At 48.6% G+C, this 59,996-nt stretch overlaps 1 protein-coding gene across 1 annotated transcript; it reads left to right on the top strand.

Moving 5' to 3' along the window:
- The first annotated feature begins 6,547 nt into the window (after positions 1 to 6,547).
- LOC112924900 (myosin-3) lies at positions 6,548 to 30,052 on the top strand. The gene is made up of 41 exons (XM_026005517.2): positions 6,548 to 6,635; positions 7,326 to 7,382; positions 8,244 to 8,454; positions 9,493 to 9,636; positions 9,970 to 10,126; positions 10,939 to 10,966; positions 11,751 to 11,859; positions 12,592 to 12,684; positions 13,604 to 13,667; positions 13,747 to 13,845; positions 14,622 to 14,725; positions 14,812 to 14,950; positions 15,623 to 15,741; positions 15,824 to 15,973; positions 16,699 to 16,869; positions 16,968 to 17,274; positions 17,391 to 17,461; positions 18,041 to 18,128; positions 18,213 to 18,330; positions 18,714 to 18,837; positions 18,928 to 19,064; positions 19,148 to 19,403; positions 19,593 to 19,835; positions 19,924 to 20,100; positions 20,212 to 20,357; positions 20,438 to 20,528; positions 20,936 to 21,325; positions 21,436 to 21,562; positions 23,060 to 23,178; positions 23,361 to 23,557; positions 23,943 to 24,126; positions 24,782 to 24,947; positions 25,233 to 25,357; positions 26,152 to 26,460; positions 26,594 to 26,797; positions 26,872 to 26,997; positions 28,288 to 28,458; positions 28,549 to 28,653; positions 29,013 to 29,108; positions 29,218 to 29,355; positions 29,905 to 30,052. Exons 3-41 carry the CDS (start codon positions 8,251 to 8,253, stop codon positions 29,929 to 29,931), a joined length of 5,823 nt encoding a protein of 1,940 aa, XP_025861302.2. The 5' UTR covers positions 6,548 to 6,635; positions 7,326 to 7,382; positions 8,244 to 8,250; the 3' UTR covers positions 29,932 to 30,052.
- Positions 30,053 to 59,996: the final 29,944 nt, after the last annotated feature.

The following is a 59,996-nucleotide window of genomic DNA, read 5'->3' as shown; positions in this document are numbered from 1 at the left end:
ATTTGTCGTTTCTAACGGTTGAGGAATATTCCATTGTATACATAAACCACATCTTCTTTATCCATTCATCTTTCGATGGACACCGAGGCTCCTTCCACAGTTTGGCTATTGTGGCCATTGCTGCTAGAAACATTGGGGTGCAAGTGTCCCAGCGTTTCACTGCATCTGTATCTTTGGGGTAAATCCCCAGTAGTGCAATTGCTGGGTCGTAGGGCAGGTCCATTTTTAACTCTTTGAGGAACCTCCACACAGTTTTCCAGAGTGGCTGCACCAGTTCACATTCCCACCAACAGTGTAAGAGGGTTCCCCTTTCTCCACATCCTCTCCAACATTTGTGGTTTCCTGCCTTGTTAATTTTCCCCATTCTCACTGGTGTGAGGTGGTATCTCATTGTGGTTTTGATTTGTATTTCCCTGATGGCAAGTGATGCAGAGCATTTTCTCATGTGCTTGTTGGCCATGTCCATGTCTTCCTCTGTGAGATTTCTCTTCATGTCTTTTGCCCATTTCATGATTGGATTGTTTGTTTCTTTGCTGTTGAGTTTAATAAGTTCTTTAAGGATCTTGGATACTAGCCCTTTATCTGATATGTCATTTGCAAATATCTTCCCCCATTCTGTAGGTTGTTTTTCAGTTTTGTTGACTGTTTCTTTTGCTGTGCAGAAGCTTCTTATCTTGATGAAGTCCCAATAGTTCATTTTTGCTTTTGTTTCTCTTGCCTTCATGGATGTATCTTGCAAGAAGTTGCTGTGGCCAAGTTCAAAAAGGGTGTTGACTGTGTTCTCCTCTAGGATTCTGATGGATTCTTGTCTCACATTTAGATCTTTCATCCATCTTATCTTTGTGTATGGTGTAAGAGGATGGTCTAGTTTCATTCTTCTGCATGTGGCTGTCCAATTTTCCCAGCACCATTTATTGAAGAGGCTGTCCTTTTTCCAGGGTCCCTTTCCAGTCTTTCCTGCTTTGTCGAATATTAGTTGACCATGGAGTTGAGGGTCCACGTCTGGATTCTCTATTCTGTTCCATTGATCTATGTGTCGGTTTTTGTGCCAGTACCACACTGTCTTGATGACCACAGCTTTGTAGTACAACCTGAAATCTGGCATTGTGATGCCCCCAGCTCCGGTTTTCTTTTTTAAATATTCTCCTCGCTATTCAGGGTCTTTTCTGATTCCACACAAATCTTAAGATGATTTGTTCCAACTCTCTGAAGAAAGTCTATAGTGTTTTGATAGGGATTAAAAGAAAGTGCAATTTTAATACAAAGATAGACGTTTTTTCCTATCTTTAAAAACATCACCTGCATATCTTTTTCTGTGAGTTGTCTGTTTGTCATTTGTTTCTGAGGGTTTTTTATTTCTTTTCTTCTCAACTTTTAAGAATTTATATATTAAGAAGATTGGCCCTTTGCGATTTAAATTGCAAATATTTTCTCCCAGTTTGTCATTTGTCTTTTTTTTTTTTAATTCGTCATTTGTCTTTTGGCTCTGCTAGCTTTTTGTCTTTTGACTCACAAAATTTTAACTGTTATGATGCTGAATCTCCGATTTTTTTACTTTACTGCTCTGAACCTTGAGGCATGGTATGCCCTTCTCATTCCTGGACTCTAAAGGATTTTGCCCATGTTTTCTTAATGTTTGTTTCGTTCTTTACATTTGAACCTCACACATTTGTTCCTTCATCTGGTATGTGCCGTGACGTATGGATCTAAATTTATCTTTTTCCAATTCTTATTAGAGACTCCATCTTTGCTCCACGGACTTGAGATGCCGCCTTCATCCTAAATCACATTTTCATATATATTTGGGCCTTTCTCTGACCTTTCTACTATGTTCCTATGATAGATCTGCATCTTCAGGTACCAGGATGATGTTCTTCAATATGTAGACTTTACAGGGTCTGTTTTAGTATCAGGTAGAGTGTCCTGCTTATGACATCTTTTCTCAAGGTTGTGCTTACATGAAATGAAGAATTAACTATCTAGCTCCAGAAAAAAAAAAATTATTAGTGTTTTTATTGGGATTGCACTGAATTTATATATAAATCTGGGCATAATCGGTCTCTTTGTGATATTGATTAATCCTACCCAGTAGCAAAGAAAATCCACTTTTGTGTGTTTCAGTATTACCAAAAGGTTTTGGCACATATCTTGTTAAGTTTATGCTTCAGCATTTTGTTGTTTGTTGCCGTGGACTCTTCTGCAATATGAGGTCATGTCTTCCAATTGGTTATGCAGAATTTTGTTGTTTTTTTGTTTTTTAATACCAGTTCCTCAGGTGACTCTAAGGTATAGCTAAATTTGAAAACCACAATTTAAAATTAAAATACAGTGTTATTTTTAGATTTAAAGGTTATGCCTTAGGAGCACCTTGTTGGCTCAGTTGGCTGAGCATCTGACTCTTGGTTTCAGCTCAGGTCATGATCTCAGGGTTGTGGGATCGAGCCCCTCAGCACAGAGTCTGCTTGAGATTTTCTCTGCCCCTCCTCCCGGCTCACACTCCAAATAAATAAATAAATAAATAAATAAATAAATAAATAAAATCTTTAAAAAAAGTTTTTGCTTATAAATCTTAACCAACTGCAACCACCAAACTGGCCACCTTTCTTCCAGATTCTCTAGATTCTCTGTTCTGTACCACTTGTCCTCCTTGTCCTCCTACCCCTAAGCTCCTGGTGGTCTCTGACCTTTGCCTTCTATGCCCCGCATGCATATGCCCTTTTACCTGCTTCCTTCTCTGTGGCATTGTTCTGACCCCTGCTTTACTGTTCATTCCTGTCCCCAAATCCCCTGGCAAGGCCCCGGGCCATGCCTGTGCCTTCCCTTGGAATGCCCATCTTCTCCCAATCAGCTCAAGACATTCCTTCCCACTTCAGTCATGCCCCATGCTCCCAACCACAAGGGCCCATCAATCACCTAAATCTATAGCAGCACAGCGGCCCCACTTCAGATACGGGACTCACCCTGTCTTTGCCCATCCTGCCCTCTCCTTATGCTTTCAGGATGGGGGTTGGCCCCTCACCTGCTCACCTTTTAGCACTACTCCTGCTTTCCCTATCAGATTAAGATCTGACATTTGTAAGCAGTTTGCTCTGGTTGACTTTCTGAAGTTCTAGCTCACATCCTAACTCCTGAGCCGTCCATCCCCCTGAACTCTTCCCACATGCACAGTGAGGTGGTTCCTACATAGCTCGGCGTTGCCATCAAACCCAGCAGCATTAGAGTCCTGGGTGTTCCTTTACTAGGCTCCAAATTTAGCTGTACATTTGCAGGTTTTCGTAACAGAAAGTTGGGAAATATGGGTGTTTGTTGAATTATATTCAAGAATAGCTAGGGTCCCTCTCTGCTTGAATTTCTGACCAGGGCTCCGGGCATCGGTACAGGACTCCCACCCTTCACCCCGGTCCCAGGAGCAGTCTTGGCCCAGCATGACCAAGTGCCTTGCTTCCAGTGACACCTAATCCCCCTCGCCGCAGGATATGGAGAAGGTCCTTGATCTAGGAGGCATCTACTCTCAATGCTGACTTCATGCCCTGGCAGAGAGTGGCCCTGCCAGGCCCCCTGTAAAGCTGGAGCCCCACATACCCTCACCAGGGGACATCACACAGCACCAGAGGGAAGCGGCTGGAGAAGAACAGCCAGGTTCTGGGAAGGGGGGTCCAGCGGCTCTCCCTTACTGCCTTCCAAGCCAGCGAGCATTCTTGAGACATGATACAGTTTTTTGTTTCCAACTCATCCACGAATAAAGGCAGCTCTCTGCCCTGGCTGTGGGGATTAACTCTAGCCGGGCGAGGGCTGAAGGAACAAGGGATCCTCCTGTTCCCGAAAAGCCGCCTAATAATACACTGATAAGTCATCTGTTCCCTGGATTGGAGGACAGATGTCACACCAGCAGAGCGTTAGCTTCGCCCCAGACTTTGTCTGAGATTTCTCTTTGGACATCTTACAGTATTCATATTATATATGTCCTTTCCCCCACTCTTCATATCAGTAAATAGATATTCAGTACAATCTACTCAGGATCATCAACAAAACCGGTTGTGCTGCCCCAAAACACATGGAAGCCTTCAGATCCAGGAGAAGATTGAAACGTCTATGCTGTGTCCAACACAGCGCCTGCCATGGTATGTCTGATGGTTTCACAGCCTGCTGAATGCACATCCGTAGCCTGTGAGGCAGCTCCCGCGTCCCCATTTTACAGGTGTGATCACGGAGGCTCCAAGAAGTAAGGCCCAAGCCCCCCCACCCCAGCAGTTGACAAGGAGTAAGCCGCTGGGCTCAGACGCCGGCCCCTCCGACTCCAGAGCTCTGCACTCCCGTGGCCATGGTCACACCTGCACAGGGTTTTTCCCTCCCCTAGAGACATTTTTCCAGAGGACCAGGTCTTTTGATTCCTAATGTCTAGTTTTGAAGCTGTTTCCTGTGCTGGAGGTTGTCTTTTGTCACTTCTTCTGTCCTCCCAGGGGGTTTCTTCTGGAGAGCAGAGTCCATCCCCTCCTTCCATGACCTCACATGCAGACAGAGATTGGTTAGCAGCCACTCAGGTGACACGTCAGATCCTATGACCACAAATGTGATGGAGAGAAGGGAGAAAGGCTGATGATTCTGGAAAAGCTGGGGATGGAAGCCGTCTACATGTCAGAACTGGTGCTGAGCATGGCCATGTGATGGGTGCTCTTTTACAAGGCACTCAAAGGAATCCTGTATAGAATATGTTCCCTCTGCTTCCCAGAGGGCTGTATGGACATGGTTGGACAGAGGGATGGGTAAAGGGGTGACTGCAAAAAGGAAAACCCAAAGTCCCACAAGGTCCCTAGCAGCCACTCTCAGAGTGTGAGAAGGAACAGCAAGCACCAAGCCCAGCACAGCCCACCCTGCTACCCATGACCCTGGAGCAGTCAGGGCCGCTCTCACTGGTGCTTGACCCCTTGGGATTGCTAACACCCCCGCTCCCAGGGGAGACAGTGCTAACCAGGCCTCCCAACGACATGGCGGACTGACATGTCACCAAGCAGGCAGGATAGGCTCCAAGGTGACCACTGTATCTGGGGCTCCGGCAGAGACCAGGAGCACCAGTGCTTTCTCCCTGTCTGAGGTGAGGCTCCAGAGACGGGCATCCTAGTCCAAAATGGAAGAGAAGGGGCAGGGAAAGGGACACTTGGGGGGCTCAGTCGGTGAAGTGTCTGGTTTTGGCTCAGCTCATGATCTCAGGGTCCTGGGATTGAGTTCCGCATGGGTTCAGGGGTCCCTGCTCAGCAGGGGAGCCTGCTTCTCCATCTGCTTCTGCCCCTCCCTGCTCATGCTCTGTCTCAAATAAATAAACAAAATCCGAAGAAGGAGGAGGAGGAGGAGGAGGAGGAGGAGGAGGAGGAGGAGGAGGAGGAGGAAAACACAGCCATCCCAGCAGGCTGGAGGAGCAGGCAGGCGGGGTAGCGACTTTCTGCCCTGGTGGCCGCTCACAAGTGTGTTATGACAATCTGAATTTGCCTAAATCTTGAAAACAACTGACGCATCATTTAGAGTGTAAACTGTTCAGAGTAAGGCTGCATTTCCCGTTTCCTTTGTACCTTCCTGAAGTGCCGGGCACAGGGACCAGCACACAGTGGCTGTGTCATTAGCCGCTAATGTCCCTTCCTCCTGAGGACTGCGGCCCTGTGCCCCCAGCCCGCACCCTGCATAGCCCCCATGTCTGGGCTCGAGTGCGACAGGACGGGAGGGTTGCCAGGGGACAGCTCCCGTTCTCAAGTGGGAACACTGACCCGCAGGTCTAGCTACAGGATGCCCACCCGGCCACCCTCCCAAGGGTTTGGCCAGAGAAAAGAAGGGAGGGGGGGTGGACAAGAGACAAAAAAAACTGAAAGAGATTAGGCGAAAGCTTCAAATCCCACCTTACTCTCATCTTGAGGTTTTATTTTTCCGATCTCGATTTGGAAACAAGCACATGTGTTGGAAGGCCCCCCGGCCGACCCCTCCCTCTGCAGGCCCCATGGCTCCCCCTCACCCCCCAGCCAGGCCAGCAGCTGGTGCTCCCCGATGGATAATATATCTTAATAACTACAGGCCCTGCAGCAGCTGTTGCTGAGAATACTGGCTGCCGGTAAAGCTCCCTGGCATGTGTGTCCCTGTTGGTCCTACTGGGCTTCGAAAAGGATTAAGTTAATAATGATACTAATAGGGCAGAAAGTTACACAGTGAAAGGGGAGGGAGGAGGAGGAGGAGGAGGAATTATAATTATTAATGGTCTTGTCATTGTTATTGTTCCTGGCCCGAGTTTTACAGTCACACAGCCCTGTCGTGTCCCTGCGTTGGGACAACAGCCTTGCTCACAATTCCCAGAAGATTTAAACTTTTCCATCCATCAGGGTGAGTGAGCGAGGTGGTGCAGGCCCCAAGCCCAGGGAAAGGCATCTCAAACTTCCCACTTCTACAGCTGGAAGATGGTTAGGGATCCTGCTCATTTCTATATATACCTTTCCCTTGGCAACGACCAAAAACGTGAGGAAGGAGCTGGTTCTCAGCGTGTGGTGTCGGTCACTCTCTTTCCAAATATAGAGAAGGAATGAGCCAGGGGGTTGGCGGGGGGCCTATAAAAGCCCTGCGCAGCAGCCCCTCTCTAGCTCCCTCTCTCCTGGGCGGAGGTAAGTCACAGCGTCTCCTGGGCCCCATCCCCGCCCCTGGGCCTCAGAAGACACTCAGTGTGGCCGGGCGTGCGTGGCCCTGCCTGGCTTTGGGAAGAATGGCTAGATGGGGAGCTGGATGTCTCAGGCCCAAACGGCCATCCCCCTCTGCCTCCGGCACCCACCGAAGCGGGGTCCTTCAGGCCCTCCTGCCGCCTCCCCACGGCCTTGTCCTACCCTCTTGGGCAGGATCCGTCTGCACACACGGCCTGTCTACACGGCCTGCTGTCCCCTCTCGGCCGCTCTGATCCATGTGGAGGGCCAAGGGGATGCAGTGCCTTCCCCTAACCCTCTCCTCACCCACCGGGGGCTGGGTGCCTGTCCGGGGCCCGGTCCCCGTGAGGCCACGCTGCTGTGTGGTGAGGAGCCACGGTCAGAGATTTCTCTCTGTTCCCTGAAGACGGGGACACCTGACCCTGGCTGGAACCACGAGCTCCTCTTAGGGCCCCGGCCCTCCTGCCAGCCCCTCACAGGAGCCCGACATGGGACCTTGGGGGATTCGCGGCCTTGATGGCTTCCCTGTGTGTCGCGACCCACCTGCTCCTGCAGTTTGCCCCTATCCTTCTGGAGCCATCCCAGCAAGAGCGGGTTCAGAGCTGCACCGGATGCTGCCCGTGTGTCCTGACTTTTCCTTTTGCATATTTGTTGCAGGTCTGATTTTCCGGGGCTGCTGTTCTGCGCTGCCTGCCTGTGGGTGTGACTCATCAGGTAAGGAAGCAGATGGGGACCCCGGGCTGTTGGAAGCCTCCGGGTAACCTCCCAGTGCCCTTGAAGGCACGGAGTCTCCGAGAGCTCAGACAGCACAACCTAGGCCGGAGAGGAACCTTCCGGCTGCTGGCATCTGAGGGCGCTTCTAGTCTGAGCAACTCAAGGGAGCAAGAGCTGGTTTTCCCATGTGAGGAGGCGGCCCCCTGGACTCAGAAGGGTCCAAATATTTCTTAGCTACTTGCCACTTAGCACACCCTCTTGGAAGAGTGGTGTTTTATTTTTTTTTTGCTATTTATTTGTAATGCTTCCCCCCAGCAACACCTGGGGGTTGCAGGTCAGGAAGGTGAGTTCTCTGGGGACCCTTCACCATCTGATCAGAAGGATCCGATCGAGGCCACAGCAAGCCCAAGAGCTTGGGTCACCTGTGCTCCATGCCGTAGCATGGAAAAGCATGGGGCTGGGCCCCTGGGGGGCTCAGTCGGTTGAGCACCTGCCTTCAGCTCAGGTCATGACCTCAAGGTTCTGGGATTGAGCCCTGCATTGGGCTCCCTGCTCAGCAGAGACTCTGCTTCTCCTTCTCCCTCTGCTCGTGCTCTCATTCTCTCTCTCTCTCTCTCTCTCTCTCTCACTCAAATAAATAAGATAAAATAAAATAAAATAAAATAAAATTAAATTAAATTAAATTAAAAAGCTATGGGGCAAATATGCACATGCAATTTTTGCACACTTGGGTGAAGCCCAGAGGATGGAGGGTGCCGGGCTCGGGGCCTCCGCTCACCAGGCAGCCACTGGCAGGCAGAGCCGAGGGGACACAGCCCCCAGCGGGGTGGCGGCAGGGTCACATGCCCATCTGCCTTCCAGCGGCACCATGAGTAGCGACACGGAAATGGAAGTGTTCGGCATCGCCGCTCCTTTCCTCCGGAAGTCGGAAAAGGAGAGGATCGAGGCTCAGAACCAGCCCTTTGACGCCAAGACCTACTGCTTTGTGGTCGACTCAAAGGAGGAGTACGCCAAGGGGAGAATTAAGAGCTCCCAGGACGGGAAGGTCACGGTGGAAACGGAAGACAACCGAGTAAGCCTCACACTTGCCCTCCGCGGGCCGCGCAGGGTCCCCCGAGGTGGCTCTGGCACCTGGTTGCCCCACGTGGCTTCCCTGCCTCGGCTTCCCAGCTGTCCTTGGGCTGCAGGGTAGGAGGAGAACCCGGATGTGGCCGCTCAGAGCAATTCGTGTTCAGGAGCCTTTGCCAACATTCACATCCCTCTAAGGGCATAGCGAGGGTGCAGGGCTGGGAACCCCTCCTGCAGTAAAACACTCTCCTTTGGTAGCCTGGGTTTCCCTACTTCTTCTAGCAGTTGCCATCTAGCGGGGGAAGGAAGGGAAAGTGGGGAAGGGGTCCTAGTGGACCCCAGGCTCCATGTGAAGTGGCAACCTCCCTATTTCAGGAAGGCCATGAGCAGTGAAGTGTACCCCCTTCTGGCCAGAACGTGGTGGGGCTGCTGGGAGAAATCCTGGACTTCACTGGTTTCTGGCATCGAGGCCAGAAGCATCTGGAAGTGTTTTGAGAAAAGTTTAAAAGAAAAACAATTCAGAGAAGAAAAAAGACAATCTGAAGAAGAGAGCATAGTGTCACTGGGTTGGGTGTGAAGGAAGCAGGCAGTAGGAATCACTCGTCCACGTAACCAGGCCCTGATGCTCCGGGGGCTGGCCCTCTGCACCTGTCAGGTGTCAGGGTCGAGGGTGGGTTTGCCAACCTGGAAGCCAGGCCCAACAAGTGAGAACCTAGGACGGTCTAGAGCCTTCTCAGGGAGGGCTGGCTGCATGGGCTAGTTTAAGTGAGTCCCTGCTTGAAGGAAAAGAAGGCAGGTCGCCCAGAGATGGGACCATTGCAGAGAGACAAAGGCAAAATCCCTGAGTGCAGACACATTCACAGGCCCTCAGAGCCACCGTGAGCTGCCTGGCGGCCCTGTCTTCTCCTGCTGTCGAGGGTACTTGTCCCCAGCGCCTGCCCCTTGGGACCCAGGCTCTTTGTGGGAGATGGACAAGAAAATTAAAACCAGGGGCAAGGCACACAGAGGACACTAGGTAGTCACCGAACCTCTTCCCACTCAGACCCTGGTGGTCAAACCAGAGGACGTATATGCGATGAACCCCCCGAAGTTCGACCGCATCGAGGACATGGCCATGCTGACGCACCTGAACGAGCCGGCCGTGCTGTACAACCTCAAGGACCGCTACACATCCTGGATGATCTATGTCAGTGCCCATGGTCCCTGGGGGTGGGGGTGCTGGTGTGGGTGACGAGGCCGTGGAACAAAAGAGGGGAAGGTGGAGGAAAGGAGAAGGAGAAAGGCAGCAGGTGGGAGAGGAAGTGGGCATCAGTAAGAAGAGAGGCCGCAAGAGGGGGAGTGGGGACGGGCCAGGAGAGCCAGGCTGAGGGCTGGGCCTGGGCAGCGTCACCTGCTGGTGGCAGGGTGGCCTCATCTATAGAGAGAAACCCATCCCTCCTTTACAAGGTTAGAATAAAGAGACAGAGTGACAAAGGCCAAGGGTTTTACATGCGCACATGCATCTTGTACGCTCCCGCAGACCTACTCGGGCCTCTTCTGCGTCACCGTCAACCCCTACAAGTGGCTGCCGGTGTACAACCCCGAGGTGGTGGAGGGCTACCGAGGCAAGAAGCGCCAGGAGGCTCCGCCCCACATCTTCTCCATCTCTGACAATGCCTATCAGTTCATGCTGACCGGTGAGTCTCTGTGGGGGCCGGCAGGGGGCTGCTGGCTGGCGCGTGTCCTCCAGCACAGGGGGCGGACGGTTGGGGTAAAGAGGCTGGAAGAGGCCAGACCTTTTCAGGCCCTACAAGCCCTGCTAGGAAGATTGGATTGAATGTAAGCATTGGTCAAACTACGAAACAAGGGCGCCTGGGGGGATTTGTGGGTGGAGCATCTGCCTTTGGCTCAGGCCATGATCCCGGGGATCTGGGATTGAGTCCCGCATCGGGCTCCCTGCTCTGCGGGGAGTCTCCTTCTGCCTCTCCCTCTGTCTGCAGCTCCCCCTGCTTGTGCTCTGTCTCTCAAATAAATAAATAAAATCTAAAAACAAAAACAAAAACATATGAAGGACTCCTGAGTGGCTCAGCAGTTGAGCATCTGCCTTCAGCCCAGGGCATGATCCTGGGGTCCTGGATCGAGTCCCACATCGGGCTCGGGGAGCCTGCTTCTCCCTCTGCCTGTGTCTCTGCCTCTCTCTCTGTGTCTCTCATGAATAAATAAATAAAATCTTTAAAATAAAAAAAAATGAGACCAACATTTTTGAGGGCTGAAGATGAAGCTCAATAGGCTAGTGGGATGAAAAGCCACTGGCTGGTCTGAAGCAAAGGCTTCTCCTCTGAGGGTCACTGTCAAGAAGAAGGCTCTCCTAGCCGCCCCTAGGACCACACAAAACACTATAGGGAAGAGGTCTGGTGTAGCGAACCGTGACCACTTGACAAGGGCTGTAGTGGAGCTAGGGAAGCTCCTTATATTGCTGTCAACTCTGTCTTGTTTTTTCCTTTGGCAGATCGTGAGAACCAGTCCATCCTGATCACGTAAGTACCTAAGGCACAGAGCAGTTTGGGAGCCGTGGCTCTTTGTCTCCAAAGTAGGAGGCAAAGGTACCATTTACTGGATTCTATTAATTAGAAAGGTCTTCGAGTAGGGGCACCTGGGTGGCTCAGTCAGGTTAAGTACCTGACTCTTGATTTCAGCTCAGGTCATGATCTCAGTCGGGCTCCGCACTCAATGGGGAGTCTGCTTGAGGTTCTCTCTCTCCCTCTGCCCCTCCTCCCCTTACTCTCTCTCTCTCTCTAAAAAACAAGAAGAGAGCACCTGGGTGGCTCAGTGATTGAACGTCTGCCTTCGGTTCAGGTTGTGAATATTGGGGTCCTGGGATCGAGTCCTGCATCGGGGTTCCTGCAGGGAGCCTGCTTCTCCTTCTGCCTGTGTCTCTGCCTCTCTCTGTGTGTTTCTGATGAATAAATAAATAAAATTTAAAAAGAAAAAAGAAAAACAGTAGAGTCTGTGATGAAAAGGCAGAGATGGAGATGCACACACAAGAGGGTATATGTAAGGTCTTGGAAAACTGGAATCACCCACTGCCCAGGCAGCTCAGCCACAATGAAGCTTCCCTTGGGCTTCTGCCTCTCCACGTACTTTCTCACATTTGTTTGGTAGGCGTGTGTGTCATGTGGCTCGGGGTATGTCCAGGCCTTTGTGTGACATCTTGGGGAGGCTGTTTATACCAACAGGACACATCTCTCTCTCTCTCTCTCTCTCTCTCTCTCTCTTTCTGTCTCTGTCTCTCTCTCTGTCTCTCCTGATCACTCCAAATAGCGGAGAATCCGGGGCAGGAAAGACTGTGAACACCAAAAGGGTCATCCAGTACTTTGCAACAATTGCAGCCACTGGAGACCTCGCCAAGAAGAAGGACTCCAAAATGAAGGTGGGGGCAGGGAAAGGCTTGCTGCCCTTCCACCTGTGACCTTTGCCTTAACTTCACAGCGGGAGGTGAGGGCAGGCCAGGATCTGAAGTTCTCAGACAGCCAGTTCCTGCAGACAACTCAGCGTGTGGGCAATCTTCCAGGCCTAGATCCTGAGATGTTCTAAAAAGCAAGGCTCTAGGGCCTTAACTAAGGAAGGTCATCTGGGGGAGCAGCTTGGGGAGCTTATTCTTTGAACCGACTTAAAGAAACCTGTACCGATACTCGCTTTTCAAAACAGATAGGTTACCACCGGTAATGAACTACTGAACTCACTGGAGGAAAGCAAGGAACTGAAGCATTAAGGGAGTTTTACATCAAGACAGACAAGGAGGGGCGCCTGGGGGGCTCAGCGGTTGAGACTTTGCCTTCGGCACAGGTCATGATCCCGGAGTCCTGGGATGGAGTCCCGCATGGGGCTCCCCACAGGGAGCCTGCTTCTCCCTCTGCCTGTGTCTCTGCCTCTCTCTGCGTGTCTGTCTCTAGAATAAATAAATATTTTGGAAATAGCAAAAGCGTTTCAGCTGAGCCAAGCTGAGGATTTGGTGGATCCTCCCACCGGAAGGCCAGGGACAGAGGGATGAGGGACAGGCTGTCATGATGTGACAGGCAGCAGGGGCACTCGGAGAAGCAGAGCCGGGGAACATTTCCCAGTGTCATCTGTGGCTTCTTCCTCCCCTGGTCCTTTGCATTAGGGAACCCTGGAAGACCAAATCATCAGCGCCAACCCGCTGCTGGAGGCCTTCGGGAACGCCAAGACCGTGAGGAATGACAACTCTTCCCGCTTTGTGAGTCTGAGTTTTCAGGTCAGCCAGGATTTCTCTGGGGCCTTCAGGGGAAGCAGGGTTCCGGTCCTCCCGGAGGCCACAGGCCAGCGGCAGAATGAAGCACAGCCACCGGACAATTTCAGATAATGATGCCTTCATGAGAAGCCCAGTAAGCAGGGCATGTGATGGAGTAACTGGGGGCAGCATCTCCCCAGGCATCTGGGGAGAGCAGGAGGCTGGCCTGTGAACCCCAAGATCTACAGGATGAGGAGGGACGTGGGGAAAAGCAAGCGCACACTCTCTGCGGTGGAGCAGGGCCTGGTGTAGTCAGGGGACCTGAGAGGGCTCGTGTGGCGGCTACAAAGGTGGGCAGGAAGCGTGTCCCGTGGCGTGGGAGAAGAGGTAGACAGATGTGGGTCATGCGCCAGCATGGAGGCCTTGGCGGGCCCGTGGGGTGGGGTGTGTGGATTGTATTCAGGAAGCTACTGAGGGATTCTGTGAGCTGAGAAGTGATGCAGTTTGATTTACATCTTGGAAAAAGTCATTCTGTCACCTTAGGACTGGATGGGGTGAGGGTGAGGGGGCAAGGTGTTTGGAGGAATTGGCAAATCAAACATGGTGAAGAAGAGAAGAGGAGGAGGAGGAGGACACGCTTAATTTTAAGTAAGGAAGGGGATCCCTGGTGGCTCAGCGGTTTAGCGCCACCTTCGGCGCAGGGCGTGACCCGGGGTCCCGGGATCGAGTCCCGCAGCAGGCTCCCTGCATGGAGCCTGCTTCTCCCTCTGCCTGTGCCTCTGGGTCTCTCATGAGTGAATAAATAAAATCTTTTTAAAAAATTTTTTTAAGTAAGGGAATAAAGCTCCTTTTCACCCAGTGGCCCAGGAGGCTAGCAGGAACTTCTGGAGACACTGGTCCCCCCCTTCCCACCCCTCCTTCACAGGGCAAGTTCATCCGAATCCACTTCGGAACCACTGGGAAACTGGCTTCTGCAGATATCGAAACCTGTAAGTGGATCGCAGGGCAGGTGGGGGCGTCGCGGGGCAGGTGGGGCGGTTGGGGAAACTGCCGTGTCTGTGCGTGTAGATCTGCTGGAGAAATCTAGGGTGACCTTCCAGCTGAAGGCGGAGAGAAGCTACCACATCTTCTACCAGATTCTTTCCAACAAGAAGCCTGAGCTCATAGGTGAGGCGTCCGGGCTCTGACATCGTGGGACCGGGAGGGCTGCCCCTGCCTCTCCGCGGAGACGCGGCAGCCAACAGGGGAAGCTTCTTTTAGAAGCGGGAGGGGGCTGCAGAAGGGGATGTGCCAGGTGAAGGACACGGAGATTAGGAAGATTAGCCCAGGACGGAGTCCAGCCCTGGCTCCTGCACGCCTGCTGAACAACTGTTTCATTGTCGTCCGGCGCCCCCTACTGACCTAGGAACCAGCCTCTGACCAGGCCGACAGCCTCACCAGGCCCCTTCCTACACCCAACACAGGCCTACAGGCACCTTCTTCTTTGCTCTCGGGCTGTGCGAGCTCCGCCTTCTGGCCCCAGGGCCTGGAAACAGGCTTCAGCCCTTCAAGGAGTTTGGAAAAGGCTATGATGATACCAAACCACCTGCATTTCCCCTCAGGGTGGGCTCCTCCCTGACCCAGCTTCCCTTATTTAATTTTCCCCAGCCTACACTAATAGGCGCCATCCACGCACAGAGCAAGGAAGCCTAAATTTGGGTCCTCTCTGGGGCTCTTGATCTACGCAGCCCGGCCAGGCTGCCTGGACTTCCCCCGACTGTCCGTTCCGCCGCAGCCTGGGGATTGTGAGGCTGCCTGGGAGGAGATTTCTCACTCTAAATTCAGTTTGGGCTCCGGCAGGGAAGGTCTCAGCCCAGAATCTAGGAGCTCAAGTCCCAGATGTTGATGGGTGGATGTTTCCTTTGCATCCGTGGGGCCTCTTTATTTGACATTTCTCGTTTCAGAGCTGCTGCTTATTACAACCAACCCTTACGACTACCCGTTCATCAGCCAGGGTGAAATCCTGGTGGCCAGCATTGACGATGCGGAGGAGCTGTTGGCTACGGATGTAAGTAGAAGGGAGAGGGCCGCTGCGACGTGCTCCTCCTACGTCACAAGGGTTGATTGACTAACATGCTGTTCTTTGAATGTCAGAGTGCCATTGACATCCTGGGCTTCACCCCAGAAGAGAAGTCTGGGCTCTACAAGCTCACGGGGGCCGTGATGCACTACGGGAACATGAAGTTCAAGCAGAAGCAGCGAGAGGAGCAGGCCGAGCCGGATGGCACCGAAGGTACAAAATAACCACAAGCCGTTCGCCAGAGCTGGGTGGGTGGGTTGTCAGTGGAGATCATTTGGTGCCTCTTTTGAAAGCAATGAGTCCTCCTTCCACCGGGAGGGGTGAACCCCTCTGGGGCTCCGAAGCACAGTATTACTGCCCCCCATTTGCTCAACTACCAGAATGGGCCTGTTTCAGAGGCAATGAGATATGACCAGGGCTTTCTGGAACCCAGTCCTGCTTTCCCATAAAACCTTTCACATTCTCATATGAATTTTCATATTCATTTCCCATAACCTTTCAAAGTGATGTAGCTTCCACTGGCCACACACAAGTAGTTTAATGATGAGGGGTATAAGGGGCAGCTCAGTGGCTCAGTCGGCTAAGCATCTGCCTTCAGCTTAGGTCACGATCCTGGGGTCCTGGGATTGAACCCCATATTGTGGGCTCTCTGCTCTGCAGAGGGTCTGCTTGTCCCTCTCCCTCTGTCCTTCCCACTGCTTGTGTGCACCTGCTCTCTCTCTCTAATAGATAAATAAAATCTTTTTTAAAAAACAAAAAGATTGTAAAACAACCGAGACAAGCTTCCCCAAGCTTTGAAACGCCTGCATGATGTTTCAAAGTGGTTCTCCTACTTTGCCAAGTATCAGGGGTGCCCTTTTGTGATCATCTTTCTTTCCCTGGCAGTGGCCGACAAAACAGCCTATCTCATGGGCCTGAACTCTTCCGACCTCCTGAAAGCCCTGTGCTTCCCCAGGGTGAAAGTCGGGAATGAGTATGTTACCAAAGGTCAAACAGTGGATCAGGTAAGCGGTTGCCTCAGGGCTGACAGGAACGCAGGCTCCCGGTGGCCGCTGCCCTCCGACACCAGTGCTCTTTCCCCGGCAGGTTCACCATGCTGTGAACGCCCTCTCCAAGTCAGTTTATGAAAAGCTGTTCTTGTGGATGGTCACTCGCATCAACCAGCAACTGGACACGAAGCTGCCAAGACAACACTTCATTGGTGTTTTGGACATCGCAGGCTTTGAGATCTTTGAGGTCTGGGTTCCCTACTTTCATGATGGCATGTGGCTTTGTGTGGAGGGATGGATGGGTCATCACGATCCTATAGGGAAGATGTCAAGGTGAGCGACGTGTCAGAGCATCGCATCTGGTAGGAAACTGTCGGGCGGATCAAGTAGAAGGGAAGCAGCTTTTGTGGGGAGGGCTGTATAATTCCAAGAGAGGAGAAGACGTGCAACAAGTGGAATTTTATAAAGGACATTAAATAAATAAAGAACTCAAATGCAATTATTGACCTAGGAAGAGCCAAGCATACAGAGAATCCGATAAGCCAATCGCACAAAATTTACATAAATATCCTGCTGGTTCTAGGTTAGAAGCATATAGCCATAAGAGCATATATTTGGTGTCTTCCAGACACAAGACATGCTGGCGAATGAAAGATAAGCTTGAGTTTATAGAGGAAAACAGAAGGTATATATGGTACACGGAAGAGTAACTACAGAATAAGCAGACAGTGGTCGGTGCACAGGAGAGACCCGACCGTGGGGACTCGGCAGACAGAGAAAACACCTTCGGGCTGGAAGCTCAGAGACGTCTCCAGGGAAGAGATGAGATCTGGGCTAGACATTGAAGAACATACCCGTAGCTGAGGGAATAAATGAGTTGACAGAGCCAGAGGCAAAGAGGAGGGAGGTTGACGGGTCTTTGATTTTGAAGGCAACCTAAATTTGCACGTGGACACTATATTTTGGTTTTAGTATAACAGCCTGGAGCAGCTGTGCATCAACTTCACCAATGAGAAGCTGCAACAGTTCTTCAACCACCACATGTTCGTGCTGGAGCAGGAGGAGTACAAGAAGGAGGGCATTGAGTGGACCTTCATCGACTTCGGGATGGACCTGGCTGCCTGTATCGAGCTCATTGAGAAGGTGGCCTGATCTGTCCAGCCAGTAACTTCTCTTAAATTCTGCGGCTCATCCTGCAGCTCATATTTACCCTATGTGCATTTTGCTTTGCTTTAATCCAGCCCATGGGCATCTTCTCCATCCTGGAAGAGGAGTGCATGTTCCCCAAGGCCACAGACACCTCCTTCAAGAACAAGCTCTATGACCAGCACTTGGGCAAGTCCAGCAATTTCCAGAAGCCCAAGGTGGTCAAGGGCAGGGCCGAAGCACACTTCTCACTGATCCACTACGCAGGCACCGTGGACTACAGTGTCTCGGGCTGGCTGGAGAAGAACAAGGACCCCCTGAACGAGACCGTGGTGGGGCTGTACCAGAAGTCCTCCAACAGGCTCCTGGCGCACCTCTACGCCACCTTTGCAACAGCAGACGGTAACAGACTCCACGGACTGCCTTATACTCATGCTTTCTCCTGCCACTCAGTTCTCAGGCCCGAAAGATCCCTAGAGATCTGATAACAGTGTTGTGCCATCTTTTATGTTTTTCAGCTGACAGCGGAAAGAAGAAAGTTGCCAAGAAGAAGGGTTCTTCTTTCCAAACTGTCTCTGCCCTTTTCAGGGTAAGAAAAACACAAGTTTATCTGCTTGTAATTGGTGTAAATGATCTTAAGATGAGTGATGTAGAGATCCTGACTGGTTTATTCAAGAATGGTAACATGGTCTTAATCTGCTGTTACTTGGTGAAGCTGAGTGGCAGTATGATAAAACATAAATACACAAATATATAATAATATATAAATATATATGCTATATAAACGAGGTTTAACAAACGTTGGTCTAGAATTCAATTATTTTGTTCTGCAGGTAGTTGGGTTGGCTGGCCTGGGGTGGGGGCAGGAAGCAATCCTCATCACAAACTTTCCTACTTGCCTGAGGGACACAGGCAACAGCATCTCAAGCTCCCAGTGGAGCCAGACACATTTCTGGAACTGGTTTCAGAGAGTATTCTGTATGTGGTTAGTTTCTGTTCACGATGTATCAGTTATGTGCCTGTATCTCTAGCCATGGGCTATTAAAGAGTCAAATAATTCCATTCTTTAGAATCCAAGATAAGTTGAAAATGCGTATCCTAGTCTTCATTACAGTATATCTCCATCTTTGTAAAAGCCTACAGTAGACTGTCAAATTTCATCTTTTAGGAAAACCTGAACAAGCTGATGTCAAATTTAAGAACGACTCATCCTCACTTCGTGCGCTGTATAATTCCCAATGAAACCAAAACCCCAGGTGAGACACCTGCTGCTGCTGTAGATAGTGCTCAATTTCTGAGAAATCCTGTGTGAGGCTGACATCTCTTGCTTCTTTTCTCAGGGGCTATGGAACATAGCCTCGTCCTGCACCAGCTGCGGTGTAACGGTGTTCTGGAAGGGATCCGCATCTGCAGGAAGGGGTTCCCAAACAGGATTCTCTATGGAGATTTTAAACAAAGGTGCATAATAAAAATGTTCTATATACTTCTTGATGAGGTGTGTAGATGCTTGAATTTGAGAGGGAGAAATACTGGTAATCCACTTCGACAGAGCAGTGTGGGCCTTCATGTCAAATGATTGCCCTACCTCCCAGCCAAGATATACATACTTCTTTCTTCCACATTTTCTCAGGAGCTTGTCTGATAAATGATATGGTAGGAAAAGACTTGCCCTAAGCTTCAGGAGGCTTAGATTCCAGGCCACCACATAGCAGTGTGACAATGGGCAAGTTTCTTTCCCTCTCTGGACCCTGGCCTGTTAGAAGACAAGCCTGAATGCATTGGTCTCCAAGGTTTATGACTCTGCTAATGGCCTGTGATTCTTTCTGTGTCTACAATGGCAGATACCGAGTGCTGAATGCCAGTGCCATCCCTGAGGGACAATTCATTGACAGCAAGAAAGCTTGTGAGAAGCTCTTGGCCTCCATCGACATTGACCACACTCAGTACAAATTTGGACATACCAAGGTAATGCCTCAGGTCTGCCAGTTGCTGGGCCACAGTCTCTTCTTGGAATTCTCCAGCACATAGACTCATATCATCCTTTTCCCCTGGAAGGTGTTCTTCAAGGCTGGCTTGCTGGGGACCCTGGAGGAAATGCGGGATGACCGCCTGGCCAAACTGATTACCCGGACACAAGCGGTGTGCAGAGGGTTCCTCATGCGTGTGGAATTCCAGAAGATGGTGCAGAGAAGGTGGAGCAGGGTCTCTGGTCAAACATGAGCTCTTTATGGGGAGTGGGGGCCTCTCCTGGAGATAACCCATATTGTGTTTTCAGGGAGTCCATCTTCTGCATCCAGTACAACATCCGTGCCTTCATGAATGTCAAGCACTGGCCCTGGATGAAGCTCTTCTTCAAGATCAAACCGCTCCTCAAGAGCGCAGAGACCGAGAAGGAGATGGCCACCATGAAGGAAGAGTTTCAGAAAACCAAAGACGAGCTTGCCAAGTCAGAGGCAAAAAGAAAGGAACTGGAGGAAAAACTGGTGACACTAGTACAAGAGAAGAATGACCTGCAGCTCCAAGTGCAAGCTGTATGTGTTGAGGATTTGTTACCTTTGCTTGTAGATTTGATTATTTAGAAAGACTGGATTTGGGATGGGATGTTTTGCTTTGCAGTTGGGATGCTTCCTAAAGGACTTTGTTTATAACAAGGCACTGGAATATCACAAGCCTTATCTCATTAAAGGAAACTGTTGTCCTTTTTTTTTTTTTTTTTAAAGGAAAGTGAAAACTTGTTGGATGCAGAGGAGAGGTGTGACCAGCTGATCAAAGCGAAATTCCAGCTGGAGGCCAAGATCAAGGAGGTGACTGAGAGAGCGGAGGATGAGGAAGAGATCAATGCTGAGCTGACGGCCAAGAAGAGAAAACTGGAGGACGAGTGTTCGGAGCTCAAGAAAGACATTGACGACCTTGAGCTGACCCTGGCCAAGGTCGAAAAGGAGAAGCATGCCACAGAGAACAAGGTACTCTCTCCGTGGCTCTTCCTGGCTTCGTGTGCTCATTGTGAATCAGACTATTTATTCTTATAATTTGCTTCTGGCCTCTTCTTAGGTTAAAAACCTTACTGAGGAACTCGCGGGGTTGGACGAAACCATTGCAAAGCTGACCAGGGAGAAGAAGGCCCTCCAAGAGGCCCACCAGCAGGCCCTGGATGACCTCCAAGCTGAAGAAGACAAAGTCAATTCTTTGACCAAAATCAAGAGCAAACTGGAACAGCAGGTCGATGATGTAAGTAAATGGTGCTAATTGGGCATCCTAGACCCTCGGAGTTGGAAGAGCCCCCCATGAACCCTCTGGTGCAAAGCATTTGTTCTCAAAAGGATATGGTGACCTTTGCAGCTGGAAAGCTCCCTCGAACAAGAAAAGAAGCTCCGTGTAGATCTGGAAAGGAACAAAAGGAAGCTTGAGGGAGACTTGAAGCTTGCCCAAGAGTCCATATTAGATCTGGAGAATGATAAACAGCAGCTGGATGAAAGGCTCAAGAAGTATGTCCTAAAACCACTGGTTTCAATCTTCCAAGTCTCTGGCTATTGTGTCTTCACACGTTCCACATTTCCCTTCCCAGGAAGGATTTTGAATACAGTCAGCTGCAAAGCAAAGTAGAAGACGAGCAGACTCTGGGCCTCCAGTTTCAGAAGAAGATCAAAGAGCTACAGGTAGGAGGCAGCCTGGACTTTTCTTTCCCGGGAAGGTCACTCACATGGGCTGGGTGCCATCTGCTGTAAGCCATTTCAAGCAAGTGGGCTGAACCACGGGTTTCCTTTCTGCTAGGATGACATAGCAGCAATGAGCAATCTTTCCATAATTTAAAATACATCATGAAGGTATTTGGGGTCAACATTTCAGCTGAACAGACAATATCCTGGGTTGGTCACTGCAGGGGTCATTACCATGTTGGGGCAGAAAAAATTCATAGCAAAGGAAATTAACAATAGTCCTATTCCTGGGGGAGAAGCCCAAACATTGGTTTGCCTAATGAGCATGGAAACAAGCCTGTACTTGATGTCCAGAGCGAGTCACCCTGGGGACCCACTGTCCATGAGTGAATGGTCACCTTCCCCAGGCTCGGATCGAGGAACTGGAAGAAGAGATTGAGGCGGAGCGGGCGACCCGTGCAAAGACAGAGAAACAGCGCAGCGACTATGCCCGGGAACTGGAGGAGCTGAGCGAGCGGCTGGAAGAGGCAGGAGGTGTCACCTCCACCCAGATCGAGCTGAACAAGAAGCGGGAGGCCGAGTTCCAGAAGATGCGCAGGGACCTGGAGGAGGCCACCCTGCAGCACGAAGCCATGCTGGCCACCCTGAGGAAGAAGCACGCGGACAGCGTGGCCGAGCTCGGGGAGCAGATAGACAACCTGCAGAGGGTCAAGCAGAAGCTGGAGAAGGAGAAGAGCGAGTTCAAGCTGGAGATCGACGATCTGTCCAGCAATGTGGAGAGCGTGTCAAAATCTAAGGTGCTCGGGCAGGGTGGGGCCCATGCTTTTGATGAGAGACATCTCTGGGTCTCTGGGGTCATTCTAGTCTAAATATGGACTCAATTTTCTCCCCCTTCTCAACACTTTAGGCCAATCTGGAGAAAATATGCCGAACTTTGGAGGATCAGCTAAGTGAGGCCAGGGGCAAGAATGAGGAAATTCAGAGGAGCATGAGCGAGCTGGCGACACAGAAGTCTCGTCTGCAGACAGAGGCTGGTGAGTGATGGGATGGGGGGGCCCACGCCTCCTGGTCGCCTGGGGAGTGAGGGCAACTGGCCAACACTAAAGGGCAGTGCTGTGTGGGAGAGAATCTCTAGGGAAGCATCTTTTCAGAGAGAAGCAATCAGAACAACCCTCAGAAAAGTCATTCAAAATATGAAGGAGGGAACATTGACAGTTTGGTAAAATAGGAGTAAGCAAAGCAGATTGGAATGAGAGGAGACTCAGAATATGGCCTGGTTCAAGCTCTTTCAACATTAATAATGCCTTGGTACAAAATTTTCTAAATGACAGAAATAGGAGTGGGGGTGCCTGGGTGGCTCAGTTGGTTAAGTGTCTGCCTTTGGCTCAGGTCATGCTCCTGGGGTTCTGGGATGGAGTGGGCTCCCTGCTCAGTAGGGAATCTGCTTCTCCCTCTTCCCCTGCCCCTCCCCTTGCTCCTTCTCTCTCTCACTCACTCTCTTTCTCTCAAATAAATAAATAAAATGGCATAAATGGGGCTAGAAACAAACTCCCAAGTCTTTTCTGTTTCTTGATGCACACAAATTCAGATCTGTGGTCTGCGAACAAGCATCTTAGATAATAAGTAAAGAAATAGCCAATTTGAATAGGCTCCGGGTAGTACAAATACGGGGGGACAACAGGGCACGTGGGTGGCTCAGTTGGTTGAGTATCCAACTCTTGATTTCAGCTCAGGTCATGATCTTGGGGTCCTAGGATTGAGCCCCACGTCAGGATCCACACTCAGTGGGGAGTCGGCCTCTTTCTCTCCCCCCCGCCACTCCCCCTGCTTGCACGTGTGCGCGTGCGCGCACACACACACACTCTCTTTCTCCAAAATATATAAACAAATATTTTAAAAATTAAGGAATTTAGGGGAACGTTATCTGGGGCTTTTACCTAGAAAACATGGCCCCACCCAGGCCTGGTTCTCCAGCCCATCATCCCAGTGAATCCATCAGTCCTTTGCTGGCAGCCACAGCCAAGGTTGTGGTTGAGGTTTAGTTTCCACTTCTGTAATCATCTGGGGAATTCACCTCTGGGGTCATAAGGCCTCTCCCCCCCACCTTTTCCTTCTTACTTCTGTATAAGCATATAAACCTGACCCCACCATATTTACCCAAGAGTCTAACTTCAAATTACGAGCTATAAAGTCCAAGGGAAGACACTAATATCTTAATGACAAATCAACAAGCAGCTGGAAACACCAGTCACTGGAAGGTCTCTGAGCTTTTTTAGGTATTTCAATTTATAATCGTTCTCAATGGGTTTTACTGACAAAAGTCACTCCAGGCTTCTAGTAGTTTATAACAACACCCTAGTGGCTGTGTCTTCAGTTTCTTTCTCGTGGACACCTCTCATCACCCCCAAGAAAGGACTACACCCTGTCATTTACTGTCTCCCTGGATCTTAGCACAATGCCTTACACACAGTAGGAACTCGATGAATGGATGAGTGAGTGAATAACGTGAAAATATCTCCTTCTGGACACAGGGGAACTGAGTCGTCAACTGGAAGAAAAGGAAAGCATTGTGTCCCAACTTTCCAGGAGCAAGCAAGCATTTACCCAGCAAATAGAAGAACTCAAGAGGCAGTTAGAGGAAGAGAGCAAGGTACCTCATTTGAGGGAGTGCTTCCTTGGTCTGGTCTTCAGTTACCACCTGCAGGAGAACAGGGCAGCTCGACTCAGTAGGTGATGATATAGGAACACCCTTGGACTGTATCATGTCCACGACATGGAAACACTCATCCACTGGGGTCGGGGGGGGGGTCTCCTCTTTCTTGACTGCTGCAGGCCAAGAACGCCCTGGCCCACGCCCTGCAGTCCTCCCGCCACGACTGTGACCTGCTGCGGGAACAGTATGAGGAGGAGCAGGAGGGCAAGGCCGAGCTGCAGAGGGCGCTGTCCAAGGCCAACAGCGAGGTGGCCCAGTGGAGGACCAAATATGAGACAGATGCCATCCAGCGCACCGAGGAGTTGGAGGAGGCCAAGTATGCGAGTCCATTTGCCTGTAGAAGAATGAGAGGTCTCAAATGATGATAAGATAGATGGCACTGGCTTCCGAACTACTTGTTACATTACAAGTTTAGGGAAACAAGATGTTTCCCCACCTTTTCTGTGTCTTCATGCAGTGCTGTGCGCTCCATGAGAGGGACTTGGTGTTAGCACACCACATTAAGACAAACAACTCTGATCTTGGTTAGAGACAAGGCAGATTATTGATCACTAGTTTTTAGCAGACAGGGAATTCTTCTGGGCTTTTGAAGGCAAATGGGTGTTTGAGTCACACAGATGAGCGATTCCAACTTGATGAACAGTGATGTTAAAGAGGGTTGAGGTTTGAATAGTGTCTGCTTCCCTTTCACATTCTTTAAGGAAAAAACTCGCTCAGCGCCTTCAGGATTCGGAGGAACAGGTTGAGGCAGTGAATGCTAAATGTGCTTCCCTGGAGAAGACCAAGCAGAGGCTGCAAGGGGAAGTCGAGGATCTGATGGTTGATGTTGAAAGGGCCAACTCACTGGCCGCCGCTCTGGACAAAAAGCAGAGGAATTTTGACAAGGTGTGGGGTCAGCTCCGTGCAAGCTGCATGCTTCATGTGGGGACCCCCTGGTAGTCATGGAAGGAGGAGACTGGGCCCCAGTCTTGACTCTGCCCCATCAGCCGTGTGGCCTCGGGCAACTCCCAAGCTTCCCTGGGCTGTCGTTTCCTTGGGCGTAAAATGAACCGGGCATGGGATGGGGGTGGACGTCCATATCAAGCATTGTCAGCAGACGCAAACCTATTGTTACCATGCATTCAGTTCCACACATTTCTGGTCTCCCCCACACTGCTGGTCTGTCTGGGTGGCTGACATGTGTAAATCTAACTCAGGTCCCATTGGGAGGCTCTCCGAAAGCCTCCTAAAAGGTACGACATTAAGGTTGATTTGAACCAAAGTTTTAAGGCAATATTTAGAAGTGCAGGGCCATTCTCCTAGTAAGAAAAGGGCAGTGAGGCCCAGAGAATTCCTCCCTGGAGGATCCATGTGCTTTTTGGAGATGGCAACTGTTGTGATATGTTGACCAATCTTGAGTAAATTTATGGAACCAAGGAGCTAAGGCAAGACATGCTGCCCAGTGAAGCTCCAATTCTAGGAGTATTTACTGTAGCGTTTTGCTTAGTTAGGAGCTTGGGGATGAGCTGACCAAGGACCACTTCCCATGCCTGTGTTCCAGGTGGTAGCTGAATGGAAAACCAAGTGTGAGGAGAGCCAGGCAGAACTGGAAGCTTCTCTGAAGGAGTCACGTTCCTTGAGCACCGAGCTCTTCAAACTGAAAAATGCCTACGAGGAAGCCTTAGATCAACTGGAAACTGTGAAACGAGAAAATAAGAATCTGGAGCGTAAGCAGTTTGAGACAGCCCAATGCCCCTCCTTGGCACCCCTGCCTGGGTGGGCATGGCTTCAGGCACAAAGCCCTGCACGCGGGTGGGTTGGTGCATGTGCAGAAAGCCCCCATCACCTGTGGGGTGACATCAGAGCCTCTGTCTACACACGGTGTTTTATCTCTAGGAAACAGCCACCTTGGAATTACGGCGAACTAGTTACAAAACGCTCAGTAGGTATTTACCGTGCCTGGAAACCTGTGCAGAGGCGCTCAAATGCAACCTAACCTTTTGTCTTTGCAGAGGAGATTGCGGACCTCACGGAACAAATTGCTGAGAATGGTAAAACCATCCATGAACTGGAGAAATCAAGGAAGCAGATCGAACTGGAAAAGGCAGATATCCAGCTGGCTCTTGAGGAAGCAGAGGTGAGCAGAACACAAGAGACAGCAGAGATGGGGGGGGGGTACTGTCCTGGACCAGGGTGGAGCTGAAGCCTGGGGGTGGGGGCAGGTGGGAGGAGATGGGTGGGTTGAGATGTTGGGGGCAGGTGGTGGAGGGGCTAGCTGGCCTCCCTCTGTGTCTGCCTTCCTGCCTTCCCATCTCTGCCAAGCCCCAATCCCGAGGCCCACTCCTTTCCTATCAAATGGCATGAGATAAACCTGTGGATTATCTTGGCTCTATTGGAGAAAACTCATTACATTAAAATAGGTCTGAAAACAAGATTTTACAAGACCTTAGATGAATTTAAAGTATCCATAAGGTGCTTTGTGCTCCTAAGGAGTAGGAAGATTTCAATATTGTTATTGTTTGTTGGTATAATAAGAAACAAACAGAGATGAAAGAGATGTTATTTCCACAGTGAAGGTAAATGAGGACTTTTAAAAAATTTTTTATTTTTTAAAGATTTTATTTATTTGAGGGGAGGAGGGGGCAGGAGTAGGGGAGGGGGGCAGAGGCAGAAGCAGACTCTCCACTAAGCAGAGAGCCCAACACCAGGCTCAGTCCCAGGACCCCAGAATCATGACCTGAGTGGAAGGCAGAGCTTCACCGACTGAGCCACCCAGGTGCCCCCAGGGATTTTTTTTTTTAAAGAGAGTTTTGAATATTGTAGAGTTATAGTTGTGAATGTCCCATGCAGCTTCATCATCACAATGGGTGGTGGTGTAGCAGGCTCTGTCCCTTCACCGGCACTAGTCTGTTTTATTTTTGTTCCCTGAAGGCCGCCCTTGAGCATGAAGAGGCCAAGATCCTCCGGATCCAGCTTGAACTGACGCAGGTGAAATCAGAAATCGACAGGAAGATTGCCGAGAAAGACGAAGAGATCGAGCAGCTGAAGAGGAACTACCAGAGGACGGTAGAGACCATGCAGAGCGCCCTGGACGCCGAAGTGCGGAGCCGGAACGAGGCCATCAGGCTCAAGAAGAAGATGGAGGGGGACCTGAATGAGATTGAGATCCAGCTGAGCCACGCCAACCGCCAGGCAGCTGAGACCCTCAAGCACCTCCGGAGCGTGCAGGGGCAGCTCAAGGTTGGAGGCAGCTCCTCAGGGGGGTGGGGGGGGACACCTCTCCTGTCCGCAAACACTCAAAGTCAGAGACTTGACTCAAGGCTCCAATGTCTCAATGCCAACGAGACCTTTTTCTTCCTGATTGTCTGGCCAGGACACCCAGCTCCACCTGGACGACGCCCTCCGGGGCCAGGAGGACCTCAAGGAGCAGCTGGCCATGGTGGAGCGCAGAGCCAACCTGCTGCAGGCAGAGGTGGAGGAGCTGCGGGCGTCGCTGGAGCAGACGGAGAGGGCTCGGAAGCTGGCTGAGCAGGAGCTCCTGGACGCCAACGAGAGGGTGCAGCTGCTGCACACCCAGGTGAGGGGCCGGCAGGCAGGGGGGAGAGACCCACACCTGACCCGCGCCAGGTGACACCGCTCCTCCTGCCCTAGAACACCAGCCTCATCCACACCAAGAGGAAGCTGGAGGCCGACCTGACACAGCTCCAGAGCGAGGTTGAAGACGCCAGCAGGGATGCGAGGAATGCGGAGGAGAAGGCAAAGAAGGCCATCACAGACGTAAGGGGTCCCATCCTCTGCCTGTGTGTGGCGGCCACATCCAGCCGCACTGAAGCCCCTCCTTCTCCCCCACCCTGAGATAGCTCCCACTAGGCAGGTTGGGGCCTTCCAGGACGGGGGGAGGGCACGCGCGGCTGCATTGTGCTCCCAAACTACAATCCACCTCCCCCTCCCATCCAACTCTGCACATCCCCTCCGGCACATAGGCCATAATGATAAATAATGAAGCACAGGAAAAAAAAAGACCGGAAAGGACTACAGTCCTTTTCTAAAGCCCATAGAGAGGTTTGCTCTTCTTCCCTGCAATATCTGACTTATTGCAAAGATGGAAATGGGACCCTCAGATGCCGGTGTCTCGGGGTCTCACCCAAGTTCACAGGGCGGGTCGCCAGCCCTCCCACCTGCACCTGAGCGGCCTGGTCCCTGGCGGCCACAGCTCCGCAGCGCCACCTGCCGCCTGGTGGGGCCCCTACACCTCTTCTGCTGGGGCGTCTGCAGGCCTCGGTACCCCGCCCGCCTTCCCTTAGACTCACTCTCCCGGGACAGAGTTCCTAACCTTCAGGAACACAGAACTGGCCTTCACAAAGCAAAGAAGGACCGTGGTGCCCTTGATAAAGGGCATGATGAAGAAACTGGACCTCACCTCGATGGGCAGCCAGATTTCCAAGAATTTCCTAATCTTACCGATGGCATGGCCATAGCTTGCCATGACTCCTTTACAATAAGGTCTCCACATTTCCAGAAGTAAATCTGAGGGGTTCCTGGGCCCGGCCTCCAGAACTCTTCTTTCCTTCAAAACAGCCTCCCAGTCATCACGTCCTCCTCACATCCTATACTGACCTGAGCCCACAGTATCCACCACCCCGTGTAGGCCAGTCTTGCTGGTAGTGAATAAAGCAATAGTGTTTTTTAAAGCAAAAACAAAAACAAAAACAAAAAACAAAAAAAACCAACAACTCACTCTCCCCAAACTTGCCCTGCAGGTCCCAACTGGGTCTTCTCCAGGCCTTGGGTTCCTTTGAAAACATACTGGTGACAAGAAATAAAGAATTTGCCGGGGCGGGGAGGGGTGGGTAGAGTAAGGTCCCAAGGAGGCCAGTTTAAGAAAGGGAAGAAACCAAAATTTTCCATCCAGTCCCTAGCCGTGGCATTGCTTGGGTTATGTCCCCAGCGTAGCTCTTCTCACATTCCACTGTGGAAGGGTAGGCTCAATCACTGCCTTACCTGTTGTCCTTCTCTAGCGTGGCTCTGCTCAGCAACAAGGCACCTGGTCTTTGTCTGCATTTACAGGCGGCTATGATGGCCGAGGAGCTGAAGAAGGAGCAGGACACCAGCGCCCACCTGGAGCGGATGAAGAAGAACATGGAGCAGACGGTGAAGGACCTGCAGCATCGTCTGGATGAGGCTGAGCAGCTGGCCCTGAAGGGCGGGAAGAAGCAGATCCAGAAACTGGAGACACGGGTACTGGTGGGATGACCCCCTGCATCAGCAGGGCCTCTGGCCTCAACTGCTCCTTCCCCAGCCCGACTAACTTCCCAACTGTTTCCTCAGATCCGGGAGCTAGAGTTTGAGCTTGAGGGGGAGCAGAAGAAGAACACAGAGTCTGTCAAGGGCCTGAGGAAATACGAGCGGCGGGTGAAGGAGTTAACCTACCAGGTAAGGGATGCCTGGGTGGCTCAGTGGTTGAGCATCTGCCTTTGGCTCAGGGCGTGATCCCGGGGTCCTGGGATGGAGTCCCGCATCAGGGTCCCTGCATGGAGCCTGCTTCTCCCTCTGCCTGTGTCTCTGCCTCTCTCTCTGTGTCTCTCATGAAAAAATAAATAAAATCTTTAAAACAAAATAACTTACCAGGTAAGAGAAAGCAAGCCCGATAGGCGTTTTCTCTATAAAGCACAAACACCACCCTGGGTTCTCTCTCCAGAAGAGGGGGAGACACCTGCTGCCCCAGAAAATTGGCCAGACTTCAAGTGACTCCCCCCTCCTCTTCTAGCTACAGGCTCTGTTCTTGCCTTTAGAGTGAAGAGGACAGAAAGAACGTGCTGAGGTTACAGGACCTGGTGGATAAACTCCAAGTGAAAGTCAAGTCCTACAAGAGGCAGGCGGAGGAGGCTGTAAGTCAGACACACTGTGATTTTAGAACGGCAGCCTGGCCTGTCCTTCCCTGTGAGCCCTATAGTGGGTGCGCGCTCCCCTCAACCTGCCTGGGCTCTCTGGTTTTAGGATGAACAAGCCAACGCCCACCTTACCAAATTCCGCAAAGCTCAGCATGAGCTCGAAGAGGCAGAAGAACGTGCTGATATTGCAGAATCTCAAGTCAATAAGCTTCGCGCCAAGACCCGCGACTTCACCTCCAGCAGGGTAGGTGGTTCCCAGCACCACCGGTTAGGGAAGCAGGTGTGCACCAGCGTTGCGTCCCCCGGGGCCACCTGGGAAGAGCCCGCAGTGAGAAGACACTTCCAGGCTGAGAAGAACCTTGGAGAACCCCGTGCTTTAGAACCTGGTCAGTCTCAGTCTCAGGAAAGGAAGGGATTGGCTTATAGTCACTTAGCTGAGAAGAACTTCACCAAAACCCAAGTTGCAATAAAGCAAATGCCATCCTGAGAAGGAAGGAGCGTGTTTCTGGCCAGGATCTTTCCAGCCCTCTGCTGGTTCTAGTCTGCAGTCACCGTATGTGTAGGTAGATAACCAGAGGTAGGACGTCCCCGAGGATGCAGCTTATTCCCAGGTTCTTAGGCTACGGGGTGACCCTCTCCATGTGTGCAACCAAGTATTCTCCTGAGGTCCCCCAAATATCCTGTCCTACTGAAAAACAGCAGCGAGCAACTCCAAATGCTTGCGGGGAGAGGGGACAGGAAGAAATGTGGGTCTGCCACCTGACATAATAAAAAACACCCACTTTCTTTCCAGATGGTGGTCCATGAGAGCGAAGAGTGAGTGAGCCTCTTCTGGAGCAGGACGGGAAATATGCAAAATGTGTATTTTCATGGTTCCTGGCCATTACAGTTCATTTCCATGTGACTCTTTCACATGCATTAAACTCTGCTTCATTTCCAAATCGAGGCTGTATTTGTTTTCTCTTCCCTGTGTGGAAATGGTTCATTGCTTGGTGGTTTTTGTGCCTGATGTTGAAATGTCTGTGGGCAGATGTGATAAAGTCCTTTGGTGTGTGTGTTTGGGGACAGGGAGAGATTGATTTTTTAATATTTATTTATAAGATTTTTTTTTTTTGAGAGCGAGAGAGACAGAGAGGGGGGGAACAAGTGGGAAAGAGAGAGAATCTCAAGCAGGCTCCACAGTCAGCACAGAGCCCAACACAGGGCTCGATCTCATGACCCTGTGATCATGACCTGAGCTGAAACCAAGAATCAAACACTTGCCCCACTGTACCACCCAGACCCCCAGAAATTGCTTTTAAATGTGAGATTAGATCATAAAGGAAGAATATCTTAGATTAACCACTGCTTTGGCAGGGGGAGGAAGATGGGAGAGTTTGTCAAAAGAGTTGCCTCTCGGTATGGTGTGAGGGGAACACAAAGGCTCAGGGTTGGGAAGACCCTGTGTCATGTTGGACAGGGTCGTAGGGCAAGGGACAGACTTCCCTCCTCTACATTCAGTCAGGAAGGATCTGGAGTCCAGCCAAGGTTGTGGGGCAGCCTCCATGCAACTGCTGTGTGAACCATCACGAATACACCAATGATTGAGGCCGTGTCAGCTCACTCCCAGATTCTGTCAGAATCTACCACCGAGTCCTGGGCTCCCTCTGCACTATTTTAAAGCCACCCAACAGAAAATCTTACCCTTTACCCAGGGTAAACTTGTCTTTATCTTGAGAGAGGAAAAATGGTGGCAAGTCACAATAATTCTCTGGCTAGGCCACTATTGGAAATAGAATCTTCTAACCTGGGATGAGTCAGAAATAGTTGCCCTGGGTTCCCTTCTTTGTCCAATTCTAGAAGATGAGGAGAGACTCAGTGGGTGTCAAAGGCCAGGGGAGGGAAGGGGGGTGTTCTCAGCACCTGACTGGGACCTAAGCACCTCCTGGGACCTGTCACTAGAAAGGAAGCCCATATTGATGTCAGATTTGGCGTGTGGGTGGTTTCAGAGAATTGTGTCTCCAAGATCTTGTCTCTTTGACCTGCTTTCAATACTCCCTGGCTACACTGGGACTAAAAGGTGGCATGTCTCTGTGGGGCGGCCACTGCTGAGAGGAGTTGCGTTGAGAACAAGTCCAGCGAGGACACAGGGCCGAGGGTCACTGCCGTCCAGAATGACAAGGACCCTTGCGGATTGCCTGTGGTGGGAAGTGGGCCACACAGAAAGTGGATGGTTTCTTGCTACAGGCGTCCTCAAATTGATAAATAAAGAAATGAAAGAACTGGAACATCACAACTGTGGAATGAATTACGAGCCCCTGATGAATTCTGGGATCATAAACATAGAGACCGCCGGACACTATATGCTTCCCGACAGAAGTAGGCACCATTGCCAGTGGAGAATTCCTGCCCCACAATCTGACCAACTCAAAGGGAATGCAGGGGATGGAGATCCAAGAGTCAACTAGTACATTCTAGGACATGGGGAGGTCAACTGAGAAAAAAAAAAAAATCCAGTTTTCTCAATATAGGCTGCAAGGAAAAACATACAAAAGAATTGGAAAGAGGAACTATAGATTAAAAGATATTTAACATACCTGTCCACCAACCGCTCTGCGTGGGCCTTGTGAGAGTGCGCACGCACACACACCCTAGTTAGTAAAATTTGAATATTGACTTGGTATTTGATAGTGCTATGGGGTTCCTGTTCGTTTCCAAGGTGTAATGTGATATTATGATTATGTTTTCTGAAATAGTCCTTATTAAAAATACATACCAAAATACATATAAGAAAGGAAAAGAGAAGGGAGGAAGAAAGGGAGGGCCGTCTTTGAAATAAACGTATTCTATAGAATTCTAGGCTTAAAAGAATTGATTAGACAAGGCCCTGATGCATTTTATGCAGAATTGGAGCAACACACATGAATACGTCTGGTGTGGGCAGCCCCGGTGGCTCAGCGGTTTAGCGCCGCCTTCAGGACATGATCCTGGAGACCAGGGATCAAGTCCCACGTCAAGCTCCCTGCCTGGAGTCTGCTTCTGACTTTCTCGTCTCTCTCTCTCTCTCTCTGTCTCATAAATAAAATATTTAAAGAAAGAAAAGAAAACCTCTGGTGCTGTTGCAGGCCCCAATAACGTCCTCTGACCTGCAAAGCGCGGTGTTTCTCACTAGGGACAAGGTGAGCCCTTGGTTCTGAAAACTATCCATGACTCTCTCCAGTACGCTCTCATCTTGTGGAGTATAAAACAGAAAAACTGATTTTCTAAGAGTTCACATTATGACCAGTGTTGCCAGCAGATCTGCTCCCTGAAGCGAGGGACAGGTCTGACTGTGGAAGACGCAAGCCTTGTCGCCACAGAGAATGAATGAAACACGATCTCATTCCACATTGAGGCCTGGATGGGGCTGCACAAGCAGGAGACGGGGAGCCCTGCCCGGGGATGGAGAGGAGGAAGATGATCTCAGGCACTATTTACTGTGTCTTACTGGGGGCTCCCAGGGCGCACTACCCCACCTCACCCGCGGAAGGGTGCAGGGAGGACAAGCCAGGCCATGCCCCCGTTTGGCACACGAAGACACCCAAGTAGAGTACCTTGCTTTAGGTCAACATGCCACAGCTGGGAATCCCTCCAGATCCCAAGACTCTTAGACTACAAAGCACTGCCTCCCTGACTGTCTGGCAAAACTGCCTTGAGGAATGCTGGGGAGATGGGGTGCAGGGCAGAGGTGCATTAGGATTGGGCTGATAAAACCCCAAATCTGCATTTTTGGTCTTTCTGACTATTGCCTGTGTGTGTTAACTCCTCCAGGCATTCCCCTCCAACCCTTCTCTTGCACCAGCTGAGCCCACGGCAATCCAGACAGCCTTCCCTCGGGCCATATGACCTTCTAGTAGGAACTTGGGTGATCATCAGCTCATTCACGATATCGACTGGTTCCTCTGCTCATGGGTCCCCCAAACTGGATGACAACAAAGGAAGGGTACAGGGTCCCTCCGTTTCCAGCCCATTCTTCAGCTCACTCTACCTCCCAATCAAGGGCCATTTCAAATGGCTTTTCCTTTTTCTAAATGGCCTCACTCTTATAGTATTTTTTTCCCTCAATTTATTTATGTCCTTGCTCCTTAATCTGTATACTATCCAGAAACCTCAGACTCTCCGGATTCTTCACTGAGCTTCAAATCTCTTAGCAGATTTCTATTTTTTATTACCTTTTATAGTTCTCAGTTACGCAAGAAATACATGCTCCAGCACAGGATTACAAAAAAAGAAGAAGAAATCTCTGTCAACTATAAAGGGACTGCCGACGAAGATGGTAGGCTCCTTCTTTATTTGGAAAGGATGAATCTTGATTTATGATTGGCAGATGGTCTCCTCCTTAAGGACGCGTGAGGGACACAGCTTCTAATAAGAGAAACATGTCCTTTTGGGGGCACACCGGTTGGGTAGTGGCCTGCCAGCAGCTGGTGAGGGCTGCTTCTCCTTTCTCCATGCCTGGATCACCGCGACAGCTGAGAGCCTTAATAAAGCAAGGTGCACCTAGGAATGTGGGGTGAGGAAGCCACCAGAACGTAGAGGTCTATTTCTGCCCCTACCAATAATCCCACTGTTAAAACAGCTGAGGCCGAGGGCTTTTAAGGCTGCCTGCTGGTGCCGAGCCGGGATCCGGTTACCCTGAGCAATGCTGAGACATTCCGGAGGCGCTCCTGCCCAGGTCACCAGGAGCCAGGGGCCCAGGGTGACACCGATTATTTTTAGCTAAGATGTCACCATGCTTTCCATGGCAGCAAGGAGCAAGACGCCCCAGCGCCTGGACATTTGGGGGCCTTCTCGATATTTTATCATGTTAGACGTGGAACCTCGTCAGGAGCCCTGAGGACAGTCAGAGGAGCAGCGGACAGTCAGACATCCTTAGACCATCTTCATCAAGAAACCCAACACTAGTTTCCTGAGACAGAGAGCAGATGGTTGTCACCAACACGGGTTACCCAGTGATAATAATTATGAGAAACAATCCAGAACACAGAGGTAATAGGATATGGAGGAAGGTGACAGGATTTTATGGATCCTAAGAAAGCCCATCTCATTAGCATGAGCACAGTGTTCTGCACACGACAGGTACCCAGGGCATCTGCTGAACTAAGTTCCCAGCAGGAAAAATAGAGTGGTGGGAATCTGCGTGCCCTGGGGGGAAAACTCCCATTCTTTCTAGAAACTCTGGCTCTCTGCCTCCCGGTGTCAGGAATAAAGAGACAGTCATATGCCAGCAGGGGGCTCTTTACAAATCTGTGAGCCGTCCTGACTGCCAGCCTTCTGAAAGGAGGGGTGTTTGCAGTTCACACCAGCTCCTAAGCCTGCAGAGAGAATCAAGTATCAAAAAGGAGGCCCTTGGGGGTGAGGTGCTGCCCTGTGACATCTGGAGACTAGCAGCTCCCAAGCCCCGGGGCCCGGAGCCTCCATCTGCCCCACGCTTTGCTGCTGGAAGTCTCTAGATGCGCGTTCGTTCGTCTGTCATTTACCAACTGCCTACTGTGGGCCCAGGGACAGGGAGTTGGAGAAGCACAAGTCCCCAAGAAAGCAGACCAGACCAGGAACGGAAGCAAATGCTCCTGTCTTGAGGCCTCAAGACTCAGAGTGGGGAGGGGCACCTGGGTGGCTCAGCAGTTGAGCGCCTGCCTTCAGCTCAGGGTGTGATCCCAGGGTCCTGGGATTGAGTCCCGCATCGGGCTCCCCGCAGAGAGCCTGCTTCTCCCTCTGCCTGTGTCTCTGCCTCTCTCATGAATAAATAAATACAATCTTCAAAAAATAAAAAAGGCTCAGAGTGGGGCCGGTGGGGGCCACATACATTTCCAAATATGGCTCAGCCTCAGCTCTGGGTGAGATGAGCCTCTGCAACAGCTGTGCCTATTCTGGGCCTGCAGGCGTGAGGTGGGAGGGTCTTTGTCTCATGGGCAACAGGTGTTGAGGCCTGAAGAGCAAGGCGTAGCATTTTGAGGGCATCCTAGCACCATTCCTGGGGCAAAAGCCAGTTTTCCAAATGACTGTCCTCAGCTAGAAACTCCAGATTTCCTCCTCTTTTGTTTCCCCACTGGGCCCATCAGCTTGTGGCCTCCTGGGCCACCCGCGGCCTGGCCCTGCAGGGCCTACAGGTTTCTGGGAGGAGGTAGGTTTGGGACGTGTGCCCCTCTCGGGGCTGTAGAGGGTGGGGTACATCTGGCTCTGTGAGAAGCCCACCAAGCAGGTCAAGTCAGGAGGCAGAGAGAAGTGGGAGCCCCTCTTGCCACCCAATGTTGGGGCTCAGCGTCTGGTGCCTGATCAAGCTGAGGAAGAAATTCAAAGTGGGGGCACCTGGGTGGCTCAGCAGTTGAGCGTCTGCCCTCGGCTCAGGGCATGACCCCGGGGTCCCGGGATTGAGTCCCACATCGGGCTCCCCGCAGGGAGCCTGCTTCTCCCTCTACCTGTGTCTCTGTCTCTCTCTCTGGGTCTCTCCTGAATAAATAAATACAATCTTTTTGACAAGGCAGAAAGCTTGCCCGTGCCTGCCGCCGCACACTGTGTTAGGCCCTGTCCTGATGTGCCCTCTCCCGATCATTTCCACTGCTGCCCCAGCAGGCCGCAAAGGCCATCAGCCTGCAGATGTGACCATCGCTTGTCTGAAAGTTAAAATGACACGAGTTTTCGCCTTTTAAGTGACTTGCTTTCAGTGCCAGAGTAACATCCGGACTGTAACAGGGTCTTAAGTGTAGTGTCATTGGTGGTAGTGGTGGGGGGACAATCAATGCACCTGATAAGATCTGTGGCCACAAATAATCTCACGAGGCCAGAGGCGTGACGCCCCCCAGGGCTCATTGTCACCTTCTGTGGCAGAAGAAGGCCACTTCCTCTGGAAGAACAGCATCTCAGCCGTGACTTCAGCAGGTCCTTTCCGGACTCGGGGTGGGGTGGGGGGCTTAAGTAGAGTGTCTCCTGCCACCTGCTTCTCCCCCTGCCTCTGTGCGCCCCTCGGGAGGGCTCAGAGTGACAACACCAGTGGGGCTGCCAGGAGTCAGCCCTGTTGGTGCTGAGGGGCCCCCAAGACAGCTCCACGGGCTGGGATTCGAACTCCTGACAGTGGTCCGGGACCATTTCTGCCGCCCCAGGGGCCGGGGGCCCATCTGCCCTTCTTCTTCCTCTGGGCTCTGTTCCACGTGGCAATCCTGAGCCACCCATGGCCTTTCATTCATTGCCTGAAATTTGGGGGCTGAAGATGAACGCAGGCTTTTTTTTTTTTTTTTTTTTTTTTTTTGGCATGTGGCTCTAGCCAGCTCCATAAGGAAGTGTTCACAGTCCTGTGTTTCTGAGCTCCTGAGATCAGGACACGTTGGATGCCCATCATTGCTCCACGGCCAAAGGAAGAAGCAAGTCTGCCAGTCTCTTCCTGCCTCGGGTGCTTTGCCTGGAACCCCTCTTTGGGGCTTTCAAGGTTGGTGATTGGAAGACGTGAGCTGAGGTGCATGGAGGTCACCAGCCATTGGGTTCCAGGTAACCAACGTCACAGCCGAGTGCATTCACGTGGGCTCATACAGTGGGGTCCTCCTTAGGCCTATGAAACATCTCTGATCTGTCACTGGTCTGGCCAGATGCCATCAGTGGTCCCCTCTGACACCCACCTGACACCCTGCACGCCTGAGCTGGTCCTCTGCATCCACCACTGGTCCCCCTGTGATGCTCTGTACACATTTCCCGGGACACGTTCTTATTCCCTTGGGCCCCTGTAAGTAGGAGTTGTGACTTATTGCCTTGCTGACCTTGCACCACGGTTCCTACCCCAATACTGTGCGTTTTCACATTTACACACACACATGCACACACGCAGAACTAGTTACTACAGGAACTACAGGACTGGCAGTGACAAAATCTGAGTTCCAGGGTGAGCTTTCCCTTCCCATTTCCGTCACAATCAGAAACAGTGACAGGGTACGTGACCTCTTCCAGTCCACCCCACAGGTCCTGGCCCTGCTGACCCTGGGGTCTTGGGAACTTTCTGCCCTGGGGGTGCCCGGCCCGCGGGGAAATAATAGGGTCCCGGCGGCACTACCTTCTGGCCCATGTGTTCACGCAGTCCCTGGCTGCCCCTCCTCAACTGCCACCCAAGCCAGGCCCCAGGTCGGGTTTCCCACCAGCTGCAGGGACAGGCTTCCCCAGAACAGGGGCTGGGCGTCACCTTCCGCACCTCGGTGCCAGGGTCTCCACTAGGTGGCACCACTGCTCTGCCAGCCGCCTGGGTCCCGGCAGGAGGAAAGGCGACCAGGTGGGTGACTCTGGAAGAGTGCAGGGGGGGGGGGGGGGAGAGGCCCCCTCCCCCCCCCCCCACCGCCCCGTCTCATCCTTCCTCTGCGCTTTGCTGGAGAAGTCCAGAGCAGGGCCGCGCTGCGCATGGAAGCCGAGGCAAAAGAACATGCTGACACTGATCCAGTCTTAATTTAAAACGTTGATATTTTGTTCATCGTGGATTCTTGTGCATTCGTTGCAGTTGGAAAAATATTGTGTGGAAATATCATTAATCTTATCAATGACCAAGTGTTTGGGTGTCCCCACAAATTCAGAGCTCACTCGCCTCACCGTGGTCCCAGTCTGGGCCCCGGCAGCACAGTGGCTTGTGCCCCAGTGCCTAGGCCTATAGAAATAGCTGTTTCTGCTGTTATAAGACAGCAGCCCTGTGTGTCACCCGGCCTTCTAGAACATTCCCCTGCCCCCTGCATGGCTTGATTTCACTTGTTTCCCCAGGGGAATTGCTGCCTACCACTCCCTCATGCATGCTGGCTGGGCTCTTGTTTCTTCTATCTCTCTTGTTTTGGGAGGAAGCTTTTTATTCCCCTCACCCCCACCTCAGGTGAACTAATGTTCTTTTTTTAAAAGATTTTATTTATTTATTCATGAGAGGCACAGAGAGAGAGAGAGAGAGAGAGAGAGAGAGAAGCAGAGGAGACACAAGCAGAGGGAGAAGCAGGCTCCATGCAGGGAGCCTGACATGGGACTCGATCCCAGGTCTCCAGGATCACACCCTGGGCTGATGGCGGCACTAAACCACTGAGCCACCCAAGCTGCCCTGAGCTAGTGTTCTTTACAGCATTTGTAGCCACCCCAATTTCCCCCTGCAGGACTCAGTGTAAGAAAAGAGTGAAATAAGGTGGGCCCTAAACCAAGAGAAATGCACTCCCTCTAGAAGCACTTGGGAGCTCTAGAGAACCCAAGGCCCGGGGCCACACCCATGGCTGATGACATCAGAACCTCTGGGGGAGCAGTCCCTCCCCCTCCCCTGAGGCTTCAGTAGTTTCTAAGTTCCGCCTGGCAGGTGAAAAGATACCTGGCCCACAGTGGGAAACCAGGCACGCACTCACCAGGCTCCACCCAACTGAGCCACGGTACTGCTGTCTGCTGGGGGGCTCACAGGCTGGGGCCCAGAGGGACAGCAGAAGCTTTAAGGACTCAGAACCTAGCTTCTACCCAGCAAGGGTTCCCCTGTACAAATTTCCCAGCCCCTCCAGCGGCACTGCACCTGCACCTTACCATTTTCACCAGCGGGGCAGCCCCTGTGGCAGTAAAATGCCTTGAAATGTGGCTGACATCTGCCTTGAGAAATCTGCTCTCCGGGCGCTGGGCCTGCACGCTGCAGAAACAGAGGGGATCCACTTGTTCCCCTGGCTCTGCAGGATTCATGGAACAGCTACCATATTCCTATAAAACCGTGTCTACCAGGGAAGAAGAGCCCCAGTACCTGTTCCCTGCCCTGCCTTCCTGGTTACCCTCTTCCTGATGTGCTTGACAGGCAGTATCCCTTTGTCACCTGCTACATCCAGAATGTCGTCTACATATGTATATGTCTATATCTATATCTATATCTATATCTATATCTATATCTATCTATACACATACAGAGGGGCACCTGGGTGGCTCAGTCAGTTGGGTGTCTGACTCTCGATTTCGGCTGTGGTCACGATCTCTGGGTTGTGAGATAGGGCCTCATCTCTGTGCTCCATGGGGAGTCCACCTGAGATTCTTGCTCCCTTTCCCTCTGCCACCTGCTGGCACTCTCTGGAGTGCACGCTCTCTCTCTGAATAATATGTATTCATTATTAAAATATATTTGTAAAACATAAAATAAAATAGAAGTGCCCCTGCCCCCTCTCTCTCTCATTCCCGGCCCCCGGTGGGATACCATCATCAATGGGTCAGGTGCACCCAGAACCAAACGTCATTTTCTTGCAACATGGGTGCAACTACCTCTTGGAGCCTCATTCGTCATCTGTAACATGAGGAGCTAGCTATAGCACCTGTCCTAGAGGTCAGGACCTAGCACAATGCCTGTCACATGCTGTGTTGCTGTGGTAGCTCTTAAAGGCTAGCGTAAACGGCTGGAACCAGACAGCACAACGTGCATTTTTTTCCCTGCTTATTTGTACTCACGTCACAGCAGGATTGGGTTGGTGCAAATTAGTTAGATTAGTCCCAAAAACCAAGCGCTGCCGCCCCCAGGGCATCTCCTAAGAAGTTGTAGGCAGCCAGACTCCCGCGGGGATCTTCTCAGCCAGAGAGCATTTGGTGGGTTTCGCCACCAGAGGGCAGTGCCGGGCCGCTTATGGAGACGCAGCCTCCTGCTCAGTCCAAGGCAGGCCCAGAGCAGAGCGGGGACCGCCTCAATTCTGGCTACCTGGGAGGTGGGCTTGGGCCTCTGGGCCTGTCCTGTCTGCCAGTCTGCCCAGATCTGCGATCGGCCGAGCCCCCGGGTGCCAGGTCATCCAGAACACGGTGCACCTAAACTCTTTTCTGGGGCCCATCTGCAACGACTTCGAGCTCAGGCTCTGTTCTCACTTCCCGTAGCAGGGCTTACCCCTATGTTTTATTATTATTATTATTATTATTATTATTATTATTATTATTATTTAGTTATTTATGATAGTCACAGAGAGAGAGAGAGAGAGAGAGAGAGGCAGAGACACAGGCAGAGGGAGAAGCAGGCTCCATGCACTGGGAGCCGATGTGGGATTCGATCCCGGGTCTCCAGGATTGTGCCCTGAGCCAAAGGCAGGCGCCAAACCGCGGCGCCACCCAGGGATCCCCTATGTCTTGATTCTCTCCACTCACTCACCTGCACCTGGGGCACATCAATCTTAAGTTACGGCATTTCTCCGCTGGGCCTATGCTGAAGCTCTTTCTCTGCATCTCCTGTCAGGCAGTGCCACCAACTGCTCTGACTCAACTGCAGAGATCTGGTCCTGCAGCAAAGCAGATCCTCACCATCTGCTCGATGTCAGGCGCTCTCGGACCTGCTACCCTCTCCCTGCCCAAGGCAGGCCAAGAAGGGGTGGTTTCCCTGACACAGAATGAATTTTCATGGGTGTCCAGATCCATGATGTCTCAGAGCTGCTTGCGGAAAGAGGGCCCCAAACTTCAGGGCTTATCCTGACACTGAGCCTAAGAGAAGCCCCAAAATCTCAAATCACCAAGACACACTCCCGGCCAGACCCTGCCATGTTCCTCCAGCTAAATTCAGAACGGTGACAACTCCCTCCCTGCCAAACTGACTCAAACTGACAAAAAAACCCCTAAGAGAGTCTCACCCAGACCCGAGGCTCTTCCCTCTTTGCTCGGTTCCTACCACAATGTAAAGGAAGCAATTACAGAGACTCTACTTTTTCAGGACAGTTCAGAGGTCAAAGAGCCTTTCTCTGAACCAGACATTCAAATTCTCTTGGACTTAGCAGACATGTGTCCTGTTGACTTAGGGGCTGCCCTTGCCCTACCCCCACCTGGAGGTTTGCATTCGAGAACGTTTTGATTATGCAATGCTCTTCAAGGGAAATAAGAGAAAGTATCTTTCACAATTATACAATTTTAGAAAAAAGGAAGTCGGTAAAGTCCTTGACATGACTACAACCTATTTTAAGAAAGGGGAGAGGAAGGATATAAGGAATCAAAGGGTTTAGCACCACTTAAACCAGAGAGATCATAAAATACTTGTGGGGGATTTATCTCTAAGATGGAATTTAGCTGCCTTAATGATATGAGATACTCAAGATAGCAATAAAAGATAGGAAGATTTCAGCCCTTTTTAGTCACTCCAGGAGGACAGAAATGCACCAAAGAGGTTCACACCTGAGCTACATTATGAGCCTGGGTCAAGAGAAGACATGGTGGACCTGGGGTCTCATCCAGGTCATGAACTAATGGAGATCAAATTTGCACCAGTGGGAGGACTGGAAAGGACATGATTGTTAAAACGAGAGTCAACAAGGTGTTCAAGAGGTTGCCTGATGGTCTGGGCTGCAGAGCTTTGACAAAGTCCCATTGATCACAAAGGACCATGTAGTATTGAGACCAAGAGCCTCCCTGCCTTGGTAGTCTTGAAGTTCTTGAGAGTGCATTATCAATGATAAGAAGCCCAAACTGTCAGGAAATGGCAAAATACTATTCTCTCTGTGTAAAGGGACAGAAACAAAAGACCGCATGTTATAGGATTCCACTTGTGTGAAATATCCAGAATAGGCAAATCCATAGAGACAGAAATAGGTTAGTGAGTTACTGCTTAATGGGAGGGAGTTTCTTCTGGGGAGCTGAAATGTTCTAATATTAGATTGTGGTGATGTTTGTACACCTCTGTGAATATGCTAAGTGCCTCTCAACTTTGGATAGGTGAATGTTGTGATACTTGAACTATATATCTCAATAAAGCTGCAAAGAAGCAAGGGAGATAGGAAGGTATGTGATAAATATAAATAACTTATAAATATTCCATTAGAAGTTATTCCAAACTTCAGCAATATAAAGAGATTAGACTCATCTACCTAGAGAATTCACAGCATGGAAAATACCACTCTCAGGCAATGCTGGAAAAAGGTATTTCTAATATAACCAGCAGAGCTGAATTCCATGAAAAAGATTAGAGAAAGGAATACAAAATATATCCTCAATTCAAGAGAATTACAGACTCTCAGAAAAGGGCTCAGAAGACCATGTGATCCTTCAGCTATGATCTCTTATTTAATGGATGATGAAGCAGTCTAAAACAGCACAAAAGGTTTTAAATTTTTTTAAAAAAAATGTCCCTTTCCTACTTCAGTTCATCAAGTCACCTTCCCTAAAGTAATTGCGGCTTCCAGTTTCTTGTATATGCTTCCACAAATGCTTTATTAGTGTGCCAGGACACACACACACACACACACGCACCTCCTCTGGTCCAATCAGACTCAAAGGAGGCAAAAATGCATATTAATTTTAAGCAACAGTTTCCTTGATATAGAGCAAGTGCTCGGGGTTACTCTAACATTTCTATATGGAGAGAGTGCTTCCTTTCATTTAAGCACCCTAAAAAACAGGGGGCAGCCAGTGCTAGAGCCTAACACATTTGTGCCTGAAAAAAGGGACTGGCAACCTATTGGCAACTAAGCGACACTCACACAGCTCATCGAATCAAAGGCAAACAAAGATGTAGAAACATAATCCACCATTCAGTTTGGACCTTCAGCATAAAGTTCCATGTTTTTCTTTAGACAAAAACCAGCAGCTGTGCAACACAAGTCCATTCTCTTCTCCTGATCTTAGGTCCATGCGGGAGCTCACCAATCATACAACTAGCTGGGAGATGGTGGTGGCACGTAGGAGGATCATGGCTGACACAGAAGGATGGAGACTTACACTGGCGGGAGAAGAGAGAAGCCAGTGCTTCTTCATCGAGAAGCACCTCTCACCTTCACGACGCACAGGGAAGGTGGTTAATTCTGTATGTTGAGGCCAAGAGGTGATGATGTTATCAGGGGAAATACAAGCAATGTGATTATTGGGTGTATTTGCAGTGATATGGCAACATAATCACAAGGCTCAGCATAAAGATTGGCTTCTAAACAACTATAACATGCAATATTGGTCCAGCAGGTGACATGCAGCTTAGTACAATAAAAAGGATATTGCCTTGAAATATGGTAGTAAAATAAGAGGCATACAGCCCAGGTTACAAAGTCCCCTTGAAGATTGTTCACCCCCCAAAGTATTTTTAGTTTAGGTAATTGTAGACGGTGGACAAAGCGCTACTGCCCTCAAAATAAGATGGCTCCCAAAACGAAAGGTCAGCAGATGCCATCTCTGTAAGTCAAGCTGCAAGAAGGATGGGATTAGCTGCCTACAGGACAGCTTTCCAGAAGTAACCCATCTTGCAGAGTGACTTGGAGTGACCTTACCGAGGAGATTAAAGTGCCTGTCCTGAGTATGTCATTAGCAAGCAGCCAAACTCAACCTGAGCCAGACTGACACTTGGGAGACTGTTGTGGTAATGAGTGTGAATGGCAGGGTGGTGGTCTGCATGAATATCTGAAAAGGGAAAATGGGATGTCTGCAAGGCACTCTGGTTCTGGATGATTGATCTTGACCCTTTACATTGAAATAGCCTTAAAGAAATGGAGGCCAGGCCATCAGATCACCATAACTTGGTAACAATGGCACATTAGAAGATCCAACATCTATTCTGTGCTCACTGAGTAACCTTCTGATCTTATTTGCCAAGAAGAGACTGCACTGGGAAAAAGACTGGTTCTGCTTCTTGGACCCTGAGAGCTCCTTTTAGAAACAAACTGGATTTCAGGCATAAAAATCAGCCTCTTGTGAGTTTGGTTATAACATTTCTGATGATGTGATTAATCCTAGATGTCCTAAGAAAACGTGTTCTTGAACTTCAATCTACCATTATTTCATCCAACATTTATTAAGCACCTACTCTATACCACGCACCATGGTAGGAACAGGTAAGACCCACATAAAGCTCTACAGGGAGCTTCCAGACATCAGAGCTGACCAGGCCTTCACAGCAGTTAAATGTCACACTTGTTACAGCTGAGCCTAGAGGGGGTGATGAGCCTTCTCCACTGTTACTGAATCAGTACTTTATAGTCTACGCATGGGATGAGAAAATCAAATCATCCTAGATCTGCAAGGAAGTTCAGAAATCATTATATCTGCTGGTTCTCAACCCTGCCCGTACACAGTCATCTGAAGAAGCTTTTAAAAAATTTTGATGTCTGGCCCAAACCCCAGACATTCACTGAGTTGGTCTGCAGAATGCCAGGCCTCAGTAATTTTAAAATTTGCCCAAGTGACTCAAAGGTGAAGGCAGGGCCGAGAATCACTGACCTAGTCCAACTCCTGTATTTTCCAGGTGGGTAAGCTGAGACTCTGAACTGGACTAAAGACAAGTGCCCAAAGCAACACTCACTAGGTGTAATGCTCAGGTGAGCTCAGTGACTTACTGTACACTAGGTTGGCCTACGCTCTGGATTAGGCAATGTCTCCTAAATGTAGTCATTTGCATAATATCTTCATAATATTTGCCACAGACACATGCATCTTTATGTATTTGGTATTTTTCCTTTAAAACTAATGACTTAATGATGGAACGTCAATGCTTACTTTAGCCTTGCCCTTCACAATAAAATTTGTGAAATATGGCTACAAATGAACAATGGTTAAAATGCAACAGATTTAGCAGTAGGCCACCTTAGTTCATGCTACCTGTCACACCTAGTGCATGTAGTACACTTTGGAAGCCACAGGGCTGGGGACCTGACAGCCGTTGGGAAGCTTGCCAAGGTCTGGGGCAGGTGTGGCACACCTTTGCAGCAAGTGCTCACATGTGGGGCTGATGAAACTTCAGGTGACCACGGGTAGGTACTAGGCAGCAACCGATCCTCATGGGGTCTGCCTGTCTTGGGAAATGCTCGAATTGGGAGGATATATTTACAGCAAGGCTGGAGTGAGGCAGGAGGGGGCAATGTCAGGAGGATTTATTTACCTCTTCTGCAAAGGCCACAGTTCACTCCTATAACCAACAGACTCTTAAAATGAAGCCACCTATCCATCACCTGGGATCTGCTGATGGGAATATGCTGACATTGATCTAGAAGGAGGGAAAGATACCATCACAGCATGCTCACCCAGGAATGGCCCAGGGACATGGCTCATAACAATTCAGGATCTTGAATTTACCATTGCACTTAGCAAGACATTTTCTTTCTTGAATAAGCTCATTGGCCTCAGTAGCTTGTTTAATGAGTTCTAAATCAATACAGCATGTTTCTTAATTTTTTATTTATTTATTTATGATAGTCACACACACAGAGAGAGAGGCAGAGACACAGGCAGAGGGAGAAGCAGGCTCCATGCACCGGGAGCCCGACGTGGGACTCGATCCCGGGTCCCCAGGATCGCGCCCTGGGCCAAAGGCAGGCGCCAAACCGCTGCACCACCCAGGGATCCCCAGTACAGCATGTTTCAAGAGAGAGTATAGGAAGTTCTACGTCAGGAGGAGTTCGTTCTCTGAGTTCTGACCAACAAATTCTTTGCAATCTGGGCTCTAATGAGGAAGGTTTCCAGTTTTCAAATTTGAGAGAAAAGTAGTGAAAAGAAGTGGGGAGCACACCCTCGCATGAAATAAAATGATACAGGGTCCTTACTAACCCTGCTTCCTGAAGAAGACCAAGACTTTGTGTGTGTGTCTTCCTCTCTCTTAAAATTTGGCAGCTGTTTCAATGGCCCAGTGGTTCCCCCACAAGGACAAGCCCTGGGATGGGCTCTGGTTCAAGTGCACAAGACCACAGAGACAAGGATGCTCAGTGCAGCAGTTGTTATAATAGAGAAAACCAGAAACATTTTGAGTGTTCATGAGTAAAAGAATGGATAAATGAACCGCAAAGAGCTGTACAGTGAGAAAGATACAGCAATGAAAATGACCAACCAGAGCTACATGTATCAACTTGGATAAACCTCAAAAGAAAAGAAAGTTGATGGGGCGCCTGGGTGGCTCAGTGGGTTAAGTGTCTGACTCTTGATTTCAGTTCAGGTTATGATCTCAGGGTCGTGAGATCAAGCCCTGTGTCGGGCTCCATGCTCAGCAGGGAGTCTGTTAGGGATTTCTCTCTCTCCCTCTCCCTCTGCTCCTCCCCCAACCTAAAAAAAGAAAAATTTTGATGAAAAACAGCAAAAAGTAATTATATATACAGAGCCATATTATTTTGGTATAGTTTGGTAAAATATAAAATAACAGTGCTTCATGGATACACATGTAAAATGCAAGTATACAACACTGAACAGTAAGATACACACTACATTCAGCGACACAGTTGCTACTGCAATAAAGGCAGGAGGTAAATAACTCATCATTATTACTATTATTATTATTAGTTGCAATAATTTTTAAAGCTTAAAGCAAATGTGGGAGGAAAGGACAGTTGTTAAACCAAGATGGTGAGTCATGGTTATCTGTTAAATGATTCCCCAGACTTTTCTGTCAGCTCGAAAAACTTCATAGTCAAAAAAACGTCACTTGAGCTATTGAAGCTCTGAATTAAATGCACATATTGAATCCATTTGGTGGAAACATTTGCTTCTGGCAGAAAGGCCTGTATGGTCCATATTGAAAGACAAATGCAAAACTCCACTTTTGCCAGGTGGGCTGACACATGTAAAATTGGCAGAAAGGACCTGCTAAAGAGTTAAGAAAATAACATTTAATTCACAACATTTTATACAATTTTAGAGAGTGAATGAAAAGTTTCACTTAATGAGACAGATTTGCTTTTGAAAAACACATGGCAAAATCTTTCTTGAATTTCCTTTAAAAAAAAAAACCCCACAAAAGTAATATATACTCATTTTAATGATCTGAGCAATATTGAGACAGTTAAAAAGTTGACAAGCCCCTATCTCTTGTTCCAATTCCACCTCCATCCCACAAGATAAACAAGGCCAACAATTTGGTATGTATATTTACCCCATTCTCTGTAAAGTTTTCAAAAAAATTGTTTTGTGACTTTTTTCAAACCAATTTGATTTTTAATCATTGAAAATGATTTACTTTTATCCTTGCTAACGACCCATACTTATTTCAGAAAAATATAGCACCTGCCAATGAGCAAAAACAAGGTAAAATAAAAGCATTTAAATGAGTGTGCATTTTAATATGCTCTCTGAAAAAAAAAAAAACACGAATACACATTTAAATCCTGAATCAAAGGTTCAAGATGAACTCCACCTGCCAGCTCACAGGTGGCTAGCTTTGTTTGTTTGCCATGGTCACTTGCCATGAGAAGACATTAATGACCTTAGAGGAGTCACCTGGAATGGTTTCCACTTGAGGCAGGGTGTGATTTGGTTGGCAAATCACTGATCACACTTGAGGGTCAAGGTGGGGTACTACCTCTGCCCCCTGAAGTACACCAAGAAGTGTGGTCGGGGACAAGACGCCCTGCTCCTTTTCCCAGGCTGCTTGTGACTGTGGCTCATGGCGTCCAGCTTTACTCCCCACTACCTCGTCCTTCCTTTCACCTCTGTCCTACTCTCCACTCCCTCCCTCACTCCACTCCTTCCCTTCCTCCAACTGGCAAAGTATCCACATCACTCACCTCTTGGGTAACTGGAGCCCTTCAGCTGTTTGGGTCCCTATTTGGAAGGACATCTCAGCTTGCCTGGGGTTCCTGAGGCAGCCAACTTCCCACAAGGCTTCATCTGTCAGAGCAAGAGGCTGACTTAGGTTTCCTTACAAGAACTTTGCAAGAGCAGTTAAAATAAGTGATGTTGGGTGCTGAAAGAAATCTCTCCAGGGTTGCCCCTGGCCCTTTCTGAGATTTCTGGCTCAAAAAACTTGCCCCATCGCAGTTTGGGGACCTCATCATGTAGCCCTGGAAACTATGTGGGGAAAAAAGCTGCAAGGAAAAGCCTCAAAGGCAGAGTTATCTCTCCAGGAAGACAAAGGCCCAGAGGCAGGTGCCCGAAGGTAGAAATAGACTTAAGAAACAAGAGAAGAGTTAGGGACATTTTAGGCAAGAACTATCACTTGCCTTTCCTAAGAGCTTCTGAGATTGGGGGTGGGACTTGTCTGGGTGAACGGGTGGTCCTTTGTCTTCTCTCTCTTTCCTTCCTTCCTTCATGCCTTTCTTTTTTACTTCAACTCAGTCTTAAATGCTATTCTCCAAAACAGGTTATTGGGAAATAGCATCACCAGCATTATCCCAAATTATTTGAATAGGCCTTCCTGAGACAGTTGCTGGTCTAAAAAGTTAACAACTCCCATAGAAGGTACAATGCCAAGAGTGAACCCTCATGTATATTGTGGAATTGAGGGAAGATGATGCATCAATATAGGTTCATAGAATGTAACTAATGTGCCATTCTGCTGGGGGATGCTTGGCTGGGGAGGCTGTGTGTGTCAGGGCAGGGAGGTAGGAAGTATGGCAACTCTATGACTTTCTGCTTAGTTTTGCGGTGAATCTAATATTGTTCTCAAAAAATAAAATCTAGTAAAGAATCTCCTTTAGGGGCAACAGACACTGCCAGGAAGTAAAGATATACCCCGTACCCATCTGTATAAGGCAGCTGTTAGGCACACAAAGACAAAAGGGGAAAGAAACAAGAACTTTACAGACAGTCCCTAGGGCCTAATATCAGCAAGAACCTGGTAACCGTGTGGGGACAAGGAGCCTTGGATGGGGGACACATTCCCTTGCTGGGTGCCAAGAACCTTTGGCATTATCATTTTACACAGGGAGACGCAAGTCTTCATAATCCAAGGCTTGGGCTCCTCCTCCTTGATCCCCAGGGGGAGAGAAATCTGAGGACAGAATGAGCCTGCTGCTCAACACTGCAAATCTGGCTGAGACGCTGTAAATCCCACCAGGGCTGTTCTCAGAAACCAAGTGATGGGATTATCTGACCTCAGTTGATCTACCTGGCCCTGGGCTTTTCTACTGACCTGACCACGGGAACGTTATTATCAATCACATATTTATCAGATATGAATATGAACCACCAATCATTGTGAACTCAACGTTTGTTGAGTACTTCCCCTGTACTAGTCAATATCTATTGAGCATGGCAGGTACATTATCATCTCACCTGTTCCTTATGTTCCTACTTATGAAGGAAAGTATACCCATGGCGCTATTTTACGGGTAATGCAACTGAGATTTAGGAAGAACTAATGATTTTCCTAAACCCACAGTTATAGTAAATTTTGCAGCCAAGAAAAACCCTCATGTCTGTCACACACACTCTGCCCTCTGCCTCCTAAGTCCTGCTCTCTGGGCCCCAGTAATATTATGGCATGATAATATGCCTTACCTTTGGGTTTTACTAGTGGCTGCAAGCTGTTTCATAGTGCCCAGGCCTGAACTGATGGAAGACCCTGTGTCTTTCACCTCTCTATGATTCTCCAGATTCTTCTGTACTCTTGCATGCCCACCCCACAAAGTAGCTACCCTGACAATTATTCTTCTCAGACTTGTCAGGCTTCTCTACATCTCCATGTGGTGCATGCTGCTCATGAGGTTCTATTAGTGAGGGATGCACGTTCTCTCTTCTTTGTCTGGCAAAATCCTCCTTTCAGGAATAAATGCCAATGCTGGGGCGCCTGGCTGGCTCAGTCCATAGAGCATGCGACTGACTCTTAATCTCAGGATCGTGAGTTCAAGCCCCATGTTGGACATGGAGCCTACTTAAAAATAAAACTAAAAAATTAAAAGAAAGATTAAATGCCAAAGTTGTCCCCTCCTCAGTGAAACCTTTTCTAGCCCCAATATAATTCTTTTTCCTCTCCCCACTGTGTTCTCCACATTGTGTCACCCTCAAATCTAGTCTCTAGCATATTGCTTTTATCATTATTTGTGTGTATGCCTGTCTTCTCCACTAGACTCTGTGCAGGCAAAAGTTGTTCATCTCTTGTCTTACTAATCTTTTTTTTTTTTTAGATTTTATTTATTTATTTATTCATGACACACACACACACACACACACACACACACACAGAGGCCGAGACATAGGCAGAGGGAGAAGCAGGCTCCATGCAGGGAGCCTGATGCAGGACTTGATCCCGGGACTCCAGGATCATGCCCTGAGCCAATGGCAGGCGCTAAACCTGAGCCACCCAGGGATCCCCTCATCTTTTTTTTTTTTTTTTAAGATTTTATTTATTTATTCATGATAGACACAGAGAGAGAGAGGCCGAGACACAGGCAGAGGGAGAAGCAGAAGCAGACTCCCTGTGGGGAGCCCGATGTGGGACTCCCATCACAGGACCCCGGGATCATGCCCTGAGTCAGAGGCAGATACTCAACCACTGAGCCACCCAGGTGCCCCATATTACTCATCTTTATAGTGAGTTAGTACTAGTATTATTGAACCAAGTGCATGCTGGGTGTGTAAAACATCTGTAGCATAGGTGAATGCATAAAGTGAGTTAAGTTGGAAAAAAAGTGAGTTTAATTGGAAAACATAATTAGGACTTTAGAGGTCACTGTTTTGCATTTGCATGTATAGACACTGAGGCTCACAATTATTGGGTCGAAATCATATCACCCAAATTACAAAAGAATGAAAAGCAAAAGCTAAATCAGAACCAGTGTCTAGGGATCCCTGGGTGGCGCAGCGGCTTGGCGCCTGCCTTTGGCCCAGGCCGCGATCCTGGAGACCCGGGATCGAATCCCACGTCGGGCTCCCGGTGCATGGAGCCTGCTTCTCCCTCTGCCTGTGTCTCTGCCTCTCTCTCTATCTCTCTGTGACTATCATAAATAAATAAAAATTTTAAAAAAATACCAAAAAAAAAAAAAAAAAAAGAACCAGTGTCTACTGAGCAAACCTTCAGTCATAGTTGGTAACCTACTAGTTGTAAATTTCATTTTTTATGAAAAGCAGTCCAAGATGGAAAGTATATTCTGAAAACTGGACCTATTTGATGCCACGTAAGAATCTAATGGGAGGATTTTTATTCAGAAAGGTTCAAGATTTTCCTCATCTATTGACTTGTAAGGGTCAAACCTCCTTCCGGAGACCTCTCGAGAAAGAGGGGAAATTGCTTCTTCTGGAAATAAGTAGACACCAACTAGAAAAAAGTTTTAGTGTAACTGTATGGCAGATAATAATCTTTCATAATGTGCTCCCATGCTGCTAAGAGGGACTTTCACGTTCATTCCAAACTGGGTTCAACATCAATCAGAGAAACCAGAGTGTGCTAACATTAGGGCACCTTGGTTGCCTGGCCTAGAAGCCATCTGGACTAAGGGTCCTGGGAGGTGAGAGGCTTCTGTTAGAGGCTGAACAATGCTTTGGAGATGTAACTGGTGCAGCAGGGAATACTTAGGGAACTCAGTGGCCAAACTGGCCCCCAACTCAATTCAATCCATCAGTCAGTCAATTGAATGATTAGGACCACACAGGATCATAACCTGTGTCTGCATCTAAGCTCATGTGGTAGCCCAGGCACTGCCCTCTCAGGGAGTAGCTTCGAAGTGGTAAAAAGGGACTAAGCCAGGAGTATGGACTCGACAGCTTCATCCTCTGTCTCCTCTTCCCACCCTCAGCCGTCACATGTTATTATTACACATGCTATGGTAAACTCTGGCCACTGCACCAAGTCACTGTTGAACTTGACATTTCACATCACAAATATGGGTGTTCTCTGCACCTGTGCTCAGGTGTGACTGCCATCAATAGTGGTAATGCTCAGCCGCAGAGTGGGTATGGAAATAGGTGCAGGCTGAGAACTCTTTCTAGGAAATATCACTCCTAAAGCACTTGCTTTTTACTGTTTAGGAAAAAATGTGACCCCTTGGTAGAGTGACCTGGGATGTATCTTGGTTTCACTGGAGGAAGAGAATCAGAATGCTTCATCTACTTCCCTATTTGACCCCAGTAGCCACTGTCTCTATCATTCTATCTTGTTTTATTTTATTTGAAGATTTATTTATTTATTTGAGAGAGCTAGAACATGAGTAGGGGGAGGGGGGAGAGAATCCTCCCCACTGAGCATGGAGCCCAATGTGGGGCTTGATCCCAGGACTCTAAGATCATGACCTGAGCCAAAATCAAGAGTTGCCCACTCAACTGACTGAGCCACCCGGGGGCCCCTCTCTACCATTTTATAATCCTAAATAGCAATACTGGAAGAGTAAATTATCCTCAGGCATTTCAAAGATGTTCAGAGTAGTTTATGCTTCTTATACTTCCACTGAAAGCTGAAGCAGGCCTAGTTTCAACTACTGTTGTTTGAAGGGGGGAGGTTTTATGGAGGCTCACTATTTTAAGAAAGTTCTTGATTGTATTCTTTATTAACTTGGTGCTCCTGAAAACTGATCTTACTACATTGCTTCTGTGAATGGACAGGCTCTTTGATACGCTAAAAACATCACTCCACCAGGGATTACTTTGAATGATTGTAGCACAGCCTTCTCCATGAGAGAATGCAAGAGAAGGGCCAGACGGGTACCCTGGGATTACTACAACAATAAACTCAGCAGCAGGGAAGGTAAAAGAGTGTCCTGCTAACATGATGGAATGCTTTATCCACATTCCAAAAGCTTAAAAGAGGTGCCAGCTTTGGAATCCTACAGTGGTAAGGGCAGGGACTAGTCACACTGCATTCCTACTGTTGCTCGGGTAAAATTTAATATACAGTGACTTCCGGCTTCCCACCTGCTGAGCCATGCTGTAGGAATTGCCTGGATTTATTGAGCAGCTTCCAAAAGTTCCAAACATTTTATATATCAGATTTCTCCTGGGTACAGTGTTCCTCCAAAAAGGAAGTTAAGTGCTCTATTCTTCATTGAATGAACAAAAAGAGATTCAAAGGGAGCTGGCTTCAGCAAGAGCTACCATTTAGTAAAGGAAGGAGTTCTCTTGTCCGTTCTGGTTCTGCTATCAGCCCAGAAAAGAAGTCATTCAGTTACTTGATGAGCATTCATTAATCAGTTTGAGTGTCTGGTTATCTGCCAATCACTGTGCTAGTAGTCATGGAAAGTGAGATAGGCATGGAATCTACTTTCATGGAGAGAACAGTCCAGCATCTGATTGCCTTATTACATGCTAGACACTGCAGGGGAGACACAGTCATCTCATAAAATCCCTTTTTTAAAGAAAACCCACGACTGCCCACATGCCAAGCTCCTTCCTGCCTCAAAGTCTTTGCAAGTACTGATCTTTCTGCCTAAAGCTCTTTTTCTGACCAGGCAGCTTTCAACTCAGATGCTTTCTCCTCACAGAAATCTTCCCCGAGCGTCTCATCTAATGGTATCCCTTTCTCTTATTCACTTTATTATATTATTGCTTCATTTTCTCCACTCTTGGAAATGACTGCATTTATCTGTGTACTTCTTGATTCTGTTTCACACGCTGGAATGTAGCTCCATGGGAAAAGGATCTCATTCACATCTCCACAACCTACAGAGCATGCTCAACACACACTTGTTGAGGGCATGGTCAGTACAATATTCCACAGAGAAGTACCTCATGAACAGAAGAGACAGAGTTTCGTAAAATGTTAAGGGGAATGAGTATGGTCAACTGGGTTGATCAGCAAATGTTATATGAAAAATTTAGATTGAAATCTAGATCATGATGAAGAGAGAAAAAATGAATGTGGCTGGGGTCTGTGAGGGTGGGCCAGAGGGGCACGAGCAAAGAGCCTGGAAGCAGGAAGGGATCGTTAGAGATCTCATTTAATTATTTGCTGAGCAGGGAGCCTGACTCAGGACTTGATCCCAGGACCCTGAGATCATGACCTGAGCCAAATGCAGATGCTTAACCAACTGACCCACTCAGACTCCCCAGGAAGGGGTCATTTGAGCAGCTGAACCCAAGAGTTCATGGGAGCAAGCAGTGAGCCTGAAAAGGCAGGCTGGACCTGCCCATGGACAGGCTCCAATGCCAGCTGCAGAAAGTATTCTCTAAGAGGAGAAAGGACTCAAGAATATTTGGTTGCATCCCTACTGAATAAAGCTCACATTTCTTAGAAAAATGCCATATATTATTTTTTCTGGGCTTTTTGTTTAATTATAGTTCATTAATACACAGTGTTTTATTAGTTTCAGGTGTACAATATAGTGATTCAGCACTTCCCTACATCACCCGGTGCTCATCATGACAAGTGTGTTCCTTCATCCCTATCCCTGAACCCCCCACCCCTCTGGTAGCCATCAGTCGGTTCTCCATAATTAAGAGTCTGTTTCTTGCTTTGTCCGTATGTCTCTCTCTCTCTCCCTCTCTCTCATTTTCCCCTTTACTTTTTGGTTTTGTTCCTTAAATTCCGTAAGACTGAAATCCTAAGGTGTTTGTCTTTCTCTGACTTATTTCACCTAGCATTATACTCTCTAGCCGCATCCATGTCATTGCAAAAGGCAAGATTTCATTCTTTTTTATTTTAGGACTGAATAATATTCCATTGTATAATACACATCTTTATCCATTCATCAGTTGATGGACACTTGGGCTGCTTCTGTATGTTGGCTATTGTAAATAATGCTGCTATAAACATTGGGGTGTGTGTATCCCTTTGAATTAATGTTCCTGTATTCTCTGGGTAAAGACCCAGTAGTGTGATTGCCAGATGCTGAGGTAGTTCTATTTTTAAATTTTTGAGGAAACTCCATGCTGTTCTTTTCTTTAAATCTACCAGGTTAACGCCATCCAGTACCCAGACCTCTCATCTCCTACTTAGAATGTAAATAAGGCAATGAGAAGCTAGAGGAAGGATAAATAAATCCATCATAGCCAACCTCGCCAGGGCTCCCCCAAACCTGCCATGGTGCGAAAAGCAGTGGGGCACTGGGGTAGGTACAGCAAGATGGTCGAAATTGCCTCCCCAGGGAGACTGTGTGGAAGGCACAGCATACTGAAGATGAGACTTAGTGCACAAGGACCATAAATCTATTGGCAGCTCAGGGAATTAATAAGAAGTAGGTTAGCTGGGGGCACCAGGGTGGCTCTGTGGTTGAGGGTCTGCTTTTGGCTCAGGTTGTGATCCCAGGATCCCAGGATCAAGTTGCGCACTGGGCTCCCCACAGGGAGCCTGCTTCTCCCTCTGCCTGTGTCTCTGTCTCTCATGAATAAATAAATAAAATCTTTCTTTTTTTTTTTTTTTAAGAAGTAGGTTAGAAAGGAGCTTTGCATTTATGAGGACTGACTTTGCCATTTAAGACAGTTAAATAGACTAAAAAAGGTCAAATATAAGTCTTCATTTTGCAAAACCATTTTGGGATAGCAGAAGGGAATCTGATTAAAATTTTACGAGTGAAAAGATCCTGTTTTCTTGCCCCTTTCTTATTTAAAAACATAAAAGGGGGGAAAAAATCTCTTTTTATGGCCAAAGAGGTCCGAAAAAGGGTCTGTGTGTATGTGAAGGGAGAATGACACTGCAAAACTTATAAAAAGAACCTGATGATGTCTAAAAGCAAATGCATAACACTTGAAGCTTCCTTGACACAGATCAGCTTCTGTTTGCAGCTCAGCAAACCATATGCTATATTCACTCACTCCTCAAGGATCATCCGCTCCTTTCCAAGTATTAAGATGTCAGCGAAAACCTACCTTCTGGGGAAATTTAATCTGCTGGAGAGGAGCTGCTGACAGTCATAAAAATAGCTGTCAGACATTATGACTCCTCCGGGACACATACGGTGGTATGGTGAAGAAGGGGTCACGGAGCCCAGGGTGCAAAAGCAAAGCTATTCAGGATTCTCAAAAATCAGGCAGGCCAGAAACTCTTGACCTGGGGTCCAGAAGCCCTAAGAGGCATGAGGGTACCTAGAAATACCCTGGGATGAACAAAAACTTTCAATCGAGGGGAGGGATTTTCATCAAATTCCCAGAAGTCATGACCAAAAAATGACTAAGAACCATCGAGCTAGTACACTTCCATGAGTATTTTGTGTGCTCTCAAAAATTGTTTTTCATCGCGCCAGAATGACATGATTACATAAATCTTACAGGAAATTTAGAAATTACAAGTAAGTCTGAAGCCTCTTCCATACCTACATTCTATCTGCTTCCTTTAGTGTTGCCCCCTCCAGAGATAAATGATGCGTGTTCTACACATTTTCATAATTCTGCACTCACAGGGAAAATTTAGAGCATTTGGGTGTGATTTTCCAGACTTAAATGGTTCCATATCTTATATATATTTCTCCACTTGCCCTGAGTTCCACAATGTCTTGAGGAGAGCTCCACACATGTTCATTTGGAGCCACCTCTTCCCTTTCACCTGCTGCGTAGTATTCCATAGGAAGGCCATGCTACTCAGCCCACTTAGCCATTTCTCTATTGATGAACATTTAGGTGGTTTCCAGTTTCTCCTCATTGCCAAAGGGAGCACTATGAGTAGCTTCGTATGTGTCTGTTTAGTCATCGGTACGATGTTTCTCTAGCAGAGAGGCTAAGAGAGAAAATTGCTTGGTTATAAGACAGGCTTACTTTTAATTTTAAACTAATCTGCCAAACTCTGCTCTAGTAGATGTTGCACTGGTTCCCCTTCCACTAGTCATATCTGAGAGTATCTGTTTCTTGTATCCAACTGCCACGCTAGATACTACCAATCCTTTAAATTGTTACTGGTCTGAAAGATAAAAAGTATACCTTCTTTGTTATTTTCATTTGTGTTTCCCTAGTTGCTAGGTTGAGTGTCTTCCCATATGTTTATTGACTTTTTGGATTCCCTTTCCAGCGAATTGCCTGTTTGAAAAGTAGAGCTTCTTAGGCTTTATCATAGCTCAGAATCACCTTGAAGACTTAAAATACGATTGTGGGGCCCCACCCCCAGAGTTTCTGATTCAGTTAATGTCAATATGTGTGTCTGACATGGTCCCAGGTGATGCTAATGCTGCTGAGCTGTGGGCCAGATTTTAAAGCCACTACACTAGAGAAATACCCTGGTTCTTGACCCTCTCTGTCATCCCGTCTCAGTGGTTCTCAACTCTGGTTGCACCGTGCAATCACCTGTAGAGCTTTATAAAAGTACCAGTGCCTGAGCTCCACCCAGATTAATTAGGACTGAATGCTGTCCCTATCTGTATATATTTTTTTCCTAAATGTATTTTTATTTTATTTCTTGTTTGCATTGTTTTAAGTCACTAGGTATGTCAGCTGATAACAGGGAGGGCAAAGTCCTTCATGCTATTTCCCCCCTTAGAGCATATATATTAATAGTTATACATTGCTTTGCCCAGGACCATCTCAAATGCCCTTGCCCTATGTTTTACCCAAAGGCATCATACTGTGAATTTACAGCAAAAATAATACTTTCACTCATATTTATTCAGAATGTTGCTTGCTTGTACTCTTTGGAGGCAACCCAATGTGGTAGACATTCAGACCTGAGTTGTTTTTTGTTTTTATTTAAATTCAAATTGCCAACATAGAGTTCATCATTAGTTTCAGATGTAGTTTTCAATAACTCATCAGTTGTGTATAACACCCGGTGCTCATCACGTCATGTGCCCTCCTTAATGCCCATCACCCAGTTTCTTATCTCAATTCTGTAGTTCACCAGCTACATAATACTTAGATTAGTAACTGAGCTTTTGTTAGTTCATTGATGAAATGGGCTTCATTATAGCTACCATATAGGATTCCATAAATAAAATGAGGTACATTAGGGGCCATAGATGGTGTCCAGCATAGTAAGAACTCAACAAAACCACACTCAGATTCCTTCCCACTTTGACTTACTTGAGATAAAAATCTGGTTTCCAGATTTCCTCCTTGCAGATGGAACAATCCTACTTCTGTGCATCTTGTAGAGCAGTTATAAGTCTTTTCCAGAGCTCCCAACAAAATCCTCATGCTACTCCTAAAGCCTGCTTCAATTTTATATGGCTAGATATAAATCTACTTAGAAATAAAGGCTTCAATAAAATTATTTTTGGTAGTGAATGATGAAGAACGATCAGTCAATCAATATTACTGTTTGTTACATGCCAGACCCTGAAGGAGTTCAAAGGGTTGGTAAGGTAAGACCCCAGGTCCATCCTCAAGAACTGGTAATGGATTTGGGGAGACTTGAAACTTAAAAGACAACGGACAAAATCAAGTGGGGATGCAGAGCAACAGTGAACTAACTCTTCTAAGCAGTTCCAACACAGAAAGGAGACAGTGGTCAGGGAAACCTTCAAGGACTTTGAAGGAAAAGCAGACTGTAGGTATAGAGGAGATAAGTGTTTCTCATAAGGAATGTAGAGTAAGTGACAGCAGAGTTATTGAAGGCACTTGCAAGAGCAATGAGTAGACCTGAATCATTCATGAAGCAGGGGGTGAGCAGCAGCCCAAGGAGGCAGAGCAATGGGGTTGTTGGTACAGGACATTAAAGATCAGGGAACAGGTTTGGGTGTCCCCTAATAGACTGGATTTTTTAGCAGCAGTTGCTTTGTTTCCCTGAAATTGAGGAGGCCTATGATTTAACTGTATGTTTTCATTTTGTTATTGGCTTTTAAATAATTAAATTTAATTTTTTGATGGCTGTGATTGTATGGCACAAAACACAAAAGGTATTACAGTGAAAAGTCTCCTCTTACCCCTGTAGCTCAGCCACCCAGTTTTGTTCTCTGGAGCAATCAGTGTTAACAGTTTTTTGTATATCCTTCAAGGGAATAGCTATATATATACGTATATGTATATGTATATATATAACTATACATAATTAAAAATAAATTAGTGCACACTGAATGATTGCTACTAGAGCAAACACAGCATTCAGTGTCTGTGAGCCTCTGGTCACAACATTTGCATCAATTGGTCAATATATAATTTTCTTCTATGTGTCATTCTGTTTAAAAACACCTTATTTAACATCTATTGTTGATTCATTTGCATTGAACTCATGCCCAACAGCACAACTCCTGCCTGAACGAATCTTGGTGAATATGAATGTCTCCTCCATAAGGCACATCATGGCCTTCTTGTACTTTGGAACACTGAACAGAATGCTATCATTACCCCTGGGCTTGAAACAATGAGTTCATCAACAGAAATGGAAAAATGGGGCACCTAATAGACCAAAAAAAGGGCATTGCTTATGGTAGGAGACCTGAAACAAAATGCAGAGTGGCACCTTGCCCTCCTTCAGCTGGAAATGCAAATTTTTCACTATGCTGAGCATGTCCATGGTGACCACAAAAGTTCAGGAGGACTGATTTGGGGGTTACAAATAAATTTTAGCACCTAGGCAAGCTAGCAAATGTGGAGCCACTGAAGAATAAGGATGGACTACACAGACCAAACATTAGAAGATACAGTTTTCCCTTAATTTCATGCAGAAGATGAGAGCCACAGTTAGGTAAGATGGGCAAAGGCCATGAGGGTGAAGAGAGGTAATGAGGAGCAGTCCCCACCCTGAGGCACGGAGTTCCAGGGATGGGGTCAATGGCATCAGTGTTCACAGGTGGACCACCGGGAGGCTCGGCTGCACTGTCAGGATGGGAGGGCTGGGCAGGGGTGGTCATAGTGTCACCCAGGTAGCTTGGAAAGGAGAACTTAGACATCAAAGGGACTAAGACCAGGCGTGGTCTTGGGCAGAAGCAGCAGGCAAAGGAATGAAATAGGGCATAGCTGTGAACTCGGGAGAACTGGAAGGGTCCATGGTGGAGAGAAAGATTAGAGGGATGACCTTTGTGATCCAATTAATGTCTGTAAAAAACCCTTGAAGTCTATATATTATTTGTCATGCAGAAAACATTTGATGCCTGGGCTGGTGAGAGGACAGGAGGAAGTGTGCCTGAGCTGACACTTCCATGAATTCCAGGGGCCACAGCTGCCCAGAATTCCCAGGGATTGTTTTAGGGGGTGTTGCTATCTTCAGTCAACCTAGCTCTGTGAATGGGAGGGCATCTGGATCAGAAGCAGAATCTTAGAGTCGGGAGGATTTTAGAACAATGATTGGATTCCTTTCTAATCTAACACCGTTCTCTTCCTGGAGCACCTGCTAGGAGGGCTTTGCTTAAACGGAGCTAGGAAGTGGTTAGCTTTCTGACTCTACCTCCCTGCTAGACACAAAATGTTTTTGTCTCCCCCAAATTCTTACACTGAAACCTCTCCCCAGTGTAATGGCATTTGGAGGTGGAGACTTTGAAA

This window comes from Vulpes vulpes, chromosome 12, assembly GCF_048418805.1.
Source record: "Vulpes vulpes isolate BD-2025 chromosome 12, VulVul3, whole genome shotgun sequence".
In the NCBI taxonomy this organism is placed as follows: domain Eukaryota; kingdom Metazoa; phylum Chordata; class Mammalia; order Carnivora; family Canidae; genus Vulpes; species Vulpes vulpes.
Note: the sequence above shows the minus strand (reverse complement) of the source record. Positions and strands in the feature narration are given on the sequence as shown.

Coding starts and splice junctions, on each gene's coding strand:
- LOC112924900 (XM_026005517.2), top strand. CDS start 8,251: ATGAGTAGCGACACGGAAATGGAAGTGTTCGGCATCGCCGCTCCTTTC. Junction 17,462..18,040: donor CTGTCTCTGCCCTTTTCAGG/GTAAGAAAAACA, acceptor TTCATCTTTTAG/GAAAACCTGAACAAGCTGAT. Junction 26,461..26,593: donor GCGTGCAGGGGCAGCTCAAG/GTTGGAGGCAGC, acceptor TTGTCTGGCCAG/GACACCCAGCTCCACCTGGA.